Source organism: Diabrotica undecimpunctata, chromosome 2, assembly GCF_040954645.1.
Source record: "Diabrotica undecimpunctata isolate CICGRU chromosome 2, icDiaUnde3, whole genome shotgun sequence".
Taxonomy (NCBI): Eukaryota; Metazoa; Arthropoda; class Insecta; order Coleoptera; family Chrysomelidae; genus Diabrotica; species Diabrotica undecimpunctata.
Window position 1 is genome coordinate 103,471,773 of NC_092804.1, and position 72,089 is coordinate 103,543,861.

Consider the following 72,089-nt stretch of genomic DNA (forward strand, 5'->3'; position numbering starts at 1 on the left):
CACAGTGTCCAAAGAATGATTGGACACTATGGAAAAAATTAACAAATAAAAACAAATCATTACTGTCATATAAAATAAGCTCCAGTCTTCTCAAAAACAGTAATGACAGTAATGTTTTACCAAATTATCAGTTTGGGTTTAGGAAACAACATGGTACTATCGAACAAATTCATAGGGTGGTAAAGACTATCAGAAATTCGCTTGAACAAAAAAATTACTGTACTGCTGCATTTCTAGATGTCTCTCAAGCATTCGACAAAGTTTGGCATGTAGGTCTTATCTCCAAAATTAAATCTATATTTCCTCATCCCATAAGTTCACTTTTAAGATCCTACCTGACAGATAGATTCTTTCAAGTCAAAAGAGGTGGGGAAATCACTAACCTGTTTCCAATTTGTTCCGGAGTTCCACAAGGAAGCATACTAGGACCCACCCTCTACTTAATATTCACATCAGATCTCCCAACGACGACCAATACAACAATCGCTACATATGCCGATAACACAGTTATCATGGCTTCAAATTCTACAGCAGCTGAAGCAGCCCAGGTATTACAAAATCACCTACTTAAACTAGAGAGCTGGCTTAAGCTGTGGCGAGTCCAAGTTAACAGTTTAAAATCAACACAAATAACGTTTACTTTAAAAAAAGGTGTCGCGCCACCAGTTTCTATAAACAACACTCCACTACCAGTTAATAACGTCGTTAAATACTTAGGAATCCATTTGGATAGCAAACTTAATTGGGGCATCCACATCTGGAAGAAACGCCTTCAACTCAGCTTAATCAACAGGAAAATGTATTGGTACATGAGTCGAAAATCAAATCTTAGCCTGGAGAACAAACTTCTAATATATAAATGTATTTTAAAACCGGTATGGCAATATGCAGCACAAATCTGGGGTACAGCAAGTAATCATACAAACCAACATACAAAAACTTCAACGTTTCCAATCAAAGGTACTGCGCCAGATCTGTAATGCCCCTTGGTATATCACGAACCACAGATTACACCACGATTTACAGCTACCAACAGTTTGCGAAGCAATATCTGCTGTAAACTCTGTATACAAGAACAGACTATTCTGCCATCCAAATCCGCTGGCCACGGATCTGCTCAACATTTCACACGTAAGAAGATTAAAACGACCAGACCCTTTGGACCTCTAGTAAATCAGGAAAAATAGAACATAGTGTCATGGTGCGGTGAAATAACAAGTTTCTATTTAGGTGTTTTCTAAATCTTTCCTTAATTTGTGTTTTTGCCTTGTTATTCTCATATGTGTGTCAGTGATGTTTACCTGTATTAAACTCTGTTTGTTAAGTGAAAGTTTAAATTATTTGATATATCATAGATTATATTTATGTTATCTTTTACCTGGGTGCTCGCCACTGGGCAGCTTCTCACTATGTTATTGTACATATATTATACATATTGCTTATTGTTTATAATGAGACAGATTGCAATAAACATTGGACGTTAAATAAAAAAAAAACAAATCAATTTTAACGTAATTACAGGCAGCACTTTTATATTCCGTTCTTTATTAAGTGACCTTGACGTATTACGAAGCTTTTCGAAAAACGCGAACGAAATAATTATTGGAACAGTCGTCTTATAGAACCATTTAACTAAATAAATTACGACAGTTTAAGACTATTATCACATACAAAAAGAACACAAATAGAGGTACATATGAGGCGATTAGGAGAAGATTTCTTAATTTTGTCAAAAAGAAGCGACTATATATTATTTTAATATAGAAACAGAAACAGTAGAGTATGTCGTTATATCATAAGACATTTGTAGAGGAGTTCTTACAAAAGACCCAGTAGGTAAACAGATTAACGGTATGTTACCTGTATGTTAGAAATTGTATTACCTCTATATAAGCATTTTAATTATAAATTACAAAGAAGTAAGAATTAGACATTTTAGGACGGCACAGTTTTTTGTATATGGGAGTCTAACCATAATTTATAGTTTTTCACGTTTATGCTACAATCGCCTTTTTCCAGACATCCATTTGACCTCAGCGAATGCTGTACAAATACGACGTCAAATGGGTTTTTCTTTCTGCAATATTTTATCATATTGACATAAACTTTAGGGTTGTCAACTTTGCCGTACTTTAATCTTCGTTTTTCAATCACAGCGAAATCTCGATCGACTGGCATCATACTGTGACCGGGTATTGGATACCAGATTTCTATAGCTTCAAAAATATTATTGGAACAAAGCTGATCCAAAAAGACAAATAAATATCTATTTTTATTCTGGCTGAAGCAGTTGTCGCAAAAAAGTTTCAAATAACGTTGTTCTGGCTTCTGATTTTGCGTAATATAGTCCTGAAGGCAAGAAATAACCTCGTTTGGTCCCTTTTGAGCAAAGTGTTCTGCATACATATACATATTGGCTTTTCCTGTCGTTAAGCAACGTATTCTCAAATTATGAGTCCACAACTGACGCAAATAGTATTCGTCCGTAATATTCGTTACAGGAACAGGCAATTTTTTTTGATAATCTAAGCAAATTGATAGAACGTAAGGATCATTAGCTTTTGCTTCTTCCGAAATTTTCTTTTGAAACACTTCAGCTTTTCTTATGTGCAGTTCTCTTGCTACCTTGAGAGTTTGTGTCGATGTCTTATCATGTGCCACTTCAGCTTGTTGTAAACGTGTCAGAAATAGAATGCATTCTTTACAGATCTCTTTTCTTGGGAATCCAAATGATATGTTATATTCTTCTGTAAAAATTTTCCTGAATATCTCGTATGACACTTTTTCATTTTGACTATTTTCTAAGAAGTTTCGGTGAAGTTTAGCAACAGATAAATGGGAATCCAAATACTTCCGAAGTTTATTATCAGATCTGCTGTAATGAGACTCTCGAGCTGGCAGTTCTTCTATAAATTTTCTAACTGCGGCTAAAGTATCAATTTTTGTTCTATTTGGCCTAGTGTGATGAATACCTCTAGAATCCTTAGGATCTGCATTATTTTTTGAATCTTCCTGCGCAGTTTAGAGCGTTTTATTCCATGTACTGCTAAAAATGCCGATTGACATAGTGTTATCAGTTTTCCGTCAATCTTTATTTCATATAGAAAGCTTCGGCTCCTATGTCGTGGATTGATAGATTTTCTTGATCTGTGTCGTTTGACATCCGTAGGACGTACACAACCTTCAAGGTATAAATTTTGTTGTGTAGATGACGTTAAATTGTGATAGGCCTGAAAAATTTGGTTTTGTTGTTCTTCGCTTAATTTTAAGGAGCATTTACAGCGACAGTTTGTTATTTGTCTTCTTTGGTGTTTTCGAGAAAATGACTCCTTACTCTTGATGGTTCTTTTCCATGCATCATTATTAATCTTTCTTTTCTTGCCCTTCTTTACTTCTGGGTGCTGGGATTCATTGACTTCATACACCACATTTTGGGTAATATGTGTACTGATTTGTGTGGAGAATCCAGGGATGTCCATATTTTCTAGACCATATCCCATCATAGCACAGAAACTAGAGGTTTTACCCTCCTTTGGAGATCTATTGGTTCTCTGGTTGCTTCCGCATGGAGCAGGGTCATCGACTTCCGAACTATCTTCGTGTTCGCTATTTGGTTCATACTCACTGCATGATGCCGAATAATCTGACCATTCACCATCATCTGAAGTAAAATAATAGTTGTTAAAATATGCGAGGTAAGAATGTAGTTAATAATGCATAGCTACAAAATAAATCTTATATCCCCCGTGAAAACGATCAGTAGTACCCGCATTAACAAAATATATTTATTCCACTTTCCTTACCTGCCATGTTTATTTTTAAATGATAATTACACACAGGATTCACAGAGACGTAATAAACACACGGTACATAACCTTGTAATAACGTGACTAAGGCACAATTTGCACCGTATACTGCATATTTTGTCAAGTTGGTGACTTAGGTATATTTTGCGTTGAAAACAAGCGAAACTCCTATCAGAGAAAATGTAAAATAAGCGACTTAGGTACAGATTTCTGCAACTTTGAAACTACCATCTGAAAGCTTATAATAAATGCCACTATATGGTGGCACTAACCCAATTCCGTAAAAAAAGTGACTTACGCACTTTTTGCATTGACCCCTTCAATTATGAGAAGTAGCTATTTTATGAGTTGTTAAATACTTTTGCATATTATGGGTATATAAAATGGGGAATTTATGGACAATGGATTATTAGGAAATAGTGAATATCCAGTTCTCAACTACCATTGTAGAATCTTCAGACAGCAGCTTTGGGTATTTTAAAGAGATTTAACATTTCAACATGTGGAATGAGATGTAAGTTACTTTTTGTTCAAAGAATAATACCAAACAGGTTGTTCAGTTTTACATAAGATTGTAATTATTAGAGAAAGCATGGAAATACTGACAAATGAGGATGCTGTTGATATAGAATAATGTATAATAGTACTTTTGATTAAAATCTTTTCATTTATAAATACTAATCTATAAGCCATCAGTGTATCAAAGTATCCTGACAAGTGACACAAAGTGTATCAGTATCCTGAGCATATTTTCGAGTAGTTCGGTTCACTGTATATGTTATATTATGTACAAAATAAATAGCCATGACTTTAAAAGTAAGGATACAGTTTTCAACGTCTTCGTCGATCTGAAGATCGTCAGGTTCTCGTCAAGCTATTAGCTGATAGAAGTAATAGGTCGTCTTTTTAAGGTTAGTTAGTTTATTAATAATAATAAGAAATTTCTTTCCAGAAAATAAATTGAATTGTTGTCAATTCCGTAATGTGTATCACATACTTAATAATTTTTTTGGTAGTATCTGTATAATTTTTATAACATATTTTTCTGCTTAATATAAGATCAATTTCTGTCGTAGCCGGTTGCAAGCCCAGTCGAGAAAAGAGGAGGATCATTGCATGGGCTCCCCGGCACTTGTAAAACAAAAATATAAGCTAACAATCCTCCTTCACAAAATACATGAAATAAAAAAAAATATTTCTAAAATTATTTCTTACTTCCAAAATACCCTAGAAAACGCTGCTACTGATAAAACCATAGTTTTCTGACAGCAAGCCACTTTGTTTTCGAAGTTCAAACTTCGGGAGGAGTATGTGTATCCTATCAGCTTAGTTTCTTATATTATGAACTCCGGGGGAACTCTTGGAAAGTTTCTAAGTATAGTTATCTATTCTGTCACACCAGCTTTTTAGATCTGCTTGTATTAAACCGGGTGAAAATTGAGTCGTTTTCTTGCTATTGGACCTTGGATATAATATTGGATTATTTTAGTTTCTTAATATTATTCTGAAGCTATTTTCTTGTGGCATTTTAAAGTAATTACTATTTAAATGGGAATAAGCCATAATTAAAGGTTAAAGTACGTTTATTGACGTTTCAATTTCCACTTCGGAAATCATTCTCAAAATACGTTTGAATTTTGTCCAAATCCAACCGGAATGTCACAATGGACAATTGGTTTACATCAATTGAAGTCGCACAAAACTTGAACAATAGACCGCCAAAATCAACTATGTATGGATTTACCAAAGATATGACGATATTGTTCTATATACTAAAACCAAAAAAACATGTTGTTCTTTTGTCAACCCTACACCATGATGACTAAATTGATTCGACAACGGGTGACGAATGTATTATACGGTTGATCAACTTCGAGGTTCCTATACTGTCGCAAGAAATACAAAACGTTGGCCCCTGGTTATCTTTTATGAATTGTTTGATGTTGCTGCAATAAATGCATTTGTGATACAGAGAACTAACAAACTGGATCTAAAAACAAGCAAAAGAAGATTTTTTTTTAAAGAACTAGGTCTTCAGTTAGTAATGGACAATATAAAAGAAAGAGCTCAATCTCCTCATTTGGCATAAGATGTAAGAGAGCTTGCTGCTAAACTCAGTGGTGTTGGACCAGTACAAGCACCTGAGGAATTGCAAAATAAAAGGGGGCGTTGTGTTTTTGTCGAGATCTTAATACTCGATACATGTGTCACTATTGTAAAAAATTTATTTGCTTGGAACATACCGTACCTGTTTGTCGCATATGCATTGATAAAATGACTAAATCAGTTATATACAAGGTGTTTTTTAAACATTGGCCATATTGGAATACGTAATTTTTTTTATATTTCTAGTTTTAGTATTATAATAGAAGTTCATTTTCTTTTAATGTATGTAAGTTGTCTTTAGTAGTAGTTCTAATATATGCAACGCAAATCTGTTGTTACAAAATTAAGCATAAAAAATTCTTAGTTTAATTTTTGGGCTTCTCAGACCCAACCGTTCTTACGTGTATCAAAGTATCACCCGTGTACCGAAGGGTTAAGCGTGGTGTGAGACAGGGATATGGTATGTCACCGATATTTTTAATGCCTACACTGAACCAGTTTTTGAGATAGTGTTAAATAATCGTCACGAAGGTGTTAAAATCGGTGATTAAATTAATAATAATAATAGATGCACAGATGACACCGCCATAATGGCAAATAGTCTAGAAAATCTTTAAACTCTATTGAACGATGTAAACTATAAATACATTGAAAAGGGCTTAATAGCCAACCCAAAGAAAACAAAATGGATGGTGGTCGGAAAAATTAATATCGAAGGCTCAGTACTAAAATTAGATGACAAAATACTGGAAAAGTTAGTACACTTTAGATACCTGAGTAGCAGGATTGACTTCAGGGTTGAAAGGGACGAGGAAATTTCGACAAGAATAGAACTTGCATGAAAAAGCTTTATTAACTCTCGTTCTATATATCATCAAAATGAGAAAGGTCCAATACTTCGGTCATATAATGAGAGGACCTAAATATCGTTTAGTACAAAATCGAAGGAAAAGGCTGGGTCGGAAGAAAGCAGCCATCCTGGTTGCGTAACATTAGACAATAGACAAGTCGAACGATCTAGGAATTGTTTCAACTAGCTGCCGATTGAGAAAAATTGTATAAGCTTGTTAAAAAACTAGCATAACACACAAGGCAGAAAAAGCGAAGTGTCTCCTTATATAATAATTTGTATTTATAGGTTTGTGGTTATTTAAGTGCCATTAGTCGTTTGATTAGTATTTTTTAGATCTATTGTTTCTTTTTTTATCTTGATGCAGTCGTCTTTGAGTATTTGATTTTTCTCAGAATATATTGTGATATTTTCTTCTTTGAAGTATAGTCGCTTATGTTCCAGTTAATATTATATAGTATTAACCAACGACCTCAGAAATATTCTGTTGGTCTAGGCAATATTCTCGGAATTTACAACGTTGTTACAGTATAACCGTTAATTGTTCAGTAAATCTAATTCATAAGTTACTTGGACCATCTGGTCCAAAGAACCTCATCGATTAAATTTCTCCTAAAATCAGGTTTCTATGTGGGTATCTAAATGCAGCATTTTAATAATTTGTGCATAAAATCCCCAAACTTACTTCTTAAAACCTCTAGTGTTTACTGTACGTTTCAGCAATTAATATTTCACCCTATTTAATAATTTGTACTAAAAGAATCAAAGGTAACTAATCCGCTAGATATAAGATTTCGTTGTAAAGAATATACAGGTTAACAAGATAACATTTTATTACAATGTGTTACAAGTGAAAATAGTGTCGCTATTTAGAGCGATTTTATTAGTTAGAACCCATAAAAGTTCATGTAACGTTTTATGTTATATATAAGTATAAAACATCACTGATAAAAACCACAGTGCACTCTCAGGTAAGTAACTCCAGTTTAACGAGCTACACGGTTGCATAAAGAGCGCCTATCTACGTTTACCGATAAGTATCACAAGTTTCGTCCTAATGAAAAAGGATGGCAAAAGTTTCGCCTTTTCTCCATGGTTATTAACTCCGGAAGTTAGGAAGTTTCCAAAGACCCGGGATACTTTATCAAAATAATACTTCGTAACTTATTAATTGTCTGTAATTTAGTATTTTGCGAAACATCTTTGAATCGGCGGTTTTGCAGATTTTAGAAACTCCGAAACTTCAAGATTCGCGTTTTAATAAGTATTTTCTGTAATTAGTTTTGAAATGGATGGTGATTTATATGTTTTTTGGTCCTTTGGGGAAAGCAAATACCATTTTAATTGCTTCAATTTATAGGATGAAGATTACAGTTTTTGATATTTATTTTCTCATTACTTTATTCAAATACAAAACTTGTGAATCAAAAGATATCGTTGACAAGCTTACAAATTTCTAAGAAGCTACCATAATTTTATAAGTAGGATTTAGGAAATATTTAATTTTGTTTGATTTAATTCTTGCAGTTTTTTTTTTGTAATTTTGGTTTTCCTTGGTAAATTATTACTTTTATTTATTAAAAAAAACCGTTTGAAGGTTAGAATCAGATTTCTTCCTTTCTTTACCTAAAACTGACTCTGATAGTTTTCAGTAGTATTTAATATGCTTGCTTGGTAGAGCTAAGAAAATAATAGTGCAAATCCTTTAAAGAAATTAAAAAAAAAAGCAAGGAAAAAATTGAAATGTAATTTATTACGTATTTTATGTATATGTATCCTGTCAGTTAAATAAGTACCTATGTCTAAACAGAATATTCAATTTGTACAAACAGTAAAAATTTAAAATACATACAAAGAATATACATTAAAAGTAATGCTGCAAAAACCATTAACTTGTAATTGTTTTTCAATTATTCATAATTCTAAACTTCTCTTAACAAATACAACGTGTGGATAATCAACAAAGCTAGATCATAAAGCGAGAGATTATAATAAAACCGAGGTTCTAAAACTTTTTTCTTGTGGCACGTTTAATTTAAATACAGTGTTTATATTGGATGAATTAATGAGAATGTCATTTTACATTTGTTTGGACGTTTTGATTTCCAATCCAGAAATCGTTTTCATAATGTTTTCAACTGTCAAATTGGTTTATAGGTTAAGCCTATTATTTTCTTAATTTATAATTTTTTAAAATTATTTCCGGATTGGAAATCGGAATGCAAAATTAAATATAAAATGTTATTCTTATTACCTACAATCAGTTGTGGTTTAATCCCATATAAATAACATAAAAAAGGAGTAGTACTAATGATGATTGAAACTAAAATAGATGAAAATAGAACTCAAATAGATTTGTACTCTTTGGTCAATAAAAAACTGGAAACCGATTATTGACAAAGCAAAGATCTTTCAACTGATATCTTGATGTATACAATTTATATTAGCAAAAATGGTATATATTTATTACTGGTGCACAAAATAACTGAAACACGTATTTCATGATCATAAAAGCACTAAAGGAAAAACAACACAATACCACACATATTACAAAAATTGCCATTTTTTCACCAGGCAGGATACTATGCCCACCCTCAGTCTTTCCTTCCAAATCAATCTTTTTGGCACTAGCGAGTCGACCTTCCTCCTGGCAAATGTCAGTGTATGAAGCCCCAATCTTTTTCACCTCATATTTGCACTTTCTCTCAGCAAGACCTCTGTCGCAATCACACATCGATGGCGTCACGACAAAAAGGCATAAGCGCCAAAATTTATAAATTTATGTTTTGGTATCAAAATAAAATACATTTTACGTCCTATCGACTATTAAAATGACGCAGCTGTAAAAAATTCCAACTCAACTAAAACAAGCTTTGAATTTTCTAACCGCCAAACGAGTTTCTTAAAAGATGAGACACCGAAATCAGTAAGCGACAAGATCCGTAGTGGAAGGTGGTGCTTACGTCTTGGGTCTGAAAACGTGGTTATATCAATAAGGTAAACAATAATTTGGAATATTATTAATATATAATGTTTTGTTAAGCGTTTAGTTAGATTATTTATCTTGAGAAATCATAATATACCATAAGAATGTACAATTTTACCGACTGTCGGTTAGGCCTTTTCAGAAAAAATTTTTTCGTTTATCTAACCGCCATTTGGCCATTTAAAATACACTATGACTTAGATTTGCCATAGAAAAGTTACTACTTAACCGACTTAAATAAGGTTTGAACCTAAATAAAATATATATTGACTTTGTTGTATAGTTTTCTTTTTTTTAATTTTAAAGTTATATTTTGGTAGTAATATTATTTTAAAAAACTAACATTTGAATGGCGCTTACTTCTTTTTTTTAATGGTTTTTAGAATGGTTTCTCGGGGGCACAAAATAATGAGTCTGGCATTGCAATCCATTTGGGAAGATCAGAAAAGCAATGTGCAGGAATCCAGCGGAAATAATAAAAACCATGGTTCATTTTTCACTGAAAATGAGGTGAAAATGAAAATGAGCCTGTACTAAAAGACCATGAACAAGAACTCCAAATGCCTAGTTCTGTTCTAGATGATGATACCATTGTGGATTTCAGTTTTCCTCAAGTCTAAATTTGAATATTGACAGCCGTTTATTTTCGAATATTGATAAAACTGCCGAAGAAGAGACTGATTTATTAACATGTGATAAAAAGCTTGTACCTTACTCAGATAGTGATGATACTGATGTTAGTAGTAATAATGCCGCAATAGCATTTAGTTCAATAGTTGATGATAAGATAGGTTGTAATGATTTTATACAACAAAATGGTTCTTTAAACTCCAAATCAGATTCATCATCCTTGACAGTATTTTTTAAAAATGAGACTGAAATTGACAGCATTAGTTCTAGCTCACTACGTTCTAGCTCATCAACTGGTTCAATTTTCTGTTATATCGGTTCTTCGTTTCTATTAGTTTGTTTTGTTATTGATAAATGTTATTTTCTGTTATCAAATTTTGATTTGCATTTTATTTCTATTAGTTTTATAATACAACTTACTTAGTTATCAATGTAGAAAAAATGGTACGTTTTAATAGTTTTTGTTGTTTTTTACTTAATATAACGTGATAATTATATTAACTTTTATTTTTGTATTTTTTTACACCAATATAACTCTAAGAAACTCATAAATATATTATTGTGTATTGTTTAATTTGTATTATTTTTACTTAATTGTTATGCTTTAAAATTAAAAGATCTATTCTCCATTTTTGTTATAATTCCGTAAAATTAAAAGGCGTACAAGTTCCTAAGCGACATTTTTTGATCAAAATACTTTTTTCGAAATATGGTAAACGCTTTTCAAAAAGGCTTAAACATCACAGAACCTAACATTAAAGGCGTAAGCACCAAAATGTTAAATATCTCATGTTTATAATAATTGTTTTATAAATAACATATGGTAAGTCAGAATGCCTCAGTTCGATAATAATAAAATGCCAAAAAAATGTAAAAAAAGAAATATTAAGCGATATTAAACGTTTTAAACGTGTCTCCTGAAAAAAACTGTCAGTGGCGCTTATGCCTTTCTGTCGTGACACCGTCGACATCTTTGTCCGTGATTAAAAAATTCATGTCGGTCAGAGAGATCGTCTTCCTATGCATGTCAGCTTTCTCTACGACTTTGGTAATACAGTTGTTGCCCGTACAGAAACATCTTCATCCCAAGGCTGCCGAAACCCACATTCTTTCATCTTTCTCCAATATTTTTGTGAACAATCTCAGCCCTGATAGGAATCTGACGGTGCCCGTTTCTTCACCCTTTCCAAGGATGGGTTTATGCGCGCATCTTGCAGTGGATACTCACTCACACTCCTCATTAACATACCTAGCATCCTAACGCCTGCCTCCCAGTAACCGGATAAGGAGGAGCTTAAAAACTCAAAATAGAGCATTTTCAACTTCTCAATTATCTCCTCAACGCTAGCGTCACCGGTTATGGCCACAGTCATGTCACATCCGGCGATGAAGTGACTTCCTTTTTTCTGTATGTTCGTCTTTATCACAACTCCAATCCCATGATTTTTTCCAAGATCGCTCTCACATCTTAGTTTATTTTCCATTCTAGGTATTTCTAGGACTATCTAAGTTCCCGGAACAATACACATGGAGCGAACTCATTCTAGACATGAGACTTGACATCAAAAAGGATGTAAATAAAAAACTGAAATCATTGCTATTAGACTCTAAGTCACTGAAAGAATATTTTTTTAAATATTAAAGGGTACATGGTCTAATTTTACTATATTCTCAGCAGAGGATGATTAAATTAAATTCTACAACTCTCTAAATCCATATATATATATATATATATATATATATATATATATATATATATATATACATATATTTATATATATATATATATATATATTTATATATATATATATATTTATATGTATATATGTATTTGTATATATATATATATATATATATATGTATATATATATATATATATATATATATATATATATATATATATATATATATATATATATATATATATATATACAGACGCTCCTGTCTATAAACTCTAAACGCAAAACTAGACACAGAATAGTACGTAACACTTGTGGTAGGAAGATATAGTCTACATGACGTTACAAACGACAATAGATCATGATCAATTTATCCATCGTCAATGTGGGACTGTTTTCTTCATACAGCTATTACAACAATTTCTGTTTATACAACGGAACGGCAACTGTTTATACAGGAATCGACTAAATCTCCATTCTAGGTATTTCTAGGACTATCTAAGTTCCCGGAACAATACACATGGAGCGAACTCATTCTAGACATGAGACTTGACATCAAAAAGGATGTAAATAAAAAACTGAAATCATTGCTATTAGACTCTAAGTCACTGAAAGAATATTTTTTTAAATATTAAAGGGTACATGGTCTAATTTTACTATATTCTCAGCAGAGGATGATTAAATTAAATTCTACAACTCTCTAAATCCATATATATATATATATATATATATATATATATATACATATATTTATATATATATATATATATATATATATATATATATATATATATATTTATATATATATATATATTTATATGTATATATGTATTTGTATATATATATATATATATATATGTATATATATATATATATATATATATACAGACGCTCCTGTCTATAAACTCTAAACGCAAAACTAGACACAGAATAGTACGTAACACTTGTGGTAGGAAGATATAGTCTACATAACGTTACAAACGACAATAGATCATGATCAATTTATCCATCGTCAATGTAGGACTGTTTTCTTCATACAGCTATTACAACAATTTCTGTTTATACAACGGAACGGCAACTGTTTATACAGGAATCGACTAAATCTTGGATGAACCTCTCAGCTACCCGCCTAATTAGACATAAGCGAAAGATTTTATGAACATATATACTCACTGGTTCCATTGATGATTTTCTCGCTAACTTTAATTTTTCAAAGTCAAACAATCTTTGCTAAAGTTAGGAACAGAATTTGAAGAAGAATCTATCATTGCAAGTGGTAATACTAAAATTATCGGTACAATCGCAGATCTTTTAGAGATATACAATTATTTCAAAAAGCTAAAGGGTCTTTATGTTCTTCGAATAACAAGTCTTCGAAATTTTTATCGTTTTTATGATACCATTTTTCAGATAGTATGTACATATTTTCCTAAAACTCTTGACATCTCTTTTACACTGGATGTGGTTATACATCATTTATAGAAATTACGCAAGAATTCATCACCTGGATCATACGGACTAACCTCCTTCTTCCTCAAAATATGTGCAAAATCTGTAGCCACCTCTATAGCCTTCATAATTAACTCTTCTTTTAATTAGGGCTCTCTTCCCTCCTCCTGAGCAGTCGCTTAGACTACTTCTATATTCAAAAAAGAAAATTAACTTAATAACAAACGTTATTACTAGAATATACCAAGGCTGGCCTAGATATTAACCTCGTGAAAACAGAGTGCCTATCTACAAGTGAAGAAGACATAGAAGATTTACAGATTTATGAAAACGTAACAATCAAAGGAAAGGATAAATTCAAATACCTGGAATTTATAATCACAAAAAAGGCAACAACAAGAAATTAAACAAAGATTAGGACAAACAAGAACAGAAATCCGACAACTTAACTCAGTATGGTGGGATAGACACCTAAATATGAAGACAAAAACGCAGATTTATAAAACATTAGTGCGAAGTATTATGACATATGGGGCTAAAAATTGGATCATAAACAAGAAAAACAGCAGTAAGATAATAGCAACAGAGATGGAATGTCTGCGAAGATGCTGCAGAGTAACACGAATGGATAGGAGAAATAATGACGAAATAAAGCAAAGAACATCAATAGAAACAGACATACTAACATATATAGAACAAAAAAGACTAGAGTGGTATGAACATGTAAGAAGAACTAGCGATAGCAGATGGATAAAGAGAATAACCGAATGGAGCCCCATAGGAAGGAGGAAAAGAGGACGACCCCGAAAATCCTAGATGAACGAAGTAGACGACGCCATGAGTAAGAGAGGACTAAACGATGGAGAATGAAACAACAGAGAGAGATGGAAACGGTTGAGCGAGGGAAGGCAGTGAATACTGTAGAATCCCTAAATATATATATATATATATATATATATATATATATATATATATATATATATATATATATATATATATATATATATATATATCTACAAACGTTATCGTTCAGTCAGCCTGGTTCCTATTGTCTGCAAGAAAATGGAATCCATTATTTTGGAAGCTTTGTCTAAGTTTCTTCATCAAGAAAATGGTATCCCTCAGCAACAGCATGGTTTTATAAAAGGTCATTCAAAGATCACAAACTTACTTCATTGTGTAAACGATTGGTCACTATCTTTAAATAATCGGCGAAAAAGTCTACTTAGATTTCTCCATAGCTTTCGACTGTCTTCTGAAACGTCGATTACTAGCTAAATTGGATTAATACGGCGTCCTTTGAAAGTTGAACATTTCGATTAAAAAGTTTCTATCCGATGTATGCTTCAGGATTCGTGTTGGAGAAGAAAACTCACTAGATAAGCCAGTCAAGAGCGGAGTCTCACAAGGATCAGTACTTGGACCGCTACTTTTTTATCTACACGAGTATTAATTCGATCATTATATCCATTAAGGTTTTTATTTACGCTGATGGTACCAAATTATATGTGAATACGATTATTGTTCCAATTATGTTTTTTATGTTCCTATATCCAATTATGTTCTTCTGCACGATATTGACGCAATACTTAAATGGTCCTCAGAATTGTTACATCTGCTTAACATTGAAAAATGCTTTGTTCTACATATTAGCAAAATAACCTATTACTACCGAACTCTATAAATGAACATCCCAAGCGTGCAAAACTATTTTTGATCTGTAAATGTTTTAAACGAGTATCTCTAACCTCTATTAGTAAACTTTATTTAATCTACGTTAGACCTAGTCTCAAGTTTGTTCTGACAGTCTTAATTCCAGATCTCAGTTGCGATAACATCTTACTTAAAAATGTTCAGCATAAAGCCACAATAATGGCATTTTGCCATGTAAGACCAAGTTATAAAGATAGACTCCCATAGCTCATCTTACGACTTTCGAGTAGCGACATTTTAGAGTTAAGCTAATTGTGTCCTTTTGTATTTTAAAATATAATTTTGGGAACCTAAACACCATATTTACTTTAAATTAAAGAGAAAACAGTCTACTGCAAGGTCCAGGGTGAATTTGTTGCCAAAAAGAATATATAATATGTGGATCAAGATACTATACCGACAACTAGTGTTAACATGTTTAAAAATAGTCTTAATAGTTGTTTATTTGATTTAAAGGACTATGTTATTTTAGAACCGCATTATTTATTTATTGTTTCACAATTTTGTATGATGTACTTAATTGCAGTTATAATTTTTTTTAATTTTAAAATGATATTTTGCTTAATTTTTGGGAATAATAGGAGCTCGGAGAACTATTTGTTTTATAATAATCATAATAAAATTTTATTGTTGCAATCAATTTTTTCCAGGTTGACCTAGATTTTAATGTTACTTGTGGACCCATATGTGCTTTAAAAGAACGACTCTCTTACTCTATTACTTTCGTTTCCCTCTGCCTCTACGCCACACTAGTCTTTATTTAAACTTGGCGTCGATATTGACTCTTAAGTCAACCTCAACACCTTGGTTACCGTCTCCTTTAGCTTTTACAGCTTACTGTTCATCTTTTGACTGTTTATAATCCTGCTTGTAATTTCCCCAACCCTATTCCAGTTACCAATCTTTTTCATCTGCCGTTCCATTTGGACTTCCGGTACTGGAGGAGACCTAGCCGTCTCTTGCTTTTTTCTCTTGTTATTTTATCAGGGATTCTCGCGGTCTTCCTAAATCTGAAAAAAATTCCCGAAGGACACTTTTGTTTCACTATTACAATTAAGTCGTTTATTTCGATATTATTCTACATTCTAGAGCGGGACAGTGCACCCTTACTCCGATAAAGCAAAAAATCCTCACCGAAGTAATTATCCACCATATCTGGGAGCCGTTCTAGAGTGTCTCTTGGCAATTCACCACTTTAGCCCGGATCACCTAACACCATGTGATTGCGCCAACACTTATGTGGTGCCGGCTGGGGCATATAAGAGAAAAATTCAGCTCCATTCCCTGAGTCCTGTGTAGCAGAAAAGGCTGTCGACCGAAGAATAAGAGTTTGGTCAAGTGAGGTCGATAGAAATATTAAATTTTATAGACCCAAAATAAGTTGAAACATAGTGCAATGTTAAGGACCCACGCACTTATAGAGTAAGGGCTTGAGATATGTATAATTCTAGGTTTTTTGGGCGAAGAAGGACTTGGTAGGATAATTGTTCGAAAGAATGCAGAGCAATTCTAAATGGTTTCCTTTTCTCTTATTTTTTATGACAGTCAAGGGATCAAGTTCTAGTATCTGGCCCTTTCACCTCGTCGAGTTTATTTCACAGTCCGAAAAGGAATGCCGAGTAATAAAGAACTTAATAATAACGAAACAGTACCCTTCGTGCTCAGTTATTTTCTAAGAGCGTGAAATATCTATAATTCTAGGTTTTTTTGGGGAAAAAGGATTTGGTAGTATAGTTAGTCGAAAGAAGGCGCAGTAATTGGTAATGTTTTCCTTTTTTCTTATTTTTTATGCAAGAGTCAAGGGATTAGTTTCTAGTATCGCACCCTTCCACCTCGTCGAGTTTATTTCACAGTCCGGAAAGGGATGCCGGGTAATAAACAACTCAATAAAAATGAAACCGTTTCCTTCTTGCTCTGTTCCTTTGATATTGTAGGCATATAGGATTTGCTAATTTTCCCCGTACAGGAAGTGAGAGCTATATTACTTATGTTTGGTTAACAAGTTACTCACAGTTTTCAAAACTACTTAAGAAATTACTACAGTTAACAAATATTTGGTGTTTAATCACAAATTTATCTTTTAATTTGTAATCTCACATTATGCTGAACTTCTTAAGCTTTTATAGTTTTACCGTGTATAATTGAGATATTGTAAAACTATAGTGAGTAATATTTTAACAATTAAAGCCCATTTACCTGCAAACCTACATAAATTGTTGAATAATATATATTTCTAATTGAACTTCCTAATTATTGCATAATGGCCTAGATTAAATTGTATTGTAAGCTCATAGTTCAAATTTGGTTAGTATGATAGAAGCAGTGACCTTTGTGCTGAGGTATACATTATTTATGAAATTATACATTGGGAAGTTCAGCACATTTGAGGACAGTCTATTATAGAAAGTTACCTAACCAACATCTATAGTGTAATTAATACTTAGTAGCTGTCAATAAAACCATAATTTTTACTCCACGATTTCAACATTTTATTGTATTTACCATCGTCGATCGAGAAGAATCGGACAAAGAAGCATTACAAAACGATTCGACCGTTATAACTACATTCGAATCTGTCTATTTGGACTAATTAAACGTAAGTAAGCAAAGATTATTGTTTTTTAGCACACCCTATATAAACATTGCCTTAACCAAACGATACAACTACAATAAATTCCACTGTATCATTACTCAATAAATATTTCTAAAAATAATAAATAAACAACTGAATATGTCGACATATATCTATTTGATAGTTATGGCACAGATTTATTCTAGCGACGCGACAGCCAGATATTTGTTGCCGATAATGCCGTTCATGACGCTATCTCGTTCGGTTCCCATTTTTCTATTTTGCGAGATCCAGCCCACACTCTTTAGTATTATTATTAACTGAGATTTAATTTATACATTTTCAAATAATTAGTATATTGACATTAATTACCCAGATTTGTTACGTTTTACAATTTTATACAATTTTTAGTAGTTTAAACCAACGCATAAATTGACGGCCAGATGCTTATTTAGTTTTTTTTTTCAAGTTTCTAATATTCTGTAACATTAAAGGCAGTTCAAATAATTTAAAAATGGACTAGCCTTTCTAAACCTCTTCTACTCAATTTCGTTCGTTGCCCACACAAGGTAAACTCCCGGATTCCTAAGCAACCTTGCTGGATATTAAGTAACCAACCCCAGTGTAAGGCAGGGTCAGAGCAAATGAGGAAGAGAGTCATGGTCCTCCGAAAAGGTAGTTTGCTACAGAGTAGCAATCCACACATGTAAAAATTAATGCTACGAAACGAATATTATTGCCACAGAATAGAACATCTCATTGCCACAGAAAGAAAGTGCTCCAGAATGAATGGATAGTACAGGCTGGCCTCTAACTTCTAAATAACAATAAGCCAACTTTCGTAAGAGCAGAAAGAGATGTGACCTTAGCAAACGAAGGGTTATCCAGACGAACACCATCGCTCCATTACTTACAAAATTAAACTTAAAGGGGCCAGAAAAGACGGCCAATGAGACGAACAGAAAAGACATTTAACAAGAACATGTATCTATCGAAGGTCAAAAATACAAAAAAAATAAATTTCTGACTTTGGTCAACTCAGAAAGGCACTAGTAAACGCTGTTGAGTTAGGGGCTGCAAAGAAGAGAAATAAAGAAAAATCCCTCTACTGGTGGACAGATGAGATGAAAGTCCTAGGGGATGCCTTCTAATTTGTTTCATCGTAAATGTTTTTCTGAAGTTTGTTCCACCAGAAGTTTGACGTAACATATTCTGTCGGCAGCTTGTTTTATGGAACGGAACATTTTGCCATACATTTTCATCTTTGATTATTCAGGTACACTTATACCTTTATATAATTTACGTTTATAAAAAATGCCAGTAACAAAAGGGTTAAAATATTTCAGTTAATAGAGGAATTGACATACGTTAGTATTATGGGAAACATAATTTAAATAATCTGTTTAAAAAAACATTTTTAAAAATAAACATTACATAGAACTTGAATGGAAAGCTTGCTATAAGTAGATTGGACAAGTTTATCAAAAAACTGGTATCCTCAGTTATACAAGCTGTTATATTTTAAGTTAAATTCTAATAAACTAAATATTTAGCTTTCCTTTTAATGTGTTGAGTATTTCTGTTTCTAAAAATTTCTGCCAACCTAATTTTGTTAATTATAATTAATTTAAGATGTTAATGACAGTTTTCTGTAAGTTGTGATTTCTTACGAGATGTTCGAAATTGTCATATATATTGCAATTTTGTTGATAAAAGCCCGGAAAAGATCTTTCGTACTTGGTAGTAAAAATTTTTTCAGGTACTTTTTTAAGCAAATTATTCTTCTTTAATGAATTTTCATGTCAGGATTCTTTTTGGATTATCATTGCTAACATTTTATGTTGTAATTTTGCATTATGTGGTCTAGATATTTGTGCTTGCGATTATTAACTGTTGAAAATACCTTTATGTCTTTATGTATTCTTAATACTTCTTCGCTGAATAAATTATCCTTCCAGGGAATCCGCTATCATTGAAAGTATTCATGAAGATACAGACAATATGTTTGCTAAACAAGATGTCGAACTCAAACTAAATATTATTGTAAACGAGTGTAGATTGACACCAAACGCAATCGCAAAAATCACGTTTTATATTAATGTGTCAAAAACATTGGAACAAATATTGGTGGTGACTGTTCCTAACAGCAGACTGTCAATAGGGCTCGAAAATATTTCAACAATATATTAAGCAGAAGTAATATTCGCTGTATGCGCTGAAAACACCTAAATGTAGCCAAAATATTCATTGCTGCAGTCAGTAAATCTGCACTTAAAGATCTTAATTCTACAATTTTACCAGTAGTTAACAACTTAGAACTGCAACGTAGTCCCTTAAAATAACTTTGCCCTGCGTGCACGATACAGGAGAATTGTCAATAATAAGATAGTTTTGTTTGGATGTCAGAACTTTCTGTGTGATATGCATAAATACTAACGATCTTTATATTATCTATGTAAAGTCTCAGAGTTGACAAAACTATTTGCAGATTTTGTTAAATTACAGAGGAAACGGTAGAGCAATTGTTCGCTAATTGTATGAGTATCAGGAACTGATCTTTTAATTATAGTAGACATATATCTAGAGTATAAACAGAAAGAGATCGGTCTGAACACATTTGGTAAGAGTCCAATGAAAGAAGTCTATTTTTCTCTTTTTTTATCGGTCATCTATTTTTCAGTCATTCTCTGCAGGTGTTCATACCAGTTTAGTCTTTCGGCTTTGATAGTGTCTATTATGTCTAGCTCAATTTGCATTTATCTCCTCATGTCTACGTTCCTCATCCCATTAAGTATAGTGAGCCGGAGACATTGCCCCCAAAAGTCAATTTCCATGGCTTTAATTTTTAATTTGTTTTATTTATCGATTTAACTAAAAATATGTAGGTCTCTGTTCTTACAATTATTATTTCATTACTTAATTCGTTAGTAATATATACTCTGTCTTGTTTTTGGACATAGGCCAGAATTCTCACGAATTAATGTTACTTTGTAGCTCCTCTAACTAATAATAACTTTTTACCATAAAATAATATATAAGCTAATCTTTTTTTACTCTTACACAATGACCTTCAATTTTGTTACGTAAAGTACTAGCAAATTATAGCATTTTTCATATAAAAATGCTTACACGTCACAATTTATATCAAGTGACGTCACTTATATTTAAAATTTCCAGAGCGTCAACCTTAGAGTTGAAATTTTTCTAACACAGCTAATAATACGAAACCCATACGGAACTGCTCGTTCTTTCATAGGCGTCAACATAGTGTAATAATCAGAAAAATGTAATCATCATTGTAATGGAAATTTTAGAATTATATTGATTAAATAACCAAAAATATTTGTTATTATTATTAATATAAATTTTATGAAATAACGCTGTAAGTCTGATATTTCACAAAAAATAATTTTAATTAAATAGATTAGACAATTTTACGCAACTGATACGGGAATACTTCAAATTTTATTGACAGATCAGCGTGTGACAAAAGTGTATAAAGTGTTGCCGTTTTTTAGAGTAAGAATTTTGTTTATGTTTTGATTTCTTACATAATTTACATATTAAATTTAAATTAATAGCTTTAAAAACTAATTATTGTTGCGTATTATGGTTGTGCTATGCCAAAACAAATAAATAGTCTGTAGAAAGGTGATAAGCTTTCATATAAGATAGATTATTTTGAACAAGAAATAATGACGGGACGTTTTTGTTATTAAAGCCCTAAGAGAGGGAAGTTTAAAATTTAGAATATATAATTTTGTATTAAAATGTTTTCTTATGTATTTTAGTGTGTTGCAGTAGTTTAAAAACTAAGTGTATTTACTGTTAATATAATAGTTTGACACATAGTTGACATTTTAAAAATTCCTCACTTACTAACTATTTGGATGTTTTGGTAACGCTGTGGGGTTCTGACATCGTAAATCTTGATGACGTGCAAGAATTTTTATATAAAAAATGCTTTATGCAGGTATGTTGTTTTTATGTCTGCTAGTACCCAAATCTTAATACCATACTTTGCAAGATTTGAGCTTATTTACTATTTGAATGGAAATTTTCATCTAAAAGCTACCAGATGTTCATATAGTTACTTGTTCATATGAAACAAACGCCTGTTTACAATTCGTAACAAAAAGTTCCCGTATATCTTTAAATGCAGCCAACTTGTCTGTTTTACGCCTTTCTTATCTTTAATCATCAGATGGGAGAAAATTGTTTACTTGAGAAAATCTGGCACAAGGCGTTGATGCTTCAAATATGTTACGACAAATTGATTCCTCTGTACTCCACATTTCTGCAACGTTTTCTTGCTCCTTGCAACTCCAAGGGATGCACTAAGTTTTATAATATTAATATGTTTTACAATAATGTTATGCATCTCTGGATTTTTTTCACTGTAAATTCGGTATATGAAAATTGAATTTTGTGTGGTATGTTCACAGATACTTGCCTTTATATAATGCATCCAGAAAATGTTAAACATCTCAAATATTTTATTGACATTGCTAGCATATGCAGTTGGCCCTGGTTTGGTAGTAACAATATTTCTCAAAGAACGTCGAGATCGGAGAAAAGTGTCATAGCTCCATACACTTTCACATTTTGCAGTACAAATTTTATTGTTTCTTCTAACTTCCTACTTTTTAAATTCTCCTTTCGTGCCTTCTTCAATCTCATTATTTACTATCGTATCTTTGGCCGACTTGTCTTCATTTTTCTCAATACCTTTGTTAATCAGGTTTTCAATTTCTGATGAACTATCCTCTTCTAGCTCAAATTCAACTTGGGTTAACCCTTTGGCGGGCACGCTATCGGTCCTGTGTGCCACTGTTTTACTAATTTTAAAATTCCTTAAAGTATTTTTTAGCTACATTTGCTTGTCCGTCCCGCTATTCTCAAATGAATACATTAGACTACAAATCGTGCACATACCGCGTCGGTATTTAATTTATTTAGATTTCAGTGGGTCGCTAAGATAATAGGTGTTGAATTTACGTCATTTCGTGCCGCATCCTAAATAATGAGTACAAAACCTTTCAATATGTACAAATATGTATAAAACAACAAACACATAAATAAACAAACCATCGTCGACTAACTCTGATTACTTCAGACCAAGTCCGAGCCGAGCTGCTGGCAGTGCCAGTTACTAATAGAACAATGGAAGAAATAAGTCAACGTCAATCAAAAGCTAGTTTTGTAACTATGTACTAGGTCATTCGATAAATTTATTTTTAAAATTTTTTCTTATTAACGTCTAAGACTTTTTACAATCTGTTTCACAATAAAAACAATAAGTAAAATTGTTTGTCTTTACAATGTCAAAGGTATGTAAGGTCCAGTGGCCAAAGCATCATAACACAAATATTAGCTTGTTTGCCGGTGGGATGTGCACATACAGATACGCGAACACGAATAGTAAAAAGGGCAGAGATCACAATGACTGGGCGCTGTTGAAGGTGTAGCTTCTACTACTGTAGGCACTGTCAGGAACGGTTTGGTAGGTCCAAGGGATCATACCGATTTAATCTCTTCGCTTGTTGGTTATAGAGAAGAATGTATGCCATGGTGTTGGGATGCCCGCGAAATCTGTTGTAATGTTAAAACAAATTAATGGGAAAATCCCAGTAATTGGCTGTATAACATCGTTTAAAAAAACATACAGAGGTTAAAACACTTCACCATTGTATTTACGTATATAAAAACATATAGGTAGTTAAAACTTTTACGTCGTTCAAATTTATACACTAGCATAACGTTTTCGATCTAATCAGATCATCTTCAGTGCCTTATGTACTTGAAGCTAACAATGAATTTGTGGCTATGACATCCATATATGGGTTTACATTTTTCCAAAATTAAATTATATGCTGACTCTAGGTCGATGAGACAATGGATAAGATTTAATACTTGAAGAGCAATATGTCTCTCCTGCTTCGTTTTTAACACTTTGTTCTTGTCAGTTAAAACGACAGTTGGTCTGTGTTAGCGCGGTTACGAAATCGAATTGATGGTCAGGTGTAAAACCCCTTTTTGTTCAATATTGGTTAGATTTTTCTCAACAGTTTTTCAAAAACCTTTTAAATGACTTTGAGTACACTAATTAGTCGGTATGAGTTAACATCTTTTGTATCTTTACAGGTTTTTGAATGAGTATAATCTGTGCCACTTTTCATTGCAAAGGAAAGTAGTGCAGACTTAACATAGCATTGTAGATCATTGTAATTATTCAGTAGCAATCATGGGTTAGTACTTGAAGGACCTTACCTGTAATAACATCGTATCCTGGCGCCTTGTTATGAAGCGTCAAGAAAATAATGAAGTGGTTCTTCTTGTTCTACAGGCACTTCTCTGGTAAATAAACTAAATACTTCTGAAATATGTTCTGCGAATATCTCGGATTTCTATGTGTCTGTCTATCTATTACCTTTGGCATTTTTTAAAGGAGGTATGGCGTTTTGTGGCCTGTTTAATTTTCTCGTCGCTTTCCATAAAGGAAAGCTTTTCGTCAGTTTTTCGTCAGAACGGCGTCAAATTTTTTAGATAAGTTTGGATTCCCTTATTTTTTTCTTTTTTTAACAGATTTTTAAGTTTTGTGGTAATTCTGTTTGATGTGCTTTGTCAATAGGTGCGTGTGTGTTTTGCTACTTTTTCCTTAGTTTACTTTTCTCTTCAATCAAGCTTTTGCACTCAGAGAACAATTTTATGTTTTCCTTTCATATTGTCTGTTCAAGAGTAGACCCAATCCCGCCTTTTGTATGGAAGTAGTAAGATATTGTATAGCATTTTCAATTTGTATTTCTGTTTTGAGTGGCAAGTTTATTGATATTTGTTCTGTAGGTGCACTCCAAAATATGTTTCAGTTTGTTTGATTATTGGTTAGGACTGGAGGCTTACTTTTAAGTATGACTTTGGAGTCTAGGTCAATTAGAATGGAAGAATGGTCTGACGAAAGGTCCCAACATGATTCTATTGCGCAGTAGTTAAGAGATATACCTTTAATCACACAGAATTCTAAGAGAAAGTCATGTACATTTAAGTCATGACTTACAACAATGTGGTACAATGTACATGTGTGTATATGTAACAAAAATTTAATCATAATTTATAATATAGTTTACAGTAATTTAAAAAAGACAGAACTTCATTGAATTTTGTAATCAGTGCTTCTTTCAGTCTGTTGGGTATCTTAAATATCGCCTTGGCTGAGGTATACTCTGGACATTCTATTATTAGATGGTTGACTGTAAAAGGTGTTTGGCATCTTTAGCACATTGGTAGAGGTTCTTTGGAAATGATGTAGCCATGCATAAGTCGTGTATGCCCAAGCCAGAGTCTGCTGATAATTACCTGGTCTTTTCGGTTTAGTGGTATAGGAAGATTTTTTGAAGATTCGTCTGTTTGATGCTTTTAAGATTTGTTTTTATTGGATCCTATATTTCTTGCCAGATTTTATTTACATAAGTCTTTAATAAAGTTTTAGTATCTGATATTAGTATACCTGTTGCAGTCGGAATGTTCACATTGTTTATTGCTTCGTCTATCCCGACATGTGATGGGACCCACATAAATACTATGGTTTTCCCAGAAAATTGGAGCTGTTGCCACGCGTCTTCATTTAGGAATAGATTAATATGTTTAGGATAAACATGTTTAATGGCCTGTAAAGAACTTAGTGAATCTGATAATATTAGTATTTTATTTATTTGGGGTTTTACAATGATTTAGTGCGTCAATTATTGCTTAGAGCTCTGAGGTATAAATACTACAGCTGACAGTTAATCTAGTGGCAGAAAGTACGTTTTCTGATACAGTAGCAGCTGCTACTCCATTGTAATCTTTGGAGGCATCAGTGAAGAACAATTTGTAAGTGGAATATTTGCGTAAATTTGCATGAGACTAAAACCTGATCTCAGCAGAAATGTGTGAATGCTTATAATGATTAGGTAAGGAGAGGTCTACTTTTGGCAAAGAAACTGTCCAGGGAGGTGTCTGGTATATTTTTATGGGTGTTAAGGTGGTTTGATTATTATAATCCGGTAGTTTTTTAACTCGTTCGTAAAATGCTACTGTCTTGATAGTGTAATTTGTGTATTATTCTAGTGATTCTTTTGATACTAAATTTGCGAGAAAAGTATGATCCTTTGCGCTTAGGATTTTTGAAGCTTAGCATAGTGATATATATTGTCTTCTGAGATATAATGACATTTCTCCTGGTAGCACTTGAAGGCTTCTTATTGGAGTAGTTCTAAAGGCTTCAAAGATTAGTCGTAGAGATGTGGTTTGAATAACAATCCAGTTTTTTTAGTTGATTTTTATTTGCTGTTTCATAACAGATGCACCCGTAGTTTAGTTTGCTTCTGATTAATGTCTGATATAAATTTAGAAGAATTTTAGTATCTGAACTCCATCTGTGATTGGATGAAACTCTTAGTAAGTGTGTTTTTTTGACAGGATTTGATCAAATTGCTGATATGTGAAGTCCATGTCAGTTTTGAGTCAAATATTACACCCAAAAATTTGATTTGGCGGACTACTTTTAGAGAATGACCATTTAGATACAAGTTTAAATTGTATTCTGCTCTTCTTTTGTCAAACATTATTACTTTAGTTTTTTCAGTTGAAAAAGTTAAACCAGTCTCTAAAGACCACATTCTAAGCTGTTTAATGTTCTCTGTAAAATTTGCTAGCTAATTCTATATTTTTACTTTTAACATACATTAATAGATCATTAGCACAAAGATTAGCTTTTACGGGAAGCTTTATGTGGTTTATTATATTATTTATTGCGATTAAAATAATCGTGGTGTTAAGGCCGATCCTTGAGGAATTCCATTATGGAGTTATTTCGATATTGACATGAATCCATTATTTTTACATGTAGGGACCTATTTTGAACAAAGTTGTTGAAGAAAGCGAGAAAGTTACCATCTAATTTCCAGTTTTTCATAATTTTTAGGATATAATGCGTACATTATAAATGGTTTATTTTATCTAGAAAATCAATTTTTTTTATTATTCATGTAGTTATTTCACCAATGGTAAAGTAATCTTATTAGCAAAATAAAATTAAAATAAATATAAGTGGATATAATCACCGAACCTAATTTCTATTATTTCTAATTCTCTTTAAAAATTTTGTAGTTCCAATTTTTAAAAACCAATTATTCTAATTGAGGTACGTATGTATTTCCTAGAACGTAAAATTTGCAAAAAGCTTGAATTAACAAAACATTTCAATCCTTTTGTAAACCCATTCGTTCGTATGTAAGCTTAACAACCGACAACAACCGAAAAGAACGCAGAAAATAGGAGAAAAGGAGGAAAACGCACCGCCATTACATCATAAATCGACAATTTTCCATTCAATTCGCGGATTTTCGCCCACAAAAGGAATCCTCAGGCGTGGAAAACCCGCAATACGGCCAGAATTTGGTTTACCTTTGAAAAATGTCCTTTAGAAGTTTGAGTGTTTTTTTTATTATGATCATCTTTTCTCTATCTATATGGAAATTATTTTTCCACTGAGAGTTCTCTTTTAAAGGTATCGTACGTATGTGTATAGTCTCTAAAATTAAAGATTTTAATCCTGTTATGATATATTTTCGCTCTTTAATATGCAGAATTGAAATATTTTAATTAAATTTTTACCAGATATTATGTATTTTAAAGATACTCATATTGCATATTGACGAAATATTTACGTATATTAAAAAATATATAATAAAATAAAAAAAAATAATAAAATAACCACATTAGAAGATTTTTGACTCTGTTCTATTGTGACAATTCCTGTAACAATTATTGTTACTTTCCAATATTTTTTCACATTATTTTTTTATGACTATACTTACTGATTTCGCAACTATTTCTTAAAACTTTTGTATACCTAATTAACTCTTCCATTATATGGCGTAACTTTACTTTCGCTACGTCTTTCAGACGAAGATATCTTTTCAATCATCCCTATCTTGACTTTAGTTTTCACATTTCTGATGGTTATATAATTATTAAAACTGTTTTTTGTAATACAGTATATTGTATTTATAAAAAAGAACAAGAAAATCGGTGATGATAATTTAAAAGCATAATACTGAAAACAGTTTTAACTTTTGAACCAATTTTTGGAAAACTGATTTTTAAACTATAGATTCTTCTAAGATTATTTCACAGACCTAAATTATAATTTAAAGAAATAGGAATTTAGATAATTCAAAACTAATTGGCAAAATGGATAAATGGGATTACTGTTGTAATGAAATAACTTGCTCCAGTGATAGTACAGGAGTATAACAGTAGAAGTACAGCCATCGACTATGATGAAGATTTTTCTTTCTCAAACTAAATTTTTTTTTTACTTAACAATATCTTCTTTTTCTTCAAGTTCTCATGATAAACAGTGTTTTTGTTTTTTTTTGTGGTGTGTAAATAAAAAACGATTTTTGGTTTTTGAACTTTGGATGGTATCGCAACGAGTATTTTCAGCTGGCATTCTTTCAATTTGTTTATCGTCATTACAAAAGTCAAACGAACTTAAAATTGTAGACGCTTTAAGTCCGCTGAAATTATCGGTATACGAGGGATCAAGACATCCTCTCCTTTGTATTTTTCCTTAATAATCGTTGCCTAAATGACATTATTAATTAGCCTTTTCACAGTTAGTTTTGTTCCATTTCACTGTCAAGGTTTATTATTGTTACGTAGCATAATGACAACTGATTCTACTGTTAATTGTAATTTGTGAAGTGATAGTCCAGGCAATTTTAGTAAATTTAAAAACTCTGTAGTATAGTTGACTACATCAATCTGGTTTATAACTGTATCAACTGATATAAAAGAAAATAACTTTCCTGGAAAAAAAATCGAGATATTCGCATTCCGATTATCGACATCTGTATTTTTTTGCCAATATTGCTACATAGTTTACTCAGTTAATTATGATTATTAAACTGTTGCGCTTTGTCCGGAAAAACGCACTGAATAATCTCATTCGAATCTGTGAAGTACCTAATAGAAATCGGAAGATAATGTGGTCAATACGGTCTAGGTGTCAATAGCGACTTTATCATTGCCAATGTCTAACAACTGTTTTGAAAGTACAATTGCAATTTAAGCTTGTTGCAAAAACACTTGATTGTTGGTTGTTAATAATTTAAGGCATGCGTTTAGTTTGACTTCAATAACTGATCGGCGAATAATTGGAAGAGTCTGAAGAAAATTACCCGAATAGAATCATGGCTTCACCCAAAAACCTATTGGTTGTCACCAATATCTTTCAAAGTTATATACAGTACCTCCAATGACCTCTTGTGGGCAATCGTACACTCGTCTTAAGCGATTTGTATGCATACTTGTAAAATTTTCGCGATTGCGTTATTTTGGGAGATGTTTCAACCTGATGTTTTGTTGATTTCCCTGTTTATAGTTTCCCTGTATTTTCGAGGCAGTACGTACAGTTAGTCCTCCTTTTAATAAAGTTGTAGCTATTCCAGACGATGCCAACTTAATTTTGCGATTTGATCTTCGCGAATAACAATAAAATCAAGAATGTTTGTTCTGTTCTTTCTAGAGCATCAAGGAAGTTAATTCCTTCATATGCAATATATAAGGCGTTTAACAAATTCTCGTATGAAATTATTTGTTGTTGATTCATTTGTACAAACTATTTCGGCCAATGATACGGTATCAAACTGTTGTTCTCTTTATAAATATTGTTTTATAGAATCATAAAGGAAATAGGCAACATATTTATTGTACGAAAACTTAAAAAAGTTATTGCGTAAATGTAAATTAAATATAAAATGATTGTAAAATAATTTCATTCTTCTACTTCAAATATACAATAAAAAAGTTTTTGTACAATAATATTAGTAACTTAATCATTTAAATATATGTTTAATATTTATAATTATACAATAATTTTGTGAAATTTTTGAATAAAATAATCGTAAAACTAAATTTAAATAGGAAAAATATAACAATTACATTTAAAAATTCCCGAGGCTCACATAACTAACAGATTTTGGTTTTAAAAAGTGGGTAAAATCATGTTTGCTCTAATGTACTAATTAAAATCCAAGATTTTTATTGCACGGAAAGTTTCACGCAGAAAATTATAAAAATATTTGAATTTGTGGACAGGACTAGATTGTAAGATTATTATGCAAAAATTTAAGTCATTAAATTTTTCTTTAACTTTGACAATTCGGGACGAGGATAGGAAGTTTCTTGGGGGGTTTCCATTCTCAAAACTAAATATATTCCCAAAACTTGGAGTAGAGCAAAGTTGAAGCTTGTTCCTAAACCAAGAAAAACAGAAAAACAGATTACACTTAAGCAAAATCATACAGCTCAATAAGTATAACTTTATTCATGTTGATTACCATTTAAAAAATCGTAAAAGAAAAATTCTTAATAAAAGCCTACTGCAGCAGTGGCAATCAGCATATCAAACAGGTAAATCAAAATGAAACTGCACTGCAAAATCTGGTATTACAACTAAAAATTAGTTTACACTTTAATGAAGTCGCCCCTCCTGTATTTTTAAAAATCGAAGATCCATTTGATATTACCTTTATCGAGTCAATACAGTACCTGATGAGGAAGAAAATTAACAACACAACATGCAAGTAGATCATTCAAATGCCCGAGAGCAGAATAATATCCACATATATGTATGGAGTTGGTATAAACCTTGAGGTAACTAAGGGGTTTCTCAATGGAGTGTTCTGTCACGAACATTATGGAATATAGCCGTTGGCAACATAATTCATACCTGGGCCACGCGATGCGGGGAACACAATATGAAATATTGAGACTCATAATATAGGAAAACCCGTGTGGGGTATAGTCCCCCATCGGGCGCGTCCCCGGGTGGCGGATAGGGGAATGCCTCCCAGATATGGGTGGTACTGGGGAAATAAAATACCCGGCGTGGACCAAAAACTAGCAATACAGTAGCGTCTCATTCAGAGTGGACGGCTACTAACAGCGTCTGACCCAGAGTGGGCGGCTGATACAGAACCCACCAACCCATCTGGCAAGCGAGGTGTTTTAATGCCAAAAAACCCTTTTCAGGAAACATGTCGAATTATGAAACAAACGGAATAGGACCCCAGGTGGATAGAGTTACTAACTCGGAATCTCACACCGGGAAACCGGTCCGCCTCAAGGATTCTGGGGGAGGCAAATATTCGACAAAAATAACTGTAGGAACGTATAACATCAGATCCATGAACGAAGACACTCAAATCCACGAACTAGAGGAAGAACTGACTAAAATATGGTGGGATATTATCGGCATATCCGAAGTAAGAAGAAAAGGAGAACAAAAAATTATACAGCTAAAATCAGGAAATTTGCTATACTATAAAGGTAATGATGAAAACACCAACAATGGAGTAAGATTTATAATAAAAAAAAAGTAGTTAAACCCATACAATCTACCAAAGGAATATCAGATAGAGTAGCATACACGACGCTTAATTTAAAAGACTGTCCTTAAAAATCATACAGGTGTACGCTCCAAAAAGTACCTACAGCGACGAAGATATTGAAGATTTCTACGAAGACAGAAAAACAGCTATGGAAGAAAAGAAATCAAAATTAACGATAATAATCGCGGACTTCAATGCCAAAATAGGAGAACAACTATAAAAAGAAGAATACAAAGTAGGACACCATGGATACTGCAAAAAAAATGATAGGGGACAAACATTGATGAATTACTTGGAGGACAACCAACTATATGCAATGAATGCATTCTTTAAGAAAAAACCCCAAAGAAAATGGACTTGGATTAGTCCCAATGGTTAAACTAAAAAGGAAATTGATTATATTCTTTCAAAGAAAAAATCCATGATTAAAGACGTAACAGCCCTAAATCGCTTCTCAACTGGTAGCGACCATAGACTAGTCTGAGCCAAGCTGATTATTGATAGTAGATTTGAAACAAGAAAGAAAATGGAAAATAATCAGAAATTAGACATGGCAAAACTAAATTAAGAAAAACAGACGTACAAAGAGAGAATAGAGTAAATATTGCCGACTAAGGAAGATATAGAACACAAACATATCGATGAAATAAACATGATATTTACTGAAACTCTAATGAAAGTGGGTAAAAAAATAGCCCATGCAACAACAAAAAAGAAGTTCCATATCGCAGGAAACAAAGATTCTTATGAACACAAGAAGAACATTACTAGGACAAGGGGATAGAAATAAAATGGAATACAAAGAAATAAACAAAACTATTAGAAAAAATATCAAGGAGTGTAAACGGAGAGTACAGGAAGAAAAGATAGAAAAAACAATTAAAAGTGCTTCAAGTAAATCTCTATAAAACAGAACAAAAACCAACCCAAGAAATCCGTAATCAGTTACAACTGAAAATAAAGAACGTTAACTCTGGCCTACAACCAAAAATCAGTAAAAATGAAATAAAAAAGACACTCAAAGAAATGAAGAATAACAAATCTCCTGGGAAAGATGGAATAACTGTGGAAATGTTAAAAAAATGGGCGGAAAACTACAGTGGAAGTCCTTTATGTACTAATGAATAAAATATTGAACACAAAACAAATACCCACCACATGGAACGAGGCAATAACACTATTACTATTTAAGAAAGGCGAAAGAAAAGATCTGAAAAACTATAGGCCCATAACGCTACTGAAAGTAATGTACAAACTGTTAACTAAACTACTAACAAACAGATTAACAACTAAGTTAGATAATAACCAGTCAAGAGAGCAAGCCGGTTTTAGAAAAGGATTCAGTACAAGCGACTATCTAATTACGATAAAAATATTAATTGAAAAGGCCAACGAATATCAAATCCCAATGTATATGGCATTTGTAGACTTTGAAAAAGCATTCGATAAGGTGGAATATTGGGCAGTAAAGAAGTCTTTACAAAATGGGAGAATAGACTATAGATATACGGACTTAATTTCCAATATATAGTATCAAGCAACAACATCCATCAAAATAGTTGAACAAATCCATTAAGATACGGCGAGAAGTCAGACAGGGTGACACTTTATCACCCAAACTATTTAATCAAGCTTTGGAAGACGTTATGAGGAAATTACAATGGGAAAAACGGGGTATTAACATAAATGACCAATACTTGAATCACTTGAGATATGCAGAAGACGTTGTATTAATAACAGATAAAAGGGAAGAATTACAAAATGTGATGGATGAATTAAATAGCGAATCAACAAAAATAGGTCTACAAATGAATTATAATAAAACGAAAATTATAACCAACCAACCAGAAGAATTAACAATTACAATTGCACAAACAACTATAGAATAAGTAAAATAATATGTATATTTGGGACAACTAGTGAAATTAAATAAAGAAAATCAGACCGGAGAAATAAAGAGAAGGATGCGGTTAGCTTGGGTATCCTTCGGAAAACTTTCCTATATACTAAAAAATAGAAAATACCCCCAATATTTAAAAACAAGAGTCTTTAACTAATGTATACTTCCTGTTCTCACCTACGGTTCTCAAACTTGGACGTTTACAAAGGAAAACATGGAAAAATAGCAAATTTTTCCATGTTTTTTCCATGTTTTTTCCATGTTTTCTCTCAGCGTATTTCCATTACAGGAAATACGCTGAGAGAGCCAAACGATCTCTCAGCGTATTTCTTGAAATTCTTCTCATTATTCTCAATACTCTTATTTTTGCAGTTTCCAGCATTCAGTGTCGGGTCTTATTTCTGAGGCATATATCATTATTGGTCTTACACTGGCTTTATAAATTATTGACTTCATCTCATTGTTAATGTGTCTGTTCCGCCATATAGTGTTATTAAGTCATCTTGCCAGTCTATTTGCTTTTTGTAATTGATCTCTCACTTTTTTGTCCAGGTCTCCATAGCTAGACAGTGTAATTGCCAGGTATTTTATTTCCATTATTTGTTCAATTCTGATGCAATCGAATTCTTTGCTGACTACTATTGTTTTAGTTTTCTGAGATAAGATTGCCATATTAAATTATTTTGTTCTTATGTTTAATCTGTGGACCAGTCTTTACAGACTATCTTCATCTTGGGCTATCAATATTGCGTTCTCTGCGAAACAAAGTATTTTTATTTCTTTGTTTTTCATTCTGTATCCTCTTCCTTTGTTAACGCTTTTGATGATTTCTTCCATGATCAAATTGGAGAGCATGGGGCTCAATGAATCCCCTTGTCTTATTTCGCTGCTCATTTCTATAGGTTGTGTAAGTTTTCCATCTATTCTGACTTCAATTTTGTTGTTTTGGTAGATAGTTTGTATAATATTTAGTGAAACTTCTTTATTATACAGAAAATGGATTACATATTTGAGTCTTACTCTGTCAAACGCTTTCTTTAGGTCAATCAAACACAGAAATGCTGGTCTATTATACTCTAGTGATTTCTCTGTAATTTGCTTTGTAACGAATATTGCATCTGTACATGATTCGCATTGGGAACGAATTATTTTTATTTTTATTCCTCTCACCAAGAAATTACTTGGCCGAGGTCAAGATATTAGACTTAATTTTGGCCCAGCTTTCTTCGACTCCATCAATATCTGGGATATAGGTGTTTCTGATTTTTTAGGTTATTCTTTTATTGGAATAGGTATCTTGTGAAGTCATCCTGTAAGCTTTCGACTTTTATCTTTGTGGTGTATTGTGGAGTTCTGATATCACATATATAAGTTTTTATTTGGATTTTAGACAATACCAATTTATGATCGCTTCCTATTTCTCCTGATGTTAGTACTCTTACATCCAAGATTTGAGAGGCCTGTAACTCTCTATTGAAAAAAATATAGTATATCATAGATTTTCGTACTCTACTGTCTTTAAAAGTGTATTTGTATTGTTCTTTGTGAGAAAAAAATGTCTTAATGTAAAAAAATATATTAATTATTAATACGTATTTTGTTTATGCTATAGAGGTCCGTCAGAAGGTCTTCGTTTTCATTTTTGATATTTTATATTATATAGCTGTTTTATTCCTGGAACTATATCATTGCCGACACGGACGGTAAAATAACCCATAATGATTATATATTCATCATTTGATGTCTCGTTTATTACAGTCTAAAGGTATCCATAGAAGTATTCCTTCGTGGTGGAATCTCTGTTGTTTTGTGGTACATAGATTGCTATCACATTCAGAATTTTGACATCCAGTTCAATTTTTACACTTACTATTCTTTTATAAGTGTATTTACATTCTTGTACTTTATGTAAATATTTTCTGTGTACAACAGGGCGACTCCTTCTTTGGCTCTGGTTTCTTTCGCAACACCACTGTAAATCATCAGATAGTCATCTAGCATAATTTGACCCTTTCAGAAATTCGTTGTCCTCTTTCTCGCGTTAGTAGTCGTAATAAAATCATTCCTGTTCCGAGGCATAATCCTGTTTCTATGGGTTGTATAGTTTCAACGTCTATCAATAGGGTGCTAACCTGACTGTAGACTTTCTCCTCCTTTATCCGGTCTCTGGGACCGGCAACAGTTCTGTGGAGCTACTCGATCCATCCAACAAAACGGCAGGCTGAGTTAACAAGCTTAATATTAAATGCATATTTTGTAACAAAGTGAACAGCAGATAATATTGCAGTCATTCTGCGAATTACTTGTAATATGTGTGCATTTTATTTTTGTATTTCTCTATTTTAGGATTTCAAGGAGCAGTATACTAAATATACAAAAAAAATCAGAAATAATTTAAAAACATTCAAAAACTGTCATTTTTATGCACAACAGGACGTTTCATTCACATTTGTAGATTTTTATTAGTTAATTAGAAGTAGTATTATCTATCTATAAATGCATTGTACCCTGTAGTTGTTGGGATATAGAATATTTTTAAATGTCTTAGTAGCACAACTAGGCAAAGTTTTTAAATTTTAATTTAGTAATTTAAAGTTTAAAACTTTATAGCATATTACTTACGTATTTGTAAAAACCTCAAATGTAAACATACCACTTTTAAATATTCGCTCAAAGAAAAAGTTCCAAATTGTTGAATACGTCACTAATTTCTTTAGCTGCTTATCAAATGCTTGGTGGAATACTTCTGCTTTTCGGAATGAGGTATAAAACCTCCTAATTTCCGCCGAAATTCATTCAAATTGTTGCAAGAACTGAAAACTTGAAACATTCTAAATTACAGATGGCAAAGTTTTGAATTACGGTAGAGCTTTTGAGTTTTTAATGAACTATTTTGAACTATGTCGAGAAACTGAATGCGAAGTACAGATGAGTTCTCTGGAGGATGAAATATTTACACGAATTCTTTAGGATAGTCCTCTTCAAGTTACTAAACTACAAATTACAGGATTTATCAAGGTTTTAATAATTATCTCGAACAGCATCTTGCTTTTCTATCGTCAATACCACAACCATTTTGCACAAGCTTTGGAAATTATACTAAATAAAGAATATTTATTACTTTATTAAGTTAATGAATGTTTACAGAAAATTAGAAACTAGAATTAGATAAATGAACTAATAAACTGAATATATTTGAAATTTAATTGGTTTTTAAATTACATTATTTTTTTTATGTAGTAGTTATCTAGAAAGTAAATAACTATTTAGAAAAACGTATAATAACCAAAATATAGCAAGAAAAAACTATAAATTTAAACCAACAATATAATATCCGCTTCACCCTTCTTGGCGAGTTTAACCCATTGATGCTTTAAAAGCATTAATGAACTAAAAAAGCTTTAAAGTTGTAAATTTTTTTATAGATTTTATTATAAAAAAAAATCATGATCTGTCAAAAAGGTTGTCAAAATGAGTGAAAACTTTAGTTGCCTCAAAGCGTCTACAGTTTGGTAATAATAAAAAATTTTCTATGTTATAAAGTGTACTAAAAACTATTCGTACTTTAACAAAACAGAGATACATAGTATGAAGATTACTTATGGAAAGTTTCAAAGTAAGTCACATGTAGCGGCACATTAAATTTGTGACACAAGTATGTACCTACTTCTTCTTTAGCACATTTTGCATTGGCCGTACTTTAGGTCTCCTTTTAAGATATTGTGAGTTTTCTTGTCCGTTCGTAGGTCTTAAAAACAGCGGATTTTAAAAACGATGTATGCGGCCCGGGTTTATTTAGAGAAATTGGCTGTAATACTACTTGTCTTCTAAATTGCAGGTATGGTAATTCGTGACCCAAACGCCTATATAGAAGCCTACCTTGAAGACAACATTCATCTATAGACCAAGCATAGAGCGGCCACTAGCATTCTGAATTGCGAATTTTGTGTCTTTATTGAGCAGTGAACCAATTATTTACGTCAACAGTTCCCATATTAGAATTATAGTGGAAAATGGCATTAAACATTTTAATCATCATCTTTTTGTGTTCACGTTTATTAAACATTTTTAAACTGCACTTCTGTGTGACAATTTGACAAGACTGTTATAACATCATTTCCATATATCTATCAAATAGCTGTTCGTTTTCCGTCAGATGTAGAATGTGTCATCCCTCTTTCACATTTCTTGAAATATTTATTCGGAGACAAATTCATCTATTTTTCTATTCTATTTTCTCGCAACGTTCCAGTTCCTTACTCTCGTTTAGACAGTTATTTAAATAAGGACACAGAAGTAAATAAATTGTTAAAATATAATTTAGTTCCGCTAAGAACGTCGACATATTCAGCAAGTCCTAGTACTGCATTTCTTGCTTGTCTGAGTCCAGTATCAGGAAGCTTTGTAGGTGTACCGCATTATGGTTTAGCATAAGATATAAATCCATTCGGGTTTACTAAAACCCCCGTAGGTTTGCCCCGTATAAATTGTTTTGTAGGACCAGTAATTTCCAACTGGTACTAGGTTGAACGAAGTAGTTGATTAGTTGATTAGATGAATTAGTTAGATGAACAGAAGGCGGACCTTGTAAAACCTGTCAGTGGTTATTTTTAAGTTCTCATTTAGATGAATATACCGTAATGTATCTTCGCATTAGACGTATCTGCATTGCTTATGCAACTATAGCTACCTTGCAGCCAGGTTTATTTTGCCAATACATCCACTTACTCGGCAGTTGGTAGTAACAAGGCAATAATATTATTAGTAGGAGGACAGACATTTTATCATAAGTTACATTTAAGCTGTGTATTTCTTTTTGTCCGACATAAAGATTAGATTGTGTAATTATATGTTCAATTTGAGTATCGGTTAAAAAGCATTTAAAAGCTTGAGGCAGATAATTTACTGAGATTTTCAAAGAATCTATAGGCAGTGGTCGAGAAGGTATAGTAATGGCTGGTAAGCCCTTTTTTTCTGTAGAGACCAAACAGTGTTTGTAGATGCAATTACTTTTTATTCTTTGCTTCCAATAGGTTTTAAAGTACTTGTCTGTGGCAAATCAATATTTTTCTCATCCAAACAGATATTTACTGTACTGTTTTATTAATTTTCAACAATTTTCTCATCCAATTCAACAATCGCTTGAAATCTGAGGATTCTACCTGGTAGATGAGTCGTATTTTTCCTTTAGTTGGTTACGTCATCTGATAAATTTGAATCTTTGTCACTATCAGCTTCAGCAGATTTGGTAAAAGAAACTATTCCTACACAATATTTCACATACTTGGAGTATACAAGTTTTTATTAATTCACCATTAGACAATGCTTTACTTGTAGCAAAATATGCTTTAAAAAATATTTTGCTGATCTGGCAATTTTTGAAGTAGAGCTGTTGCTTTTTGCTTTCGTTCTTTTTAAGTCATAGCTCCATATTCCCAAAATAACGCTACAACTTCATTTCAAATTAGACACAGATTTATCCTGGATAGGCGTGAAAAAGTATATTCAATACGTAAGTCTACTTATGTTTAACAACACGACAATCTGAATCAACAATAATTTTAACAATAAATATGTCACAAAACACTACAAATAAAACAAAGCTATAGAAACTGTTTTCACATAAAATTATCCACGCATACAACCGCCGATATGACCATGAAAAAAGGTAAAAATACAATGGTAAACGCTTGATACGTTCAGAACTTAGCTTAGTCGAGCAACACATGCATTTTATTCAATATTGCCTGTTACCATGAGGTGCGGGATAAATGGAGTGTGTTGGAATGGGAACGAAAAGGTCGTACAGGCAACTGTTAGAAACACAGATAAACATTTAAAATACAGTAATATTTTGCGTAATTTTTGGGGTTACTCAAAACCATGTCGCGGTCTTGATTGAATACCCCAGAGAGCAGCATTTGGCTCATGTCTGCTCTAAAGTACGTAAAAACATGTCAGAGATATCAATATTATTATGATTATCATGTCATTAATTTTCTGATATTAATACAGTTGTTAAAATTTTATTAAATTGACTATCCTCCAATAAACTTCAGATCTTAGAGATTGTGGCATTAGCTCTGCAAATCTTACAAATGAGCTGAGACGACTGTTGGAAGTCAATCAACCAAACGATCAATGGAAGTGAAGAAGTAAATGTGGCAATTAGATATTTTTAGTGTCCCAGAATTTTGGGCAAAAAAAGTTAATGTTATGTGTTTTTCATGTAAAAAATTGTTTGTTAAGTTTATAGAGAAAAATAAGATTCATTTTTGTGCAGACATTATTTATAAGAATAAACAGTGTATAACAGTGGATAACTTAAATATTAAGGACAACAAAAAAAAAGTATTATTAGTATTTCTCTTATAAAACAGTGGAACCATTGTTTAACCTTTACTTAAGTTTTATATACAGGGTGCCGAACGAAAACGAAACAGAGGCTTTGTGGGGAACTACAGCAACATTTTTGACAAACCGAGCGAAAGATCAATTTTTGACTAACTTTATTTTACTTCCACTCCTTAGCCAGAGTAAGAATCACCACAACATGTTTTAAAGACAATGGGGTTTATATAAGGTATCGTTTGAAAACCCATGCATTTCCCTATACATTAGTTTTTAAATTCGGTCTTATTAGCTTTTAAATTTTAAATTGTATTTACCTGCTTAATTAGTTGATTTTGTACACCAACGGTTTAGATTTAAATTTCTTTTTTTCGCATAGCTTTCCTTTTTATTTTTCATAATATCTGTCGCACCAAGTAAAAGATAAAATATAAACACATAAAGAATATAAAAGTAAAGTGAAAGAACCTTTCGAACAAATCATTATCATCGTATGGATGCCGGATGTTATCAGTTTCACAATTTGGCCAACTAAGAGATAAGTAACCAGCTAAAAATATTATTTTTAAAACATTCTTTCTTTTTTTAATAAATTAAATAAATTACTGGATCGAATTTAAAAATTGATTGACTAATGTATAGGGAATTGCAAGGGGTTTAAAGCGATATCTTATTTGACCCACATTGCCATTAAAAATGTTGCGATAATTCTTACGCTGACTTAGAAGTGAAAGTAAAATATAATCGAAATTACAGGAAAACGTATTTACCTTTAACCAAGCATTGACTAGTATCTGAGTTTTTCAAAAATGTTGTCGTAGTTCCTGATAATGTCTCTATCTCGATTTCGTCAGGTCACACTGTATTTCATTGAAATGACATATATCTTGTCATCTTACGTTTATTAAATATAATTTAGAATAGAAGTAATTCTCTTTATCTTCTTCTTCTTCTTCAGCCTTAAGTAATCCAACTTTGGACATAGGCCTCCCTCTAAATCAATCCAGTGTTTTCTATTTTACGCCACTTGCGTCCAGTTGTGTCCTCCAATCTTCTAAATGTCATCAGACCATCTCATTTATGGTCTTCCTTATCTTATCGGAACTTAAAAATTACACGTAAAAATTAAAATATGTATGAAGTCCCTATTTACTTAATTGGTTACGTTAATTTAACTGGCATGGGATTTTAAATGTTTAATTCTAATTAACACAGCTACAAACGATTCCGAAACGAAACAAAAGGACGGTGCAACTGGAAAATAAAATACTGTATAATATTTTATTTGTTATTGATTAACTAAATTGGATTATAGCTCTGAAGCAACATATTAAGAGTATCCGAAATATCGACAAAATAATATTTCAAATCGTATTTTCTTTGTTCTGATTTTATATTTAGATCACCTTGTACCTAAAAGATACGTTGTTTTATAAGATATTATAATAAACTTTTCTGAACTTTTAATTATTATTTAATTTTATTTTTTACTAATGATAATAAAGTGGATCCAAAAACTTTAGAACATTTCACTAGTTCTTGTGTTATATATTTTACATGATCGGTTAATAAATAATACTTTGGTTATTAACCATCTGTTTTAAAACTTTACCATTTGAATATTTTATGGAATGTGTTAATAGACTATAAAAATAATTTACATGAATGAATAATTTACATGAACAGTGCCAAGAAGGGTCGTTACGTTTCGCGTTATAGAATAGCGGTTCTTGATATCGATTTACAGGATTTGTAGATAATACAAATAGACAAGATTTACGAATTAAAAGCGACCACAGCCTCGTTCACGGTAATCCTAATTGAGAAAAAATAATCAAAATTTTTAACTTGGTAATTTTTTTTAAAAATAATTTTGATATCTATTTTTAAAAATGCAGTCTAAACAAACGACTCTTACCGATTTTTTAAAAATTAGTCATAATATTAAAAATTCGGCATATAAAGCTGTTAAAACCTTGCACATTATTGCATATGGTGACGAAGGGGTGCCGCTTCAAACAAGACGGAACTTGCGGAATTTTTCAGGCTCTTCGTGGAATAAAGACGCCAGCGAATATGCTCATAAGATAAATGCCATAAAACATAAACTAGATATGTCAGACTGAGCTGCAGTTTGTAACGTATTGGATCTAGATTATTCGGGTTCAAATGACGACGTGATTGAACTTATTTGTTCGTTTTTGAATGAATTAAATGTGGAGGACCAGAATAACGAAGACGACGATGACGACAACGACGTGGAAGACGATAAAGAAACTTATGGCGAAGACAAAGACGTTTATGACGATAAAGACGGTTGCGACGATGAAGACGATAATGAATACGAGGACGAAAATGAAAGTAGGCGGACGACGGCTTTAAAGACGAAGAAGAAAACAAAATCAGTTAGAATTACGGCTGATAAAGTAAATAATTAACTTGCTATAAGTACGACGAGATGGCAGAAACTATTAAGCAAGACGATATTATAGAAACAATGAAACTAAAGGAGATGACAGAAGAATGTCAGAAAATAAGATTAAAAAATAAGAACAATGTTATAATTGGGAAATCGAGGACACAGATCGAGAGATTGTACTGATAAAGCCAAGGGAACGAAATGTTTCAAATGCAACCAATTTGGACACGTTTCTTCTCGATGCAACGCTAAAGAATATAGACCTTCGACTTCTGGTCAGGTAAATGTTATTGACGTGGTAGACAAAAACTCTGTAACCTTAAAACTTGAAAACATATCATTACGTACATTGTTTGATACAGGAAGCGACATAAGTGCAATGCGACATTTACTTTAAATAAAGGTCTCCAATTATGTTTTCAACAATATTTCTTTGCTATCTGTGTACGAGGATTTTCAAATTATATTATGATTATTGAAATTTCCCACTATTGACCGGGATAAAGGTATAGTTCTTTTAATTCAATGTAAGCAACCGATACACTGGATGGTAAGTAGACATTTTCAATAAAATTTTTGTTTTTTGATTGTACTTTTACAACTACTGCTTCAAGGTTAGTTGTGACTGGGAATGCCTTGACCTCTAGAGATTTTTTGACAAGGATTACAACTCAACCAGAAGAACAATTATTATGAGTTTTTTTATCTTATCTATCTAAGAAAACATTTAATATATCTGGAATTATATAGTACCTTATGTGGGTTTACGTTAGTTTCCTGTAAGAAAATTATATAAGGTGATTGTTCAGAAATTAGCAGTATTGGAAATGTGAGGCGATAGAAAAATTAATTAATATTCTATTAAAGTACTAAAATTATTTTTTCTATTGGGTCTATACCTAGAAAGTGTTACTTTTATAGTCAAAAATATCATTACCAAATTAAGCATGGATTTTCTTCTCAAGAAAAGTTAGCTTGCGCTTGGTACTTCTGTCTTTTAAATAACGATATATTTGGGAGAAAATATCAATTAGGCTGACGTAACCTTTTGTGTATTCTTAAATAATACTCAAGGGATAAGTAGAGCCGGTAATATTAAAACCATATTATCCAGTAGGTCTTGTTCAAAAAGCTGAGATAAAGAAATATTTTCATTAAACGTTTTTGCGTGAACTAATAGTCGTAATTCAGGGCTACAACTACTTTCCGTTAAAAAAGTTTTAGTTTTTTTTGGTTTTAACGAATTTTAGGCTCAAAAAGCCTTATATTGTGCTGAAAAATAACTTTATTTAAGTTGACATTATATTGTCAACCGTGCGTTTTTGAGAGTTAGATTCTCAAGCAATAATTGTTGTTGTTGTTGAGGTATTTGATTCTTAGGATGCATTATCTGAAACGTGGGATATTTACATTTGTACTTCTGATAGTGTATGTGTTCATTGCAAAACTGCAATATCTAGGCTGGGTTAAGATTTTTCATGATTTTTGTGTTAATCTTTGATAACTATGGAATCGGAACGAGATGATTTGTAACCAGGTTTCCTGCAGTTATAGCGTGACATGCCATCGTGAGATATAAAAATACTATAGGACGTATTGTCAAACTCAAGTAGAAATGACTCTGGATGTGTTAAGCTATTGCAACGGTAAGACTACCAAAAAAAATTGAAATACTATTACAAAATAATACATCAATCAACTATGGGAGCTTCACGTCTATGCTTCGCCTAGCTCAGTCTCTCAAGTGTGAATCCGTCTTATTTTAAACTATGAATTAAACAATGAAAATTCAGTTGGTAACAAAGCTTCTTGTGAGCAATTCTGGATTTTTTTTAGTGTTTTGTCATTTCCTTTTTTTAATCTTGTAAACTTCATTGTTTATTTATAACAATTAAGAATTAGTTGTCGCGAAAATCTTTGAAAGAAAGTTTTTTTTTTCTTCCTGGATAAATTTCTGTAAAAAATTTCTGTAAGAAATTTACCCAAGTTTTGCTACGCCACTGGTAACAAACAATTTTTAATCTCGTAAGATCTACCGAGGCAACTTTCTTCTAGCAAATTCCAAATAAATCGCTGGTATAAAGCATTCAAAAGCTGTTTTTAACCATTGAAAACTGGTACCTAGAAAATCTCTGTTAGCAATCATTCAAAAGGGGGGTTTTAGCTACGTTATAAAAATTTCGAAGAAATTTCCCCTGACCCCTGATAGTTGAGGCAATGACAAATTGAAAGTAGTCACGTAGTCAGTGTCAAATTGTATCCCAGCTTAGCTAGTCGCGTCTTGGTTAGAGTTTTCCATTCTCGCATATTGGTCAGTGTTAGTTTAGTATTCGATCAAATTCGACGCATTTCTGGTTTAAGAGTATTATACTCTCCGTAATAAGTATACCTAGTTAATGTTATATAGCTTATAGTTTGTGATATGTGATAATTTTATTAGTAACATATTTAAACTGTAATAGAGCTCTCGTGTGGTGTTTCGCGAACTCGTGTAAATTTGGGCTCTATTATATAGTCATTTGGTGATTTCGTCTTTGATATTTTCTTTACGATTTAAATGATAATTTCAAGACCTGTTAGCGTGGGTTGGTTTTATGTAGACTTTATTACATATCATATATCCTCCTTTGTGAGTTACACAAATAGTATTGAGTTTTTGTTTTCTCTTTTTAATTTGAATTTGATTGGTTACTTATTTGTAGTTAATATCCATCAAAGATTTGTTCAGTACATATTGTTTACAGCACTATTATAGCTAATATATTCAGTTTTGGTTCTTTTTAATTTTTTCTATCTTTGATTTTAGAATTTTGCTATTGAACTTCTTAGAGCACAATAATATTGTCAAGTTTAATAACGAAAAAACACATAATCAAGCCAATACAATAGTTATCAATGTATTAAAAATCCAACTGAACGCAACAGAGAACCTGATGCTATAGAAAGTTCTAAATTTTGCTAGTATTTAGTAGTGCAAAGTACCTGTAGTACCTGTGTACTAAAAAACATCACAAAATCAAAAGCAAATGTGAGTAAAGAGGAACTAAAAGCTATCAAAACTCTAAAGAATAAAGGATCCATAATAATATTACCAAAATACTGGGTGGTCATAATTAATTGGACATTAGCTAATGAGTGATAGCTGACATCAAAATAAAGCGTTTGAGATCAAATTGCTTAGGCAAAATGTTGCTAGTTTTCGTTCTACAGGGTGATTCATTAATATTTTTTTATATTATTTTTAGGGATATATTGAAAACTGTTTAACCGATTTAAGCGAAAAATTGGTATCTTACTATTATTAAGTATGCTTAATATGAAAATGACATTAGTTTTACCATTGACACTAGGTGGCGCCACCTACTCTAATATTGGTTCACTTCATTGTTTAATTTAATTTAATTTCTGATTTTTTTTTTAAATTTGTTACTGTGTAAATGGTTTAATGAAAATTATTGTTTCAATCATATGCATTTTGTTTTCAAAAATTATCTACTACTAATATACTTAATATTCACTGGTATTTAAGACCTTTTGAATAATGTTTGAATTTACATAAGTTTTTGTAAATTTTTTTCATTTTATGCACGTCTCTAAAAAATATGTTTATATCGAAAATGGTGTCCTTTTTTGTCTTTAAATAAGCATACCTTTTTTGGGTAGAATTAAATGTTATTTCATGTTCTTTTTCCTAGAATGTTTATACAGGGCAGACAAAAAAATTATGGCCACATTAATAAACCGATATTATAGGAGAAGGCGCCACCTAGTGTCAATGGTAAAACTAATACCATTTTCATATTAAGCATACTAAATAATAGCAAGATAACAAATTTTTCTTAAATCGGTTAAATAGTTTTCAAAATATCCCTAAAAATAGTATAAAAAAAATATTGATGAATCACCCTGTACAACGAAAACTAACAACATTTTGCATAAGCAATTTGAGCTCAAACGCTTTACTTTGATGTCAGCTATCACCCATTAGCTAATGTCCAATTAATTATGGGACACCCTGTATAAGGGTAACACATTTTTGTAATCATGGCCAAAATTCAATTCCAGGAGAAATTCAATAACTACTATTTGAAACTGAACCAAACAAAAAACTAAAAATATACATAACCGGATTGGCAAGGTACTATGGCCATTAAGCGGATTAAAGATGGAAAATCACCAGAACCTGATAAGGTGCATGGTGAAATTTTAACATCTACGAGACTGGTTATTCACCAAACGACTGGCTAATATCAATATTCATGTACTTTAAATACTCCTTACTATCATTCTCTCGGGCATTTACACCAAATTAGAAGAACAACTGAGAGAAGTTCAATTTGGATTCAGAGCAGGACTCGGACCAAGGGAAGCACTTTTTAGTTTGCAAGTTCTAATACAGAAAGCCAGGGATGTCAACTGTGATGTGTATGCATGTTTTATTGATGTCGAGAACGGATTTGATAAAGCCCCACATGGGAAACTAATCGATATCCTAAAAACATCAAGACTCGATAGTAAGAATATAAGACTGATCTTAAACTTATCTACAACAAAAGCAACAGTTTTATTAGAAAATGAACTATCCGTGATCTTTACAGACAAAAAAGGAGTTAGACAGGTTTACATATTGTCACCCAAAACATGCTTAGAGAGGCTTTGGACAAATCAGAAAATGGGATTGCTGTAAATGGCCAACTTATAAACAATACATTAGATATACAGACGATACAGTGTTGCTGGAAGATAATGCGCTCATGATGTGCACGGCAGATGGCTTAAAAGGAGGATGGATAACGTTGTACAAACATGTAGCAAAAACGGATTAAAACTAAATTGAAAGAAAACAAAAATATTGATCAACATAAACGCCCAAATTATCCTTGACGATACACCATTAGAAAGAGTGGAAAAGATATGCTATTTGGGCTGCAATATTAGGTATACTTGGGATTACAGCTACGAAATAAAAACTCGTATTAAAAAAGCCAGAAGCTATTTTATCAGCCTTTCTCTGATTCTCTGCAACCTATTAATATACGCATAAGAATTCTTAAATGTTACATCTTTAGTGTCTTTCTCTATGGTGTAGAAGGCCTTTCTTATAGACGATGACATAAAACGATCAGAGGCTTTCAAAATGTGGTGCTACCGACGTATGTTGAGGGTCTCATATATATACCACACAAGTAATATAACTATTCTTCAGAGGCTAAAAAAGACAAAGAGAATATTAACACTGTAAATATCAGAAAATTAGCTTACTTCGGTCACATCGTGCGTAATATTATATACCGACTTTCACAGTTAATTCTACAAGGCAGGATTGAAGGTAAAAGAGGCCCTGGACCTAGACGTATATTCTGGCTGGCTAATATCTTAGAAAGTGGACTGGTCTAACGTCAACTGATTTATTTCGAGCTGCTGTGAGTAGAATAATATGGGTCAATTTGCTCGCCAAAATCTCTAGAAGATAGGCAAATTTAGAAGAAGATAATATAACCGAATCCTTAGAGAATAAAACATCTTAATTTGAGAAGTACCTGACAAACTACCATAAAGAACATTACCTTCCCACTACAGCAGGAGACCCTCAGACTAATTTGCAGATGCATGGGTTCTACTTGTTCCAGTTTTCACTTTGTTCTGTCATGTAATATGATCCTTCTTATTACCTGTCTAACTAATCTTCGTAGCTTTTTTTTAGTGTGTTGGTTATATTATTTTACAAGACAAGATATGGACAATATCATTATTTAGAATTTTATTCATACACGGGATGTGTAAGCAGCAACAGTAAAAAAAATAACAGTGTAAACGACTCCAGAAATGGCGTTTTGAGAAAACAAAAGAAAGTATAAAGATTTCCCTTTCTTGTGATGCAATAATCTAAATAAAATCGGGTAGTACACACAAGTAAATAAACAACACTAATCCTGTACACCCCGTATAAGCTGTCATGAAATCTTCGATTATTAAATTTCATCCGGATCCCTCAGCCAACATAAACAAAAACTTTAATGCGAATTTCCCCCATAGCAAGCTGTTAGACTAAATTAAATTTCAACTTTAAATCTAGACGTAATATAACTTGCATATTTAAAGATCAGTGACGGCTAGCGACGAAGGGTGAGGACATTTCAAATTACGACTCTAAAGCTGATTTATTTGACTTTAATATTTATTGCAAGACGAAGACAGCAAAGACAATTCGAATGAATGCAAAAAGATAAATCCGTTTGGACATATATCACTTCTCGAAGAGGTTGTTATGAATAAAAGTCATCATTTAGACAAAATTTATATGCATCACGTAATTACATGTTTTTATGTGACTAATTGTACGAAAATTCCTTGGGGTATTTATATAAGTGCTTAAACTAAAACCAGCGTTTACAGCTTTAACTTGAAGTTTAAAATTCGCAAATCAAAATAATGTTAATTTCTGCGTAGGAATTTCAGAAGGTACCATTATTTGTATGCACTTCTAGTACACAAGTAAAACAGTTTAATTGAAAATATTTTTTCTTCTTTTTCTTCCTACATTTACAGTAAAATGCTACTACGGTTTTCAGAAAATGGTTTCGTATGCAGTAAAATTATTATCTTGAAACTTTTATCTATCATCATATATTATACAAAGCTATCAGTGAAATAAAAGGTACCTTACGTAGTTTCATTTACAAGAGATATTGATAGTGAGGCTACGGTAATCAAGGCGACAAAAAAATCCAATTCGATCTTGTTTGACAGCGTATTGCAATCTCTTCAGCTACCTGTTATCCTATTTAATTCGTAACTAAACTTTGAAAAAAAAACTGTATGTACACCAAATGTTCGTTGATTTTAAACTAGCTTATAAATTTGTAAAAATAAATATGTTGCGAATGTAACGGTGGAAATATGACTGCCTTGGAAGCTGGTCATATTAGCCCAGATATCTTGGTATCACTACATTAGGTGAATTCCAAATAAAAAGTGGTTTAAGACAATGAGATCATTTATGGGTTGTTATTTAAAATCTGTATTTATAATAATTAGATTCTGTAGTTAGAAAAGCACAATTAACATTAATAATTTAATTTGTTACTTGGAAAAGTTTGTATTGCATTGCCAACGAAGATAAGACCAAGAACAAGAATTTGATTAAATATGCCATAAAGAAATACCATTTTAAAGCAGGTACAAAATTTAAATATCTGGGAGCAATTATAAAAAACAAAACAGAAAAATGTCAAACACACTTATGAAACATTTGTAAAAGCTAGATTCATTTAAAAGAACAGGACGTATTATTCCCTAGCGATGTTGCATAAATCAATATAACTATCAAGTTACATACTCGTTTGTTTTTGTTTTCCTTGAAAGAATATTAACTTAAGCAACATTGCTAAGGGAAGGATATGAAATAGAGAATGAAAAAAAATATTATTATTCTTAGAACATAAGATCCTAGAGACTATGTATGGGACGATTTAAATAGCTTTAAAAATCTATTGATCTATCTTAGTCCAGGGTAATAAGGTTTTTGTAGTGACTCACGAAAAGCCGGGATTCTGAAAGGTTTTTTGGTGTAAAGTATTTGTACAAACATATTTTAACCATTTCCTGCGTGAGATGTATTAATAATTTTTATTTATAATCAAATTGGTGTAAAAAAATGTATTATTTTGGCGTGTTTTTTTTATTATTGAAAAACATAAGGTTCTGAAGTATAAGTCTGTTTATTGACATAACCATTATTTAGAACATGCAAAAAACTTCAAAATGATGATTTGCAAAATTTTATGTACGTACTTGTTGTCTAGATAAATAAAAAAAAGAGCATAATTTCGAAAGAATTAATTAATTTATATATCCTGCAAAAATCCTGCAAGACTTTGAAATTTTCCTCAAAGTTGGGTCTTGTAATGTTTAATATGTGATAAAACTTTTAGAAGCGATTCGTTGAATTATTCAAATTTTATTCTATTTGTTTATCTCAGAAATCTGTTTATTGTAATAACATAAGAGTTAGTTTTCTTCTTTAAAAATAGTAAAAAAAAAAGAAAAGGAAAAAAAATTATTATCGAAAAATAACTTCACAGAATATCTTAATTTTTTACTTATAAACAAATAGATTAACTTGGTTGTTATTATTTGTAAAATAATAATTTTTACATATTCATAAAGCGTATATTTTTTCACGTTTATATAAAAAATTGCCCTTGTTTAAGTAGGGTTAAAGTTTTTGGCAATTTTTTGGCTAAATTCATAGCTTACTTGTTTATACCTTTTAAGGTATGGAATTTACGCCATTTTTATTATGAATTATTAGAGTTTATTCAAAAAAAATTTGGTTTTATTTGCACTCCAGGAGAGTCGTCGGTAAAGCTTTAAAAATGAAGTACAGCTGAAGTATTTAATGAAGTACAAAACTTGAAGAAAATGGTATTTAAAAGGACAAAACCGGTATAAGTAAAAATTTAATGAAGTGAATGTAGAAAATTGCCCCAATTTTATTCAACATAATTTTTTAATTATTTTTAAAAAAAGCTTGTTACCGAGTCTTTTTCAACGCGGTTTTCTAAATTTAATTTAAACTAAAAGTTACCGAGATATTCTATTTTTTTATAAGCCGAAAAATTGTTTATAATTTAAAACATTCCTGAGGCTGCCCAAATAATCTAATTTTAATTTCATATAGTACATTACAAAGGTAAAGTGACTTTTTATAAGTACAAAAATTGGTAAAGCTCTATATGGTCCAATTTTTTTAAGATTTTAAAAAATTCTAATTTTTTTTTAAATAGAATAATTCATAAATTAAATTATATAAATTTTATCTCCTAATTGTTATAAACAAATAATATAATAGTCTCCCGTTTTATACCGCTTCGCAGATTTGGGAGTATAGCAGGGTGGTCTGCTATATCTAGGGCCTACGGTATACAAGGAAGGTACTTCAGTGCTACGCTTCAACCGCCTATTATTACCCCTGGTTTTACCCAAGGTACTCATTTTATTCAGGCTGAGTCGGCCTGGGGCCTATAGACATTTTTAAAAATGTCTAGTTATTCTTGCCGGCGGTAGGATTCGAACTCAGGACCACCGGCATACGAGGCAAGCATCCTACTGCTTGCGCTACGCAGGCCCACTATAAAAAAATAATCTGTGAATTTATTCAAAAATTTGATCAACTTTGTCCCTTGTTTTATCTAGGTAAAACTTCCTTCATTTAATCGTAAAAAAGTATACGCTTTCTAATATGTAAAAAATGTAAGAGCAAAAACCCAACCAAAAATGAAATCTTAGATTTGATAAAATAAATACCCTCACCTCGTTTAACTCCTAAAGAGTTTAATACACATAGTAACATAATGAGGGTAAAAAAAATTACTCCATTAGGTCGTAGAATCGAAATAATGGACAATTTTCAGTTAAATCGTTTCAGTTAAAGAAATACTCATTTTGACATTTCAACTGGTAAATCTTCTGCTATAAACCTTTTAATATGTAATCCAGCGTTGTCAGCTACATTATAACTCGGATGTACTCTCTGTTTTAAATGATAGTGATAACTTTCCAATTTTAAGCTACCTTTTAATTGGAACGTACTTTCTGATTTAAATGATAGTGATCACTTTGCAATTGTAATACCAAATCTTAAGAGCATACAATACTTTTGTATTGTTGTAAAATGGAATACCAAAAATTAAATTGGCAAGTCTATTATAATTTAATTTAAAAAAAATCAGTACCTTACATAAAATTTTACATACGAATAATAATATTGATAGTCAAATTCAAGAGTTTTCTTTCAATGAATTATTTAAATGATGACGAAAAAACCGTTGGTGAAATGAATTCCAACAAATTAAAATCATTAGTCCCTTGGTAAAATTCTGATTGTCAAAAAGCAATTCTTTCTAAAGCTAACTTTCAAAAATAGCATTAAATCGAGTTAAAAAAATAATAAACTTAAAAATAAATGAGAATTTAAACGACTAAAGGATTGAGCAAAATTTATCATTAAACTAAGTAAACGTGAATCGTAGAAAAAAAAATATTTCTGACTTCTATTCGTCTACAACAATTAATAAAGTATGTTAAATGGTACGAAAGATAGCCGGGAGAAATACCACAATAACTTTTTAGAATAATAACAAAAAATATACACTTTTGCTCTAGATATAGCCAATATTCTAGCTAATATTTTAAAAAAATTTCAAGCCATGGTGTTCTTCCTCCAGATTTCTTAACCAAAAATTAATTGCGGAATCCAAGGATACCGTCTGATGACCTCCCTTCTTTAAATAATCTCATAACCATGGATGAATTAAAATACTTAATAATACATAGAAATCTTTTCTGGTTCTGATAACATTCCTCCAATATTTTTTCAAAAACTTCGTTTATCTATAAAGAAACACTTATACACTGGATATTTATAATAATACATGGAGACATAGGAAGTTTGCAAAAATCTGGGGATTATCTATCGTCATCCCCATTTATAAACAAAATTAACCAAGAACTCTGTCACATTCATATAGACCTATTTTTCTAAGTTGTGTAATGTTTAAAGTCCTCGAGAAAACCATATCTAACAGATTAATGTATTTGTAATGTGTAATTAATTTTATTAGTTAAGAGTTTCATATTCATAAAGCAATGGCATGTAGACAAAAATGTGTCACAGTATTGTTTGGTATAACTAAAGCATGCGATACAGTTTGGCGATACTTATTTCATCGAAATTTTAATGTATAAGTTAACGGTACTTTATCTAATACAAACATTCAAAACAATCAGGATTTTCCAAGAATCTAATTTAAGCGTCTCCCTATTTCTTATTGATATAAAAATAATAGTAAGTCCACTTAAGTAAAAGCTAAACTCCTTGATGATAATTCTACTGGTCTTCAATTATCAACCACTAAATCAAAGTCTATGTTATTTTCAAAAAAGAAAGAAGTTATATCACTATAGAATTAAAACTGTTTAATAAAGAAATAAAATATGTTGAGAAAAATTAATGAAAAGACATGACATTTGACAACAGATTATCCTGAAATCACCACATGATCTAGAAAGTACTTGTCAATCTGCAATTAACGTCATAAAACTTTTGCACACTACACGTGGGTAACAGATAATAAAACTCGGACTCTTATTTACAAGTCACTGATCAGTTCCAAACTCTATAACGCTTGCATTATTTAAGATGCAGAAAAACTATGTTTAATAATACAACTCAATCGAATAAAAAATATTGCTCTGCTAACCATACTAGGTGTCTTTTATACTAGCCCTACTGAAAGTTTACAATGTGAACATGAAGAAGCTCCCCTGGAATTTCGAAGAAAACTTTTACTAACATATGCGGCATCAATACAAACAAATGCTATGAATCCTGTATTCCCTCCGTGCGTGACTGCCGCGACATCTATTGCATTTATCTGACAGTTTTAGACCTCCCAATTTGAGGTTAAACATATGTTAAATAGATACGAAATTGACAAGTATTAATAACTAGTTTTTTAATTATATTTTTTCAGTTTATGTACAAAATAAATCTAGTATTCAAAACTGGGTCTCTAAAAATTCATTAACTTTATCTTTTCAACCCCAAACGGAAAAGAAAGGGAAAAATCTAGTACTGGCAAATCAATCAAGTTTTTGCATATGGAAGAGCAATAAGAGCACGTAATTAAAAACAATAATAGTAAAAATTATGATATAAAAGCTAAAGTCATCAGGCAGGCTGCAGTTAGCTTGAAGCCTTATGAAATATCATTTAAGGTAAATTGTTTAAATTTTTCCTATTTCAATTGCATAATAATGAAATTATGTGATATTTACTTTTTCATATTAATAACACGAATCCATCGTTTTCTTTTCTCTAATTTATATGTAATCTTTGAAACCTATAAAAACTACACTCACTATTTTTGCTATTATTAGCACAATTAAATACGCAACATGTATTTGCACCAATTCTTGATAAAATTTATGCGTAAAAAGATCCAAAAGATTCAATTTTGTCATATTTCGCCGCTACGTACGCTGGCATCGTTTCAAGGTACCCCTACCATGGTCACGCACGGAGCAAATACCACTACATAAATTTAGACCGTTTTAGGAATATAACTACAAGATATCCAGGCTTGATCTTCCTCTTTATTAGAGAGCCAATAGATAACTTTGAAAACGAATTTGCTCCAGAACAACATAATTTCTTGCCTGGGTTTTCCACAACTAGTAATCTGTGCATTCTGTCTAATTTTGCTAGTAAGGCAATAAATAATAAACAATAAAAAACAATTTAGATTTAATAATGACTGACTGCTCAAAGGCATTTGATATGGTTTACCATGGCATTCTTTTATCGAGATTGAATGAGTTTGGTTTTTCGCATGATGCTTGTACATTTATAAAATCGTATGTGGAATCAAGGTTTCAACGAGTCAAAATTGGTAGGTGTTTTTCAGATAAATTTCAGGCTACATCTGGTGTCTCCCAAGGGAGCAACTTAGGGCCTTTTTTTTTCTTAATTTTTGTCAACTCACTACCACAATCTCTTAAATTTTCTTTTAGTTTGATCTATGCTAATGATTTTAAGCTTTTTAAGACTATAACTCCAAATGATTGTCAGTTACTACAGGAGGACCTGACCTCAGTTGTGGAATGGTTTTGGGGACAACAATAAATATGGTCTTGAATATTAAAAAGTGTGGAGTCATATTTGTTACTGGCAAAATCGACAACATTCAAAATAATTATAGAATTGACAATTGTGTAGTATCTAGGAAAACCAAATGTAAAGATCTGGGAATATACCTATAGGCTAACATGAAATTTAATGAACCCTATATAAATATTGTTAATAAGGCCTACAAAATATTGGGATTTGTAATAACAAATTCCAAACACTCTAGTATAAACACAACCATTAGACTATATAACGCTTTAGTCAGACCAAACTTGGAATATGCATTAGCGGTATGAACTCCTGAAGCCAAAGTTCATATTAAGAACAAAGTCATTAGAAAATGTACAAAAAAGATTTCTAAGGTATTTATACCTTAAGAAATACAATATGTATACTCACCTTACACAATCAAAAGAGTTGCTTCAAATATTTGGTTTGCAGTCATTAGAGCAAAGAAGAAATATGCATTGTGTTGTGTTTATTCATAATATTATTAACAATGTTAAATATAAGACGTGTCGTTTGATCAACTTTATTAGGTTTCGTGTGCCAAAGGTCAACCTAAGGGTAAACAGTAATGACCTATTTTCTTGTAGTCCATATAATTCTTGTGCAATAATAAACTATATGCAATATCAGTGTAATGCGTTAATAAAGATCTGTAATATAGACCTCTTAAACTGTAGTGTAAGGGATATTAAAAAATGTTATGAATAGATAAGTAATGGACTCAATTTTAAAATTTTATTAACTTGTGTCTTTTTTTTTAATGTTTTTACTTTCTGTGTTTTCATTTTGTACTTGTGTGCATATTGTATTTTTTTATATTTTTAGTGTGTATATTGTTATACCAAGTAATGAGCACTCTTATATATGTAATTACTACCTAGCTGGTGTTTGTAAGTTTTAATAAATAAATAAATAAATAAATAAATAAATAAACACCTCAGAGAAATTGAATTCAAATTCGCAAATACTTATTGCTTACCAATGTCAACACTGTTTCTCCTTGGTCTATTTCCATCTCAACTATCAATACCAAACTCTCCATACATAAAAAATCAGACAACCATCCCAAAGTAATATATAAATATGTCCTCCAATAAATCGAGACATCCAGTAACCATAATCTTATATATACAATACCTCTAATTTATAGAAAGAGTGGGAGCAGCATTTATGTTTAATAAAACGCAAATATTAATTCCCCAAATTATTATTCATTTACCTAGCCGAGTTGAACCCTACTCTCGCAATAAATTTTGTGGTGAAACATGTCAAAAACTCTGTCATTGTTACGGATTCCTTAAGTTCTTTAACTGCCTTAAATTACTTATATTCTCACCATCCAAGGCTACTACATTTTAAATCAGCATTAAATCAACTGCAAACTATGAACACAAATGTCAACTTTGTATAGATTACTTTATAACTAGCAGTCTTAAGTCCGAAAGCTGTAGAAACCTAGTAAAAACTTAGTAATCAATGCTTGGCAGAGCAAGTGGAATCAATCAACATTCAAACTACCAGAAGTAAAACATTTTAGGCAGAACATTTTAAATAATAACATGTTCTGGCATACTTTTAACAGACCAAAAATGAAGATCTGAAAGTGATACTAGTGCGCCCGTTTCTGTAAACAAATAAAGGTCACGGGTTAAAAAGCTGAGAAATACTGAGCTCCAAGCCGGACACCGATGTAAATCGTTGAAGTGCATGTAAGTCTCCAAATCAGAGTAATAAGAGTCCTAGGTAGAGTTAAACAACTACAATAGAATCCTGATTAAAAACAACTTGGTGTAAGTTTTATGCACTTAGGTGAATACCGAAGTGGAATTGATGCAGACAAGGTATTGTAAGCCGAACATCTAAATGATTAGAGGACCAAATTTTAGATATGGGAACTATATTATTATGGGTACAGCAGAGACTTAAATTAGAATTTATATCGTTTGTAGATATTACATGTATAGCCAGAATTTTGTGGTTTTTATCTATACCACAGAATACTTAATGGAGTTCAGTCAAAGCACAGGGTGTGGGGCAAATATCTCACGACCAAATAACTAGGTATTATAACTAGGTTTTCTCCTTTTTCTAAAACTGATAAAATGTTTAGAGCAGTAAAAAATATTTTTTGGAAATTATGGATTATCACTATGTAAAATAAATTATTATTTATATTACTAATAATAATTTAAATTAATGTGTATATAATTATAAATAATCGTATAAGAAATTATCATAAGCTCCACAAATTAACATATAATCTCTTACGTATATAATAGCGGCCCATATCAGTTATTATCCCCCTCGTATTCACTAATTTTGTATCTGTGTTCCCTTAGACCCCAAGTAATTTTTTCTCTTATCAAATAATTCAAATCGTTGTATATCCCTTTTGCAATCTAGTTCCCGACACTGTTTTAATGCCAGTGGCTAATATGAAAAACCTCACGGTATAAAATAGGGTAAATAATCCTCCCTGTACAGTATCTAAAAACATACAATGGGCTTATCTCATTAAAAAGGGCCGTATCTCACTCTAAGGAATTATTAAACTGTAGACCACCCTTACTAAAGAACTAACAAATTGAGTCGGTTACGCCAATAATACTTCAGTGGTTATATGGACCCGAGGGTGAGGGTGGTTAAGGCATATAAATAAAAAGTGTGATTTATTTTTGAAAAAGTTCAACATAAAAATCAGTATTAACTTGATACATTGCTAAGAAATGAATTGTTTACTTTAATAAATGAGTCAGAATTGCTAGAATAATAATTAATAAGACTAAATGTAGTATGCGAGTAGAAAAAAGAGTTCTAATACGTAGCAACAACCTAGTTAAATGATTTACTTAAAATAAATTAAGAGAATTATCTCATATTAATAATTAAAACATTTAATATGATTAATAAAATTGACTTTATTGCTGATACATAAGAAAGGCAGAAATACAAAGACCAAATCTATAACCCTTAAACAACGACGTTCAATTTTGATACGTAAAGTACTACATGGGACCCATGGGTCCTTTAGGGTCCCCATTATTTTTTATGGAAACGTGTAATTTTTACTAAGTAAATGTGTGTTTTAAGGAAGATATAAATAAAAAAGCTTATTTAAATATACCTGGCAATTTTAATAAAATAAAAAAGTGAAATAAAAAAATTCAAACGATTAAAATAAGACAATTATTAATTATTGTCTTCAATGTAATGTGGATTACACTTTATATGTTTGATACGGCTTTTATGGTTTAAGCAGATAAACTATTGCTCAATAAATGCTAGGAATTCTCTTTATATCTGCCAGTCTCTGTTGTATGCTGGTTATAGCCACCTGCTTGCCTAGTGTTTGTAGAAATTTCCTTGTTTTGTTTCCTTGATAAGAAACCTGGATCCTTAGCTACATATATGATGAAACTGTTTAGGCAGTGATATCATAAAGGTTCATAAACCGTTGGTAAAATCAGCGAAAAGTGCATCGATTATACGTGTATTCCAGAATCATATTGGTATATTCAACTGCCCCTTTGGTGGCATTGTATGATAATATCATATTTGGTTTTTTATTTTCTTCATTAAAAACAGACTTATCCTAATGTTGCGTAGACAGGATATGGACCAGTTTGTTTTATTCGGTACATAAGATACCATAGTAACTTCTTCCAAAAAGGCAAATTCAGACAAGAAAACAGCTCGGTTTCTAGAACTGTTTAGTTCCATTGGAGTGTCGGGCTTGCTTTTGCTAACAGTTCCCAACAGGGTTAGATTTTTGGTCAGAAGAAATTCAGCCAAGGCTGGGGACGTAAAGAAATAATCTGTAGTAACTCCTCGATCAGATCCATATAAAGAAGACGCACGCTTAATTTATTACTACTATAATAACAAATTATCTTTCCATATGTTTTGTATGTTCAAAAAAACTTGCCTTTATGTCATGAGTTAGGAAAATGTTAAAAATCACAAATATTTCACGTAACAATAAAAAACTGAAAACTTTGTTTTCAAAACTTCCACAAAATTTATTTTAAACTCTTATCACTACAGCTGTTTCGGCTGATTGCTTTTCTCAAGTGATCTATTTTTGGCATGCGTTTACACTTTATAGTCTCTAATGAAATAGGTTGAGGAGGGGAGAACTGTTTGTCTCAAGTTGGTCATTTAGAATTATATCTGTGTTTCTTAATTTGTTGATTTCCATAGATTCTAACAAAGACAGCTTAAGGCCTTTATTCTAAATGTGAAGAATTTTAAAGTCGTCATTAAAAGAATGATTATGATCTAGAAGGTGAAGTGCGTATGTAGAATCGGTTTTTCTATTATTGAAAGCCATTTTATGTTCTGCTATTCGTTTATTAAAATTTCTACCAGTTTGACCGATGTAAGTTTTTGGGCGTAAGTAAGTGTAAGTGTAAGTTTTCGCCACATTTAAGTTTGTACACACCACTCTGTAAGTGTTTTTTATTTTGGCTCTTGTTGTTTTTAATATATTTGCCTAGGTTGTTATTTGTTCTGAAAGCTGGTGTTATTCCTTTCTTTGTTATGTGTTTGGCTATTTTTGTTGATATTTTGCCTGTATATGTAATCGAGCAGAAGGTACTAGGTGTTTTCTCTGGTGGTGAAAATACTAATTTCAGGGCTTTCTTGTGTAGTTTTTATTTAACATTTTATTAATTGTTTGTTCGTTGTATCCATTGTTTACTGCTATTTGCTTAATGATATTTATTTCAGTTAATTGTAAAAAACTACACAAGAAAGCCCTGAAATTAGTATTTCCACCACCAGAGAAAAAACCCAGTACCTTCTGCTCGATTACATATACAGGCAAAATATCAACAAAAATAGCCAAACACATAAAAAAGAAAGAAATAACACCAGCTTTCAGAACAAAAAATAACAACCTAGGAAAATATATTAAAAACAACAAGAGCCAAAATAAAAACACTTACAGAGTGGTGTGTACAAACTTAAATGTGGCGACTGCCCAAAAACTTACATCGGTCAAACTGGTAGAAATTTTAATGAACGAATAGCAGAACATAAAATGGCTTTCAATAATAGAAAAACCGATTCTACATACGCACTTCACCTTCTAGATCATAATCATTCTTTTAATGACGACTTTAAAATTCTTCACATTTAAAATAAAGGCCTTAAGCTGTATAATTGTCATTATTACCGTCAAATTATTTACTATTTTTTTCACCAAGCTCAGCGTGAGTTAGGAGTTTTCGGTAACGTTTTTACATTTTTGTACCGCTAACGTATAAAATGTTTTTTGTAAAACTGTTAGTACACTTATTCTCCTAAATAACGAGTACAAAATAATTAATATATAAATATACAAACAACCATCGACTAATTCTGATTAATGCAGACTGAATGCTGCGCCGAGCTGCCGGCAGTCTCAGCTAATAATAGAAACATCAAATAAATATGTCAAAGTCACTCAAAAAGTAGTCTCGTATATACAAGATCGTTTGATAAGTTCATAACATTACTTAAAAGCCTTAATTACCGCGAACAAAATATGTGGTCCTCCAAGGACCTTATTGATTAAAATGAAATTTTCATGGATGTTAATTCACTGGTCAACACATATTTTGTGACAGAGAGATTGCTTAGTATTTATAATATGTTTTAGCATTCTAAAACCAAAATTAAAAACAAAATGTGTTTGTCACCCTGCAACCTTATGTAACCAGCAATTATATCTTGAAAATAATTAAATAAGTGAAATACTCTGTATAGATTTAGGGCTTTTTCTAATGATCTATTGTTATTGTTAATATTTTATTATTAAGTTCTAATTTTGTAACAAAATCCATACACGCAAATAACCCTGCGTGGTTGATGCGTCATTTTATAAGTAAAAAAAAATAAAGAGGAAAGAGGAACTCGTAGCTATATCTATACATTTAGATATAAATATTTAATTTTTGTTTTAAGAAATTGGTTATCGTTCGCTTCGTTCATGAATTTATTATTGTGTTCTGGATTAAATCTCTCATAATTTCTCCGGTTTATACCTGTCGGATATCCGTTTTAATTAAGCACTTAAATTTGAACGATTTTGACTTTTCACTTTATTATTTAATTCCAGTGTGCTTAATATATTAAGATAATTCGAGAACAAAACATTTTCAGATATATTTTTAATTTTGTCGACCCATCGATTTTCTTACATTGCGTTTTGTGCGCTATTTGTGAGGAATTGGGTTAATCAGGACCGAATTTATTATTTTATTTTCAATTTAATAATAACTTTACCACATTTAGAGTAACTAACCACATTGTTTTCATTATTTAAATTACCTGTGTGTTATCACCACCATAACAAAGATATACCTTAGCTCGAAGACAGGGTGTCATTATTATTATTTGGAAGGAGACTAGTCGTTCTGATGATTCATTTTATAGCCCCATGAAACCAAATGGGTTGTGCTCCACCCGTGCGATAATGAAAACAAGAATTAAACACAACCAACACATTAACTCACTTATGTGTTTCAACATACTAAAGGCAGATTAGTAGTCACCACTGTTTGTTGCTTTTCGAGGGTTTAATTTTAGTTCGTTGATGGAGCGTTTCGTAAATACGAGGGTTATTGGCAAACCTCTGGTAAAAAAAAAACCAATTAATATTAAATAATAAATTAGGAACAACTTTTATATTATACAATCAACAAATATGATTTAATGAGTAATTTTTGTTTGTTTGTGTTACTTCTTGTTTGTAGGCAAATAGTCTCATGTTTTATACATCTGTTTCCTTCGTGTTTGGGTCACTAGGTCCATCTACCTCTTGTGTCTTCAATTTACCTTAATATCCTGCTGTTGGTTTATTTTCAGAGGTCCTCTCCAACCTTCATTTTTATTTTTTCTTAATGTGTTCATTTCCCTCTACTTCTTGTTTTAATTTTAATATATTATCTTCACTTCTAATATTTCCTGTAGTTTTTTTTATTAGCCTAGTTATTTAATTATATGTATAACAGGTGTTATAATTTTCTTGTAAATTCTTAATTCCGACTAAGATGACAAGGTAAGGTCTTGAATATTTGTATTTAAGATTAGACAGAAACAGCCCCAGGATTTATAGTAAGAGCAACGGCAAGAAGAAACATACCTGCGAACAGGGTGTGATCATCCGTGAAAGGTTCTGGGACGACACCCAGAATCCGTTTAACACCAGTCAAACGGATGACACTGATAGCCGTCAGGCTAAAGGTAGTAAATCCTTCTTGCATTCTAACGTATTAAAACTCTAACGTTGCCATAGCACCAGAATCGATCCCCATTAACTCTGAACTAGCTCTATCTGGCAATGCTGCAATAGATACTAAACGCGATAACGACTTAAAAACATTTAAAATAAAAATCTTGAAATCGACTAAGTACACCCAGAGCATCAGCAATGATGACATTTAAATCATCGAGGACAAAGAATGTAAAACCCGCAGACGACCATGTTCCTAAAGAAGTGATTCGGACAATGATCCGAAAAGGATGAAGGAAACAGACAAGATGGACATCATAATCGAAAAATCTCAAAAATGGTCAAAAATGTTTGTATATCTAAACAATATGGATAAATAATAGAAAATCAGTTAGCTTGGATGACGGAGCTACAGAAAATAATTAGACTAAAAGAAAAAGAGAATGCAAAGTTAATATACAAAATGTTAACATTAACTAAATAATTGGCACAAGTAAGCTTTTGCAAGCCCTTGAACAGTGGTAAAATAATTGACGAAGACATCTCACAAACCTTAAGCGAAACAGAAACAACAATGGACACAACAGAGGAAGGTTGAACAACCCAAAAAAGAAGAAAAACACAAAAACTGCAAAAAAACCTGCAGAGATGAGTGATGCAGAAAAGCAAACACAGATAGTAACACAAAGGAAAGAAAAAGAACTGCATCACAAGGCGAAATTACTACAAAAAAGAAAAGAAGTGGCAACATCCACCAACAATAAAGCAATATAACAAACACACACAAAAACACAAAAAAGACAAAAACACAGAAAAGCAAAGAAACAAACGAACAGGTAGTAACACACAAAAATGACGAAAGATACAAAAAAAAAAGACAGCAACAAAACCGCCTGCAATTATACTTAAAGCAGTTGGCCAAAGCCAAAAGATTTTTGAAAACAGGAAAAGGCATTGGCTCAATCAATCAGTTCCCAAAATCAGGCAGGCAAAATCATCGTCATCAAAACCAAAATTACGGAATACTACCTAGGTGTCCAATATCAAATCTTTAGAATTCATATCCGAAATTGGACAGTATAATTTTATCACCCAGTAGACCGAATGAATCTATTTGTTATTAAATACACACACGTAGTTAATTAGGTTACATACACATTTGGTCAATTATCAATAATATAATTTGGACATCAGTCAAAAGTGCTGACAAAGTTAAACAATTTACATAAATTAAATACACATGTCACGCGAGGTCCGCGAAAATATTGACCAAATTAAAGTTTATATAAAACTAATATCTCTTGCCTAGAAGAGCATTCAATCAATATTCACTCAACGAACTTGATAGTCTTCAACGATCAACTTCATCAGTCTCTACTCAAAGTAATCCCGGGTCAACACCCATAGTGTACGTCTCAACAATAAACTCTGCTACTATTATTTGGTGTTTCCATTACAACTGAACGAACATCTTCACTGAGCAAACGAAGGGGATTTGTTCACTAGGTATAATAAAAGTACTGGGAAATTCTAATACTAACAGAAGCATATAGTACGTTGCATACTCAGTCGATAATAAAATAATAAATATTTTAAATATCATCTCGAAAAGAAATTGCCACTCTTCCTAGTTAAGAAGATGAATAAATAAAAAGAATTAGTGACCTTTATTGTATGCGATTATACGTAGAGGAGTAATTTAAAAACAAAAGAAATAATACAGTGCTATATAATTGTCAAAATTTTTACCACGGTTTAAAGGCTAGCTATTGCACTTCCAAATGCGTAAAATGCGGCGAAAATTACCTAAGCAAAGGATGCCAAAAAGATCGCAATACTAATCCTAAATGTGCACACTTTGGCTAAACATAATATACCGCCAACCATAGAGGGTTTACCAAAGCACACACAAAAAAACGAGCAGCTCCAAAACAAACAAGGAACAAAGCTGGAACTGTTTTATGTTATAAGAAAGGAAGAAGAGCCAGAAATTAGCGAAACCGATTAAGCGGATATCATAAAGAGTAGTTGAGTTAGCTATTAAACAGCGTAAATAGGAAAAAGCGGTAAGCTTAGACCAAATACCAGCAGGAATCATTCAAGTTATTAACGAAAAAATTAAATCGATAAAAATAACAATGTTCACTCCATTTACAGAAAAGGAATTGTCCCTCAAGAATGGTTGAAATCAGAATTTATAATCCTACAAAAAAAGTCAAGTGCTAAATTCTAAAACTGAAAAAACCATTAGAGAATAAACCTAGTGAGCTACCTCTTAAACATATTCTTGAAAATAATCCATAAAATAATTTGATATTTTGAATGCAGTTGGAGCTAGAGATGACCTACTTATTGCCCATCTTTAGTTGAGTTACGAGGCAAAAAGTACGTGGGATATGTATACTTTACAATGTATGTAGTTCAAACATTGGGAATATTACTGAAATCAATGGTCTACTACTCGAGTTTAAAGCGGATATTAAAAAGAAAATTGAAAACTTTGAATTAAACTATCTGAATTCAGCAATAAAATAAATCAACTTGGTTCTATTACAACAACAGAATTTACCGACAGCGTTGTCAATAATGCCGATATTTTGGTTCTTATTTGTCTCTGAATATTTTTATACATTCTTTTGTTATTATTTGGTTTTCTTCTTTCTTTTATAATTTGCAGTATATTGTCATTCATCCAACTTTACCTTCTCTCTTCATTTCCTATTAGATGTTGTTCTCTTATCAAAAATTTCACATATGTCAGGATCATATGTTTGCTCCATGTTACATAGCTTTTCTGAAACAATCCGTTTGACTCTCTCCTTGGTTTTCTTATTTTTAGTCTCCTGATATCACATTATTTGTTACTACTCTTTTTTGTGACCTTTTTAAATTTAAACCTAAATTTACCAATAACAGGAATATGATTTGACGATACGTCAGTACCCCGGTGACTTTTAACTGATAAGCATCCATTACGGAATCTCTTGTTCTTTTATTATTTATTATAAATTATTTTCTTGGATAATCTTGTTTACTATTATGTAATTAATTTGATTGCTTATTATGTTTCCTGGTTAATCTTGCGGAGAGACCCAAGTATACAAACGTCTTGGTGGTAGTTTGAAAAATGTATTTAGTATTGCAAATTCTTATTCCTCTACAAACAGTTTTAATCTTTCTACTTTTTCATTTCTCTTTCCTAGGCCAAAATCACCAATTAATTAACCCCTTTTACCTTTATCAATTTTTGCATTCAATTCGCACCCAAACACACAAAAAGTAAAAGTTGCAAACCTGATAAGTAAAGAATCGTATCCACTAGCAATCGCATCCCGGATTAAAAATGGAAACGTTACCAACATGTAATATGTAATTTTCATTACAATAAATTATGGTTAATTTTCCATAAAAATACGATGTCTATTCTGCTTAATGCTTACCATGGTAGAAAATTTTCAATTCATCTGCGTTAATTTTAAAAATTTTCGTATTTTTGTTTATTACATGCTTTTTGCTCTTATGTTATTAATGACAAAATTTTAAAGTACTCTTCTGTTGTTCCACTCTATGTATTTTAACCATTATATTTGATTGTTGGTTTCATTTTGTGGATATAATTTGCGATTTTATTCGTATCGCCATAGTACAACAAGAAATTAAGGAGTGAGTCCAAAACATTGTAACAGCTCCCTTGACATTTCAGGAGATAGCCACCGCCATAGCACAAAGTTCACAAATATTGAGTTCCTATATTTTTGACAGTATTGATTTCGTCAATTCTGTTATTTCGTCTAGGATTAACATATCCGTTTTTATATTTTTATTTTAAGATTATGACAATATTTTTATAAATCTAAGCTATTCTCGGATGTCCCGACAAATTATTACATATTAATATCATATTATGTTTACTAATCTTTAATATATATTAATTATATATTAAAGAATAGTAAAAATGACCCAATTAAAGACCGACAATAGAGTAGGAGTAGAAGGAAGCCTAACAGAAAAACATAAAGTAAGAAGGGGACGAAAGCAGGGAGATCGGTTGTCCACAATATTCTTTAATTTCTTCTTCTTCTAAATGTGCATATCTTCTAGAGATGTTGGCGACCACATTGACCCATTTTATTCTATTCACAGCAGCTCGAAATAGATCAGTTGACGTTAGACCAGTCCACTTCCTAAGATGGGCCAGCCAGGATATACGTTTACGTCCAGGGTCTCTCTTACTCTCAATCTTGCCTAGTAGAATCAACTGTAGAAGTCGGTATTTATCATTACGCATGATGTGGCCGAAATAAGCCGCCAATTTTCTGTTTTTTATGGTGTTCATAATTTGTCTTTTCTTAGCCTCTGGAGAATAGTTATGTTACTTATGTGGTGTATATATGAGAGAGACCCTCAACATAAGTCGGTAGCACCACATTTTAAATGCCACTAATCGTTTTAAGGCATCTTCTATAAGACTCAAGCTTTGTACACCATAGAGGAGGACGCCATAAAGACGTAAGATCTAAGAATTCTTATGCGGATATTGATACTTAAAGAAAAGTTACAAAGAATCTTCCTAAGGCTGTTAAAAGAGCTTCTGGCTTTTTTAATATAAGTTTTTTTTTGTAGCTGTGATCCCAAGTATCCTTAATATTGCAGCCCAAATAGCATATTTTTTTCACTCTTTCTAACGGTGTATTGCCTATTGTAATTTGGGCGTTTATGTTGGTGTTCTTACTAATGATCATTATCAATTATTCTTTGGAGGCCCTGCGCACTATTTACCAGCAACACTGTATCGTCTGCATATCTAATATTATTTATAAGTTGGCCATTTACAGCAATCCCATCTTCTGATTCTTCCAAGGCCTATCCAAAGATGTTTTTAAAGTATATGTTAAATAATGCCGGTGACAATATGCAACCCTGTCTAACTCCTTTTTCGACTGTGAAGATCTCGGATACTTTATTTTCTAATCGTACTGTTGCTTTTTGTTGGAGATATAAGTTTGAGATCAGTCTTATAATATCCTTACCATCGCGTCCTGATGTTTTTAGGATATCGATTAGTTTCCCATGTGGGACTTTATCAAATGCATTCTAGAAATCAGTGACCCATGTATACACATCGCAGTTGACATCCCTGACTCTCTGTATTACAACTTGCAAACTAAAAAGTGCTTCCCTCGATCCGAGTCCTGCTCTGAATCAAAATTGAACTTTACTCAGGTTCACTTCTTAATTTCTTGTTGAAGGTAATAGAGAGATAGCGAAAAACCAACGAAAGGTATGATTGAATAAGAACTAAAGGGAAATTCCTCAGTATTTTCAAACTCTTTGAAGTTAAAGGGTAAATAGTATGGACTGATTATTAATGAGCAAAAAGTAAGTACATCAAAATGGGCCAGTTCGCATATGAAGACACATAATGAAAGACTACCACAAACAATGAGAGTATAGAGTTTTGCTTCAAAAAGAATGAATAGGATCCTATAGGATATGAACAAATATTAAGAAAATATACTGAAAATCTCGGAACGAAGTGTTTTAAGAAATATATTTGAGAAAGTAGAATACTTTGAGTCACTTACACAGAACGTCCAAGAATTGCATAAACGTTTCGAGAGAAAAATTCTAAGGAAAATATATGGAGGAGTCCAAGAAGAGGGTTTGTGGAGTAGGCGCTACAACTTAAAGTTATACAGAAGTTTTGGGGAACCTGACGTTGTAAAATGTATTAAATTAGCACGCCTTTGAACTTCGAACCAAAAATTTTTGAGAAAGCCAAAGAAAGATTAGGTCAAAACCAAAGACAAACCAAAAACAGAAAGAGCCAAAACTTAGGTATCAAGATAACATAGAGGATGACCTAAAATCTATCGAAGTTAAAGCATGGAGAAGAGTTGCTAGAGACAGGGGTCAATAAAAGATTGTTCTGAAGAAGGCTTTGGCTCATAACAAGCTGTAATGCCACTGATGATGAAAATACTTTGATGACGTTTGGAGGAGACGAGGTTTAATAACAATCTACAGGACCAAGGTCGTGTATAGTTCATAGTAATAGATTAGACTGTACACTAATCTCGGTATATATTGTCTAGGAAAAGAATTACAAGAGTACAGACTGTGATGCCAACGCACTCCACACCATATAGGGCAGTACACACATTAACCCAAGGGGTCAGTTTGTTTTGAATTTCATCCTATATGAAGGATTCCAGGATGTCCAATGCAGAAAACAAACCAGCTTATTTTATTAGATGCTCACAAAAAATTGTTGGATTTAACTCTCTTCCCAAGTAATGTACTGATATATTAACAAATTAGTGTGTATCTGATAAACCCTCATGTTCGGCTCACAGATAATTACGATTTGACCTTAATATATATTCAATCAAAAATCAAATAAACCAACTCTAGAGATGGAAACTAGGCAGCATAGAAAGAGTACCTACCTAAGCAGAAATGTTCGGGAAATTATGACTTGTTTAATGGCGTAAAGAAAATTTGGCATCAAAAACGGTAAGCGGTGGTTTACCAGAAAAACTGTCCGGGTGGATAAGTAGCAAAGAACTCTTGGTTAAACTCTGATTACGAGACATACATCATTAGACCGGATAAGGGGTAGTTCAATTTTTTCTTGCAGCAATGAAGAGAAACCAGATCATTAAAATTGTCATTGACATAGTCCACTCCCGAAAACAGGGATGGCATTGAAAGAATAAGGGAAGGATAAGCCAAAGCTAGATACATTACAAAATTAAGTATTGGTCCTGGCAAGAATTTCTATCTACTACTAAGTATGTGTTAAATCACTGAATGGAAGATCACTGGAGAAATATTTGTATTTGACAGTAATGATAAATTGCCATTCTTTTATAGAAAAGACAAAAAATAATATAGAACAAAAAATGGTGAATATAAAAATTACTAGTGATGAAAATCAGAAATTCGGAGTTTTATGAAACCACTGTAAATCCTAAAAAAAGAATCGACTGGAATACATAGTTGAGTACATTACAATTTAAAATAAAACATATTTTAAAGAATTACCAAAATACTTTCAACATTGCTTCTGACGCTTTTTTAACCCACCCATCGAACAATGAAATATAGTGCAACGATCTCCGCCTTCTTTAAAAATATTCCTCAACGAGTATCCACAAACACACATCCTCATATAAAATTCCTATTGTCCTGTACAGCTTTACTCCGCGGCCAAGAGAATCAAGCCATAAACCATTCTGATTTACTTTGTATCTCTGAATTTATTGCTTAACCGTTTCCAATAACACGTTCACATTCAATTAATTTTTAGAAGTTAACGGCTAAGCGTGACCAGAAAATAACGACTCCTACATATACGTTTTTTTATTGCGTATTCACTGTTTAGAAAATAAACGTTTCCTCAAAACACATTTACAATTAATTGAAAATAAAAATACACAGATGTACATTACCGTTCTATGGTCCAAATTGTATATATGTAGTTGAAAATCTAAAAAAGGAAATGTCTAAACAATAAGTAAGTACAATTAGTGCTTATTACTTCTGAATACTTGAGTATAATATTCCTAATATATTATTACCTTTAGAAAAATTAGATTTTAATTAATTTCTAATAATTTGTCCGGACATCCGTAACTCGCTTAAATTTATATTGTATGGTCATAATCTTAAAATAAAAATATAAAAATGGATAGGTTAATACTAGAAGAAATAACATAATTGACGAAATCAAGACTGTCAGTAACACAGGAACTCAATATTTGGGAACTTTGTGCTATAGCGGTGGCTATTGTGGGTGGTTTATACAGTGAGACCAAAACATACAAAACACCACTGATAGAGAGTAAAGAATAATTCTTGAAAGAATTAAGGATTCATATAATTATTGCTGACCAAATTTTAACTTTTCAAAGCGCCTCCCGAAATGTCAAGTGAGCTGTTACAATCTTTTGGACTCCCTTCTTAATCTCTCGTTGTGCTATGATAATACGGATAAAATGGCAAAACATACTGACAAAATGAACCTAACAATCAAACATAATGGCTAAAATACATAAACTGGGACAACAGAAGAGTACTTTAAAATCTTGTAATCAATAAGACAAGAGCAAAGACAACAAAGATACGAAAATTTTGAAAATTAGTGCAGATGGTACGAAAATTTTCTACCATAGTAAATTCATAACATTTAATTTACTTAATACCAATAACAATTAATAACAAGTAGAATAACCACGTAGTAGATCAAGTTAGAGGGAAGATGATAATGTTGGGAGATTTTAACGCTCGAACAGGCAATCAAGTAATACCCGGCATTAAACAAAAGCAACGAGAATGTTATCTAAAAACGAAAATGAAGAACTGATGATCAACTTTTGCACGAATAACGAACTAAGAATAAACAACACATTTTTTGACTACCAAGACCAACACAAATATACATTTAATAATATCTGTGGACAAAAATCTATGATATGTTATAACCAACAGAGATATACATCCATCGAAAATAATCGACGTAAGATGCCTCAACTCAGCAGATGTAGGTAGCAACCATAGCCTAGTATTATGTAAATTAAAAATCATAATGAAATACAGCCCACCCAAGGGAGCGGCGCCAACACAAACAAAAATCAAAGTCGAAGGAATAAATACGGGATTTACGGACTACTTATACAGGAAAAGAATATAAGAGAAAAACGCTCGCAATGAAATATTAAAAAACGATAACATCAAAAAAAGCTGGGAAGAACTCAAAAATAACATAATTAACACAGCAACAGAATCACTTGGAGAGAGGAAAGTAACAAACACTACTATATCAAAACAGAAAGCTACATGGTTTAGACAGGTTGTAAAGACAAAATGGGAAAAAAAGAAGAAAGCTTTTCTACAATACAGAACACAACATACACAACAGGCATAAAACCACTATAAACGAATCAGAAATGAAACGAATACTTTAGTTAGACAAATAAAAAAGGAACACTGGCAGAGTTTCTCAAAAGAGATGGAACACGATTTCTACGGAACACAAAAAGAAATATGGAGAATGATGAGGGGACAAAGACAAGAGATTTGCTAAAGGTGACGATCATGAACCATCAACACCAGAGGTGATGACAAACGAAGAAATAAATATTAAGGAGGAAGAGGTAAAAGAACCATTAAGGAAATTAAAAAATTGAAAATCACCAGGAGAGGACAGAATACCGAACTAACTCCTAAAGTACGAAGGATCAGATCTGACCATACAACTATTAAAACTAATCCAAAAAATAATAGAACAAAACAGAATTCCTCAAGAAAGGAAATCAAGTGTCCTAATACCTCTCTTTAGAAAGGAAGACAAATCGGACCCGAAAAATTACAAAGGAATTAATTCATTATACACAACACTAAAATTAACAACCAAAGTGATAACAAATAAACTGAATGAAATTATAACACTAGCAAAAGAACAACAACGTTTTAGGTTGGGAAGATCATGCACCGACGCTAAATTTATAATAAGGCAAGTACAAGAGAAATCATTAGAATACAACAAACTTGCATATCTATGTTTCGTGGACCTTAAGAAAGCGTTTGACTGGGTCAAATTAAAAGACGTTATTCACTTATTCTACGTAAGAGAGCTACCCTCTAGGAATAATCAAAACGATCAAAAATATCTACTAAAATAACACAATAAAAGTAAAAGTAGAAGAACTTACCGACCCTATTGACGCTGGCAATGGGATAAGACAGGGAGATTTCCTGAGTGCTCTATTGTTTAACCTGATTATGGATGAAATAATAAAAAAAGTAAGAAATAAAAAGAATACCAAATGGTAGAAAAACAACTTAAAATAATCTGCTATGCAAACTACGCAATATTACTCTCTCAAAGTGAAGATGATTTACAACGTATACTGCACCAATTTAATATAACCGCCAAAAAAGTTAATTTCCCCAAAAAAGACAAAATGCATGGTTACAACAGCAAATTTACTAAGATGTAAATTGGAGCTGTAAAGTCAGATGATAGAACAAGTGATGGAGTTTAAATATCTAGGCATCACATTATCTAGCTACGGAAAGCTCAAAACTGAAGTGGAAGATCAAGTGAATAGAGCAAACAGAGCCGGAGGCTGCCTAAATGAAACAATATGAAGAAATAAAAATATCGGGAGAGAAACGAAAGGTAGAATTTACAAAACAGTCATCAGACCAATAATGACATACGCGGCAGAAACAAGACCTGCCATAAAGATGACAAAAAGGATGTTAG